Genomic DNA, 62081 nt, shown 5'->3' with positions numbered 1-62081 from the left:
ACATTTTTTTCTCCAATAAAGGATATTTTTATTGAAATATTTAAGAAGGCAACTTGAAAGTGCACTCACTAGCTGCTACTAGGAGTCTATGAGGGGTAAGGTATTTATTAGGGGACGGCCTTTATTTGTACAATGCCTTTCTTCCACAAATTTAAATTCTTAAGAAGGCAACATGGAAGGGTACTAGTCACTCACAACTGAGGCATTTTTATACAAAGCACTTTTTTTACCCCCACAGATGATACTTAAATTAAGATTTTAAGAAAGTATGTCTATGAGGGGTAAGGTGTTTATTATGCTTTATTTGTACAAAACATTTTTTTCTCCAATAAAGGATATTTTTATTGAAATATTTAAGAAGGCAACTTGAAAGTGCACTCACTAGCTGCTACTAGGAGTCAATGAGGGGTAAGGTATTTATTAGAGGAAGGCCTTTATTTGTACAATGCATTTCTTCCACAAATTGAAATACTTAAGAAGGCAACATGGAAGGGTACTAGTCACTCACAACTGAGGTCTTTTTATACGATGCACTTTTTTTCCCCACAAAGTGAAGATTTTAAGAAAGTAGGTCTATGAGGGGTAAGGTATTTATTATGCTTTATATATATATTTTTTTTTTTTTCTCCGAAATAAAGGATACTTTTATTGAAATATTTAAGAAGGCAACTTGTAAGTGCACTCACTAGCTGCTACTAGGAGTCTATATAGTCCAAGGCAGGGGTCACCAAAGTGGTCCTTGCGGGCACCAGGTCGCCCGCAAGGACCACATCAGTAGCCCGCTGGCCTGTTCTAAAAAATAGCTCAAATAGCAGCACTTTTTTAAAATGTTGTTTATTTACTAGCAAGCTGGTCCCGCTTTGCTCGACGTTTTTAATTCTAAGAGAGACAAAACTCAAATAGAATTGGAAAATCCAAGAAAATATTTTAAAGACTTGGTCTTCACTTGTTTAAATAAATTCATTAATTTTTTTACTTTGCTTCTTATAACTTTCAGAAAGACAATTTTAGAGAAAAAATACAACCTTAAGAATGATTTTAGGATTTTTAAACACATATACCTTTTTACCTTTTAAATTCTTTCCTCTTCTTTCCTGACAATTTAATGTTCAAGTATTTTTTTTTATTGCAAAGAATAATAAATACATTTTAATTTAATTCTTCATTTTAGCTACTGTTTTTTCAACAAAGAATATTTGTGAAATATTTCTTCAAACTTATTATGATTAATATTAAAAAATATATATATTCTGGCAAATCTTGAAAATCTGTAGAATCAAATTTAAATCTCATTTCAAAGTCTTTTGAATGTCTTTTAAATTTTTTGTTCTGGAGAATCTAGAAGAAATAATGATTTGTCTTTGTTAGAAATATAACTTGGTCCAATTTGTTATATATTCTAACAAAGTGCAGATTGGACTTTAACCTATTTAAAACATGTCATCAAAATTCTAAAATTCATCTTAATCAGGAAAAAATACTAATGATGTTCCATAAATTCTTTTAATTTTTTCAAAAAGATTAGAATTACCCAATTTTTTTCTCTTCATTTTTTCGGTTGAATTTTAAATTTTAAAGAGTCGAAATTAAAGAAATTATGTTTCAAAATTTAATTTTCATTTTTTTCGTGTTTTCTCCTCTTTTAAACCGTTCAATTAAGTGTTTTTTTCATCATTTATTCTCTAGAAAAAACCTTCCGTAAAAGGAAAAAAATGTACGACGGAATGACAGACAGAAATACCCATTTTTTATGTATATATATGGATTTATTTATTAAAGGTAAATTGAGCAAATTGGCTATTTCTGGCAATTTATTTAAGTGTGTATCAAACTGGTAGCCCTTCGCATTAATCAGTACCCAAGAAGTAGCTCTTGGTTTCAAAAAGGTTGGTGACCCCTGGTCTAAGGTATTTATTAGAGGAAGGCCTTTTTTTTGTACATTGCATTTTTGCACTGCTTTATTAAAATACTTAGAAATGAAGAACACAGTCACTCATTGCTCAGTACTTACTGTTGATTAGGAGTCCGGTGTTTAGTGGGGGTCTTGACAAAAAGGGCCAACACCGTGGAGTTTATTGAAGATCTAGATGTTGTCAAACCTTTTATTGAAGTTTATGAAATGGAACCAAAGTCATGTTAGCTGGAGTCGGGCATGCAACTTACAAATCTTCACAAGTTGATGTCGGGTTGGTGGAAAAGCAGCTTTCCTGCCCCCTCCCCCTTCCTTCTTGGTACAAGGCTGGCAGCAGAGTGTGATGTAAACATCTGGGCTGGTGATAGTGGAACGAGGGGTAGTAGGGAACCGCAGCAAAGCTCAATAAATAAGACAAAAAATATTGCTGCCCTCTGCGTCTCCTAAAGTGTCCCAATGTCAGTAATGAAGTTACGACGCAGTGGATTGTCATGATGCTGAAGGATTGTTGACTGCGTTTCTTTCCCCAAAAAAATATTTGGGGTCATTTCTTCGCTGCACGCAGGGATCCCTTCTTTGCACAAAAATATATACAGTAGGTAAAAGGCGCTTGGAGAGGAGATAAATGTGAGGGAATGTAGAAATATTCATTTGGCGGCGTGGAGGGCGTCCCACAAGTGGGGGAGGGGGGGGCCGGGTCCTTAAGAAGGCATGTAAGGCGGGGGAGGGTCTTTGGCGGGCATGTTCATGGCCATGTCATAGGTGGGCAAGGTGGACTGGACAAGACAGGAAGCAAGATTAAAAGTCAGGGTCAAAGCGTTTGTTTGGATTTTTTTGTGGGCTCGGTATGACCCCTGCTGGCGAGGTCTGCACATGACAGGTGGTGTTTATTTATTATGGTCCGGCAGGGATGTCTAAGTCATTTTCATTGAGGGCCACTTGGAAGTTATAGCTGCTTGTAGCATCTAATAATGCATGAATTTGTCTCTGGATATATATTTTTTTAAGAGATGTCCGATAATGGATTTTTTGCCGATATTCTGATGTTGTCCAAGGCTTGATTACCAATTCCGATATCAACCAATGCCGATATATACAGTTGTGGAATTAACATATTATTATGAATAATTTTGTTGTGATGCATTAAACAATGTAACAAGGTTTTCCAAAATAAATCAACTCACGTTATGGAAAAAAACGCCTCAACATGCCTCAAAACAGCAGCTTGGAATTTGGGACATGCTCTCCCTGAGAGAGCATGAGGAGGTTGAGGTGAGCGGGGGTGGGGGGTATGGAGTAGGGGGGATGTATTTTGTAGCGTCCCGGAAGAGTTACTGCTGCAACGGGCTCTGGGTATTTGTTCTGTTGTGTTTATGTTGTGTTACGGTGCGGATGTTCTCCCAAAATGTGTTTGTCATTCTTGTTTGGTGTGGGTTCACAGTGTGGTGTGGAAACCGGTACCGATAATTTCCGGTATTACATTTTAAAGCGTTTATCGGCCGATAACATTGGCAGTCCGATAATATCGGACATCTCTATTTTTTTTTTTTTTAAGTAGACTGTTGATTTTACAGTAAAAATGATCCATACATCCATTTTATACCGCTTATTCCCTTCGGGGTCGCTGGAGCCTATCTCAACTACAATCGGGCGTAAGGCGGGGTACACCCTGGACAAGTCTCCACCTCATCGCAGTAAAAATGATACATTTACAAAATGTTACTGTAAGTGTGTTTTTTTTTTTTTTTTCTTACAACATTTTACGATAAATATAAAAACAGTACCACTGTTATGTTTTTCACAGAAAAAGCTATCAGCTTAGTTGCCAGAATTTTACTATTAATTAGGGACCGCAATGTCCCTTTGGTACAATGGGACAGAGGACCCTATTGTATTTTGAAGGTTTTATTCTTTCTTTATTATTATTCCGCACCTTCGAGCTGTAATTTGACCACCTTAACATGCTTCAAAACTCACCAAATTGTACACACACATCGGTATGGCGAACCTTGCCATCTGATAAAAAAACGAAACCCCAAAAATCAAAATTGCGCTCCAGCGCCCCCTAGGTAAAAACACAGACAAAACTGCTTGTAACTTCCGTTTGGAATGTCTTAGAGACATGAAACAAAAACCTCTATGTAGGTCTGACTTAGACCTATATTTCATACACCGACTTCCTTCAGAAAATATCAACAGAAAGTTGGCAAAAAACCCTTAAATAAAAAAATTCCTAAAAAATTTAATTTTTGCTTCTTTGATCTGTAATTTGACCCCCTTAAAATGCTTCAAAACTCACCAAACTGGACACACACATCAGGACTGGGGAAAATTGCGATCTAATATAAAACCAAACCCCAAAACTCTAAATTGCGCTCTAGCGCCCCCTAGGAATAAAACACTGACAAAACTGCTCCTAGGAAGAAAACACAGACAAAACTGATTGTAACTTCCGGTAGGAATGTCGGAAAGACATGAAACAAAAATCTCTATGTAGGTCTCACTTAGACCTACATTTTAAGAATTGACATCCTTCAGCAAAAATCACCAGGAAGTTGGCAATTACCCCTTCAAAACAGAAGTTTTGTAAAAACCCGTCACCTTTTTTCAAACATTATGGGTGACAGAAAGAAGCACCGGTGTGACCCCAGGATGCGAGGGAAGGTAGGCAACGTGCAGGTAAAGACATGTCGAATGGGTAAAGGCAGGAAACACCAGCAAAAGTCGGTCCCGTCCATCGCTGCTTGCAGCTTTAATTTTATCTTGTTTTTACAATCGGTAATTAAGAGTTGGACTATATCGGAATATCGGACATCTCTAGTTTCTATCTTAACGATCTAAATAAATTATTTGGGAATGTTTGGGGGGTCAGATTGAAAAGCTCAATGGGCTGCATGCGGCCCCCGGGCCTTAATTTGGCCTCAAATGTTTACCTTTTGAACACGACTTGACTAAAATACAAGAAAAAAACACATAGCTCGGTTGGTTGAGCGGCCGTGCCAGCAACTTGAGGGTTGCAGGTTCGATTCCCGCTTCCGCCATCCTAGTCACTGCTGTTGTGTCCTTGGGCAAGACACTTTACCCACCTGCTCCCAGTGCCACCCACACTGCTTTAAATGTAACTTAGATATTGGGGGTTTCACTATGTAAAGCGCTTTGAGTCACTAGAGAAAAGCGCTATATAAATATAATTCACAATTCACTAATTCACATTTATGTTCATCAGAGGATTTAGATGCTAACTGGATGTCCAGATTCATGCAAGTACTTTTATCGGAGCTTGTTGGATGGTGGTCGGAGGAACCTTAGGCGCAAATTGGTTTGTCAACCCCAGGGCAGCTGTGGCTACACAAGTAGCTTACCACCATCAAGTGTGAATGTGGAGTGAATGAATGATTCTGTGTGCATAAAAAACGCTACATAAATGTAATCCATTGTGATTATATCAAACAATTTAGATGCGAGACGGTTTTATCCGACACCCGTATCCAGACATCACCATGGCGACACTAAATGATGCTATTCAACTTTTTACAAGTCAGTGCATCAGTATAACGACTTTAAGGCCCTTGTTTGAATTCACACTGTTCCATATTGTTACTTTCATCATTCTGAGCTGGTATTACCAACCTGGGGCTGATTCTCAAAAGAGAGGAAGACGCTGATATCCGGCTGGCCCCTGTATTTGATGTACTTGTAGCAGTTCCACACGCAGTTCATCAAGTATGCCTGCGATGACAAATGTACACAAGAGTGACTTCAATCCTGCAATTAAAACGCCTGACTGGGCGCTTTCACACACTCACAATCTTGGCTGTATGCTCGGATGCACCTGATGCCAATGTTCTGGTTCATTCAAGCAGTAGGCAAGTACACTTGGCGAGTTTCGCTGGATCGGATTTAAAATAAATGTGCTAACTCTTTATGCCTGTTATTAATGATAACCCCCACCTTTCACAATCCAAATACAAGACCAGTGAAGTTGGCACGTTGTGTAAATCGTAAATAAAAACAGAATATAATATTTTGCAGAACCTTTTCAACCTATTTTCAATTGAATAAGATGCAAAGACAAGATATTTAACGTTCGAACTGGAAAATTTTGGAGTTTCGTAAAAGCTGGCACAAGTGGCAAAAAAGACAGAGATAGTTGAGGAGTCCTCGTCAAACACTTATTTGGAACATCCCACAGGTGAACAGGCTAATTGGGAACAGGTGGGTGCCATGATTGGGTATAAAAGCAGCTTCCATGAAATGCTCAATCATTGTCAAACAAGGATGGGGCGAGAGCATATTGTCGAAAAGTTTAAGAACAACATTTCTCAATGAGCTTTGCAAGGAATTTAGAGATTTTACCATCTACGGTCCGTAGTATCATCAAAAGGTTCAGCGAATCTGGAGAAATCACTGCACGTAAGCGATGATATTACGGACCTTCAATCCCTCAAAAAGTGACATCAGTGTGTAAAGCTCAGAAAACCACTGTCAGTAAATACAGTTCGTCGCCACATCTGTAAGTGCGAGTTAAAGCTCTACTATGCAAACCCAAAGCCATTTATCAACAACACCCAGAAACGCCGCCGGCTTCGCTGGGCCCGAGCTCATCTAAGATGGACTGATGCAAAGTAGTAAAGTGTTTTGTGGTCTGACGAGTCCACATTTCAAATTGTTTTTGGAAACTGTGGACGGTCTGCCTTTCGGAACAAAGAGGAAAAGAACCATCCGGATTGTTATAGGCACAAAGTTCAAAAGCCAGCATCCGTGATGGTATGCGGGTGTATTAATACCCCTACCTTTCACAATCCAAATATAAAACCCAAAACTAGTTGTGTAAATGGTAAATAAAAAGAGAATCTAATAATTTGCAAATCCTTTTCAACCTATATTCAATTGAATAGACTGCAAAGACAAGATATTTAATGTTTGAACTGGAAAACGTTGGCGCTTGATGCCTGCAACATGTTTCAAAAAAGCTGGCACAAGTGGCAAAAAGACGGAGATAGTTGAGGAATGCTCATCAAACACTTATTTGGAACATCCCAAAGGTGAACAGGCTAATTGGGAAGAGGTAGGTGCCGTGATTGGGTATAAAAGCAGCTTCCATGAAATGCTCAATCATTCTCAAACAAGGATGGGGCGAAGGTCACCACTTTGGGAACAAATGCGTGAGCAAATTGACGAAAAGTTTAAGAACAACATTTCTCAATGAGCTTTGCGAGGAATTTAGGGATTTTACCATCTACGGTCCGTAGTATCATCAAAAGGTTCAGCGAATCTGGAGAAATCACTGCACGTAAGCGATGATATTACGGACCTTCAATCCCTCAAAAAGCGACATCAGTGTGTAAAGCTCAGAAAACCACTGTCAGTAAATACAGTTGGTCGCTACATCTGTAAGTGCGAGTTAAAGCTCTACTATGCAAACCCAAAGCCATTTATCAACAACACCCAGAAACGCTGCCGGCTTCGCTGGGCCCGAGCTCATCTAAGATGGACTGATGCAAAGTAGTAAAGTGTTCTGTGGTCTGACGAGTCCACATTTCAAATTGTTTTTTGAAACCGTGGACGTTGTGCCTTCTGGAACAAAGAAGAAAAGGACCATTCGGATTGTTATAGGCACAAAGTTCAAAAGCTAGTATCTGTGATGGTATGGAGGTTTATTAGTGCCCCCACCTTTCACAGTCCAAATATAAAACCCAAAACCAGTTGTGTAAATGGTAAATAAAAAGAGAATCTAATAATTTGCAAATCCTTTTCAACCTATATTCAATTGAATAGACTGCAAAGATAAGATATTTAACGTTTGAACTGGAAAACTTTGAAGTTTGAGGCCTGCAACATGTTTCAAAAAAGCTGGCACAGGTGGCAAAAAAGACTGAAAAGTTACAAGGAATTTAGGGATTTTACCATTCACGGTCCGCAATATCATCAAAAGGTTCAGCGAAACTGGAGAAATCACTGCATGTAAGGAATGATACTATGTACCTTCAATCCCTCAGGTGGTACTGCATCAAAAAGCGACATCAGTGTGTAAAGGATATCACCACATGGGCTCAGGAACACTGCAGAAAACCGCTGTCAGTGACTACAGTTTGTCGCTACATCTGTAAGTGCAAGTTAAAACTCTACCATGCAAAGCCAAAGCCATTTATCAACAACACCCGGAAACGCCGCCGGCTTCGCTGGGCCCGAGCTCATCTAAGATGGACTGATGCAAAGTGGAAAAAGTGTTCTGTGGTCTGACGAGTCCAAAACATGTGTTTCTCAGTTCAAACATTAAATATCTTGTTTTTGCAGTCTATTCAAGGCTTTGCAAATCATTGTATTCTGTTTTTATTTACGAACTAGACAACGTGCCAACTTCACTGGTTTTTGGTTATTTAAAAAGGCTATTGTGCCAGGAGATTTGCAGTAAGACAGTGTTGTGTTGGCACATTCCAGAAGCTGTCTATGGATCTTTTCACTAGACCAGAAATACAAAACTAGAACAATGCGTACATTGCTGGTAACAATACAATAATTTGCTACGTGTTGCCTTAAAGTAACCTAATAGTAAAATGTACCTTTAGGACAATGAGGAAGGTAAAGAGGACCACTACAAAGAAAAACAGGAACCGAGGGTCCAGAGACAACAGGTTATCCTTGTAGGGGAAATCCGGCTGAAGAGAAGAAAGAAAACAATTGTTAGAAAAACAATAAAACGCCTAACAACGATTGTCTAGGACTCCATTAAATAGAACCAATCAAGGAGTGGTTTGTCAACATGCAACCTGTGATGACAACGCCTGCAGTAACTCAGTCAACTAACCAGTTGGTCCAGGTACTCCTGTATCCTGGGCAGGTAGGTGAGAGAGCTGCAGGCCACCAGGCAGCTGAGAGCAAAGTCAAACATCTGGTAGCAAAAGAACGGGATGAGCAGGCCGCTGCGATGCTGGAAAAATCCAAACAGGAAGTATAGTGTTCTTAACCAAATATAACATTTGTATTGGGAGGCATAATGAGATACTGTCAGCCTTGTTAGACACTTAATAAACACTTTATTAGGGACACAATGTAGTCAATGGCTTTCTAGACCGGTGTTTTTCAACCACTGTGCCGCGGCACACTTGATACAGTCTGGTGTGCCGTGGGAGATGAGCTAATTTCACCTATTTGGGTTAAATTGTGTTATTCCACACCCAACAATATATTGTTGTGTTTTATTTTTATTGTAATATTTTTCTATTTTTTTCCATTTATACCCCCATTATTTACTTATTACTTTTTAAATTGACCTCAACTCTGTACACTGCTGCTGGAATTTTAATTTTCCTGAAGGAAGTTTCCTGAAGGAATGAAAGAAGTACTATCTATCTATCTAAAAAAAACAGTAAGTATAGTCTGCAAATGATGGGTTGTTGTTGGGTGTCGGTGCTGTGTAGAGCTCTCCCGTCCAAAGGCAAAACCTAGTAACTCGCTTCTAGCTGATTTTGCGAAAACAAAGGAAAACCAATCGATCTTGATGGCGTCTTACAAAGATCTACAAAGTCATCAAACGTATAGATGTTTGCTTGAGCTTTCATTTTCTTGCCGATTGAGCCGTGGATTGAATCTGCTCTCATGAACGTGTGTGCCCTTTCTCCGGATATTTTATCACAATCCCGGGTGGGCCCCATTCTGCGTTTGCACATTGGGCAAGAGCCGTGTACAGCGTCCAGTTTTTATTTGGACCTCCACAGTTATCTGCCCAAAAGAGTATGCAAGGGGAAGAATCAACGTCCTGGGCCAATCTTCCAAATATCCCCTGGTGCCATAATATCACATAATCAGGTTGACCGTCGGCCCCCATTCGTGCAAATGTCTCATTAAAGACAATAAGGCGACTGACAAAGAAGCTCCGATTGGTCCCTTGAGATACTAGGTTTTTCTGTTGTATCTACGCGGTTATGTAGTAGTTGCTAGGTCCTGCCATGCGCGTAACAGCTTACTTACGGAACAAATTACAATATCGCATACACTAATGTAAATCATATCCCTTAGGAACTCCAAAATTATTATCAGCTCAGTTTGGACCAAAATTGAGTTACTGGGTTTTGCCTTTGGATGGGAGAGTAGGGCACAGTAACCGTGTAATACTTTTCCATATCAGTAGGTGGCAGCAGGTAGCTAATTGCTTTGTAGATGTCGGAAACAGCGGGAGGCAGCATGCAGGTAAAAAGGTATGTAATGCGTAAACCCAAAATAACAAAAGGTGAGTGGCCCTAAGAAAAGGCATTGAATCTTAGGGAAGGCTATGCAGAACAAAACGAAAACTGAGCTGGCTGCAAAGTAAACAAAAACAGAATGCTGGACAACAGCAAAGACTTACTCTGCATCCACAAAGTACATCCGAACATGACATGACAATCAACAATGTCCCCACAAAGGATAAAAACAACCAACATATTCTTGATTGCTAACACAAAGTAGATGCGGGAAATATCGCTCAAAGGAAAACATGAAACTGCTACAGGAAATGACTAAGAAAGAGAAAAAGCCTAACTAAAAAAGTACACACAGGAAAACCGCAAAAAAGTCCAAATAAGTCAGGGCGTGATGTGGTGACAGTACACCTACTTTGAGACAAGAGCTATAGTGATGCATGCTTGGTTATGCTTTAAAGTCATATCCAACGACTGTCACAACGACTTTTTACTGTCAACTGAGTTTCGTTTTTTAATGATGTCCGTTGGTGGTGTGCCTCCGCATTTTTTCAACGCAAAAAAATGTGCCTCGGCTCAAAAAAGGTTGAAAAACACCGGTTTAGACAACCCCAACAATGCTCAGTTTGGTTTCAAAAAAGGACAGCTGTAATGTAGAAATGCACTGAAGTGTTTCTAATATTTTGTCCTTCAAAGAGAACTGCAATTTCACGACAAATATAATTGTCTGCGACATTTTACTGCCGACAAACTATTCATGTTCAGTCATACAGGACTGTCTCAGAAAATTAGGATATTGTGATAAAGTCCTTTATTTTCTGTAATGCAACTAAAAACATGAAAATGTCATACATTCTGGATTCATTACACATCAACTGAAATATTGCAATCCTTTTATTATTTTAAAGGCCTACTGAAATGAGATTTTCTTATTTAAACGGGGATAGCAGGTCCATTCTATGTGTCATACTTGATCATTTCGCGATATTGCCATATTTTTGCTGAAAGGATTTAGTAGAGAACATCCACGATAAAATTCGCAAGTTTTGGTCGCTAATAAAAAAGCCTTGCCTGTACCGGAAGTAGCAGACGATGACGTCACCGGTGTGAGGGCTCCTCACATCCTCACATTGTTTATAATGGGAGCCTCCAGCAGCAAGAGCTATTCGGACCGAGAAAACGACAATTCCCCCATTAATTTGAGCGAGGATGAAAGATTCGTGGATGAGGAAGGCAAGAGTGAAGGACCAGAAAAAAGAAAAAAAAAAGGCGACTGCATTGGGAGCGATTCAGATGTTTTTAGACACATTTACTAGGATAATTCTGGGAAATCCCTTATCTTTCTATTGTGTTGCTAGTGTTTTAGTAAGTCAAATAGTACCTGATAGTCGGAGGGGTGAGGATATGGATAGCAAAGGACTAGAAAAAAAAATCCATCCATCCATCCATCTTCTTCCGCTTATCCGAGGTCGGGTCGCGGGGGCAGCAGCCTAAGCAGGGAAGCCCAGACTTCCCTCTCCCCAGTCACTCCGTCTAGCTCTTCCCGGGGGATCCCGAGGCGTTCCCAGGCCAGCCGGGAGACATAGTCTTCCCAACGTGTCCTGAGTCTTCCCCGTGGCCTCCTACCGGTTGGACGTGCCTTAAACACCTCCCTCGGGAGGCGTTCGGGTGGCATCCTGACCAGATGCCCGAACCACCTCATCTGGCTCCTCTCGATGTGAAGGAGCAGCGGCTTTACTTTGAGTCCCTCCCGGATGGCAGAGCTTCTCACCCTATCTCTAAGGGAGAGCCCCGCCACACGGCGGAGGAAACTCATTTGGGCCGCTTGTACCCGTGATCTTATCCTTTCGGTCACGACCCAAAGCTCATGACCATAGGTGAGGATGGGAACGTAGATCGACCGGTAAATTGAGAGCTTTGCCTTCCGGCTCAACTGCTTCTTCACCACAACAGATCGGTACAATGTCCGTATTACTGAAGACGCCGCACCGATCCGCCTGTCGATCTCACGATCCACTCTTCCCTCACTCGTGAACAAGACTCCTAGGTACTTGAACTCCTCCACTTGGGGCAGGGTCTCCTCCCCAACCCGGAGATGGCACTCCACCCTTTTCCGGGAGAGAACCATGGATTCGGATTTGGAGAAAAAATAATAATAATAATAAAAAAAAAAAGGGCGATTGCATTGGGAGCGACTCAGATGTTTTTAGACACATTTACTGTATTTTTCGGACTATAAGTCGCAGTCTTCTCCACAGTCCAGCGGGGGGGTGAGACCCGGCCAAACCAAATAAAAAACACAATTTTTGTTTTTATAGTTTGGCCAAGTCTCACCCCCGCCCAAACTACAAAAAAAAAAAAAAAACGCGACTTATAGTCCGAAAAATACGGTACTAGGATAATTCTGGGAAATCCCTTAACTTTCTATTGTGTTGCTAGTGTTTCAGTGAGTTAAATAGTACCTGATAGTCGGAGGGGTGTGTCTACGGGTGTGTTGACGCCAGTGTCTCTGAGGGGAAGTCACGGCAGCTGCATGGACGGCGCAAGCTCCGCAGATCTCCGGTAAGAGGCGACTTTTTACCACAATTTTCTCACCGAAACCTGCCGGTTGACATGTGGTCGGGAACCATGTTCGCTTGACCGCTCTGATCCATGGTAAAGCTTCACCTCCGGGAATTTCAAACAAGGAAACACCGTGGCTTTGATTGATTGATTGATACTTTTATTAGTAGATTGCACAGTACAGTACATATTCCGTACAATTGACCACTAAATGGTAACACCCGAATAAGTTTTTCAACGTGTTTAAGTCGGGGTCCACGTTAATCAATTCATGGTACAAATATATACAATCAACATAATACAGTCATCACACATGTTAATCATCATAGTATGTACAGTGAATTATTTACATTATTTACAATCCGGGGGGTGGGATGAGGAGCTTTGGTTGATATCAGAACTTCAGTCATCAACAATTGCATCAACAGAGAAATGTGGACATTGAAACAGTGTAGGTCTTATTTAGTAGGATATGTACAGCCAGCAGAGAACATAGTGAGTTCACATAGCATAAGAACAAGTATATACATTAGAAGTACATTTGAGTTGTTTATAATCCGGGGAGATGGGATGTGAATGGAGGAGGGTATTAGTAAAGTGTTGAAGTTGCCCGGAGGTGTTGTTTTAGAGCAGTTTTGAAGGAATATAGAGATGCACTTACTTTTACACCTGTTGGGAGTGCATTCCACATTGATGTGGCATAGAAAGAGAATGAGTTAAGACCTTTGTTAGATCGAAATCTGGGTTTAACGTGGTTTGTGGAGCTCCCCCTGGTGTTGTGGTTATGGCGGTCATTTTACGTTAAGGAAGTCATTTGACATGTACTTCGGTATCAAGGAGGTGTAGCGGATTTTATAAAGGCTAAAGCTTCCCACCACCATCTTTCTACTTTGACTTCTCCATTATTAATTGAACAAATTCCAACAGATTCAGCAACACAGATGTGGAAAAATACTGTGTAATTGTGCGATGAAAAGAGACGACTTTTAGCCGCAAGTGGTGCCGCGCTAATATGTCCCCTCCAACTCGAGACGTCACGCGTCATTATTCCGCGACGTTTTCAACAGGAAACGCCGCGGGAAATTTAAAATTGCAATTCAGTCAACTAAAAAGGCCGTATTGGCATGTGTTGCGATGTTAATATTTCATCATTGATATATAAACTATCAGACTGCGTGGTCGGGAGTAGTGGCTTTCTGTAGGCCTTTTAAAAAAAAACACGGGTGGGCGGTAATATAAAGCACATCTCCAACCTGTCACGCGTGATAAATATACCAGGAAAACCACAGTTCTGGCTACAGAATTTTGTGCTTGTTTGCTACTTACGGTAATGGCTCCATACAGCAAGACGGCGCTCACGGTCACCATCAGCAGAGATATGGCCAATCCAGCACCGGCGTTCCCTGGTGGGGATACAAGTACAACAAACATAAAAATAAAGATTAAATAAAATACTGAACGCATGCATTCTGGTAATGGTTTAGTTTACATTACAACGTAAACCCTGATGCGGATCATTCCTGTGTGAAACAGCGTACGTACTCAGGCTAGTTGCCAACTAGCGATTTTTGGATTAGTTGATGCCAGCTAGCGATTAGCACACTGGATGCCAGCTAGCAATTAGTGCATAGTGTGCTCGTTGGCAGACAGTAGATAGAGATAGATAGATAGATAGATAGTACTTTATTTATTCCGTCAGGAGAGTTCCTTCAGGAAAATTACAATTTTCAGCACAATCCCATTCAAGATCAGACAAACATTACAGGGAGACAGAACAGGATCGCTGACGGGTCTGCCGGCTTCCAGCGCCCCTTACAAAAAAGATGACATACAGGTAAACAAGGGGGGTGAGAAAAAAATAGAAGATTAAAATACAATTAAAAAATCGGTCTTAGCCTAGGCCCTGGAGTGGGGGTGCAGACTGAGGCCAAGGGGGAAAAAAAACAAAAAAAAACAACAACTCATAGCCATAGTACACATCCCTCTTCCATGTGTGTAAGAGGGAATCAGAACGCTTCTTGCCACCGAGCTATTATGGGCACTCCTGCTATTATTTCAATATCTTAGAATTGCACAATATCAAGGTACCTTTAGGACCAATTTAATATCCATCCATTCATTTTCTACCGCTTGTCCCGTTCGGGGTTTCGGAGGGTGCTGGAGCCTATCTAGCATTAAAAGATTACAGTTGGTACAAAATGCGGCTGCTAGACTTTTGACAAGAACAAGAAAGTTTGATCACATTACGCCTGTACTGGCTCACCTGCACTGGCTTCCTGTGCACTTAAGATGTGACTTTAAGGTTTTACTACTTACGTATAAAATACTACACGGTCTAGCTCCAGCCTATCTTGCCGATTGTATTGTACCATATGTCCCGGCAAGAAATCTGTGTTCAAAAGACTACGGCTTATTAGTGATTCCTAGAGCCCAAAAAAAGTCTGCAGGCTATAGAGCGTTTTCCGTTCGGGCTCCAGTACTCTGGAATGCCCTCCCGGTAACAGTTCGAGATGCTACCTCAGTAGAAGCATTTAAGTCTCACCTTAAAACTCTTCTGTATACTCTAGCCTTTAAATAGACCTCCTTTTTAGACCAGTTGATCTGCCGTTTCTTTTCTTTCTCCTATGTCCCCCCCTCCCTTGTGGAGGGGGTCCGGTCCGATGACCATGGATGAAGTACTGGCTGTCCAGAGTCGAGACCCAGGATGGACTGCTCGCCTGTATTGATTGGGGACATCTCTACGCTGCTGATCCGCCTCCGCTTGGGATGGTTTCCTGTGGACGGGACTCTCGCTGCTGTCTTGGATCCGCTTTGAACTGAACTCTCGCGGCTGTGTTGGAGCCACTATGGATTGAACTTTCACAGCATCATGTTAGACCCGCTCGACATCCATTGCTTTCGGTCCCCTAGGGAGGGGGGGGGGTTGCCCACATCTGAGGTCCTCTCCAAGGTTTCTCATAGTCATCATTGTCACTGGCGTCCCACTGGATGTGAATTCTCCCTGCCCACTGGGTGTGAGTTTTCCTTGCCCTTTTGTGGGTTCTTCCGAGGATGTTGTAGTCGTAATGATTTGTGCAGTCCTTTGCGACATTTGTGATTTGGGGCTATATAAATAAACATTGATTGATTGATTGATTGATATCTAAGTTGCATTCAGGCAGAAGGCAGTGTACACCCTGGACAAGTCGCCACTTCATCACAGGGCACACTTGCCAACCTTGAGAACTCCAATTTCAGGAGGTGGGGTTGGGGACGTGGTCGTGGGTGGGGCGTGGTTGGGGTCAAGATGTGGTTGGGGGCGTGGTTAAGAGGGGAAGAGTATATCTACAGCTGTTTTATGCGCAGTTGTTCACTGCACTCTCTAAAAGCTGTATATGTTATTGTCACATATGCATGATTGATTGATTAATTAATTAATTGAAACTTTTATTAGTAGATTGCACAGTACAGTACATATTCCGTACAATTGACCACTAAATGGTAACAGCGGAGTAAGTTTTTCAACTTGTTTTAAGTCGGGATCCACGTTAATCAATTCATGGTACAAATATATACTATCAGCATAATACAGTCATCACACAAGTTAATCATCAGAGCACATACATTGAATTATTTACATTATTTGATATGGTTGATATCAGTACTTCAGTCATCAACAATTGCATCAACAGAGAAATGGACATTGAAACAGTGTAGGTCTTACTTAGAAGGATATGTACAGCCTGCAGAGAACATAGTGAGTTCAGATAGCATAAGAACAAGTATATACATTAAAAAGTACATTCAATTATTTACATTAGGTTATTTACAATCCGGGGAGATGGGATGTGAATGGAGGAGGGTATTAGTAAAGGGTTGAAGTTGCCTGGAGGTGTTGTGGTGCGTGTACAGTAGATGGCAGTATTGTCCTGTTTAAGAGTGTCACAACATTGCTGTTTACGGCAGACAAACTGCTTTACGGTAGACCAGGGGTGGGGAACCTATGGCTCTAGAGCCAGGTGTGGCTCTTTTGATGACTGCATCTGGCTCTCAGATAAATCTGAGCTGACATTGCTTAACAGGATAAGTAATGAATAATCCCACTTGTAATCACAGTGTTAAAAATAACGTTCAAAATATAAAACATTCTCATGCTTTTTTATGTTCAAGAAGTTGCATTAATGTGAAGTGAAATATATTTATATAGCGCTTTTCTCTAGTGACTCAAAGCGCTTTACATAGTGAAACCCGATATCTAAGTTACATTTAAACCAGTGCGGGTGGCACTGGGAGCAGGTGGGTAAAGTGTCTTGCCCAAGGACACAACGGCAGTGACTAGGATGGCGGAAGCGGGAATCGAACCTGCAACCCTCAAGTTGCTGGCACGGCCGCTCTACCAACCGAGCTACACAGCGACAGGTGCGTAGACGGCCCACCTGGGCCTTTTTATCTAATCACCTGTCGCTCTGTTATAAGCAGCAGCCAGGAGTAGAGACAGGGTTGGGGCTGGAGCCAGAGTAAGAGTGTAATGGTAAGAAGTAATATATTTATTATTGGTTAGTGTGGGGCTAGCCCTCCGGGGGGTTCTTCAGACCACTAAGGGCCTATTTTAGGGCTACAATATTGTTTTATTTTATTTTTCTCTCAGTTGCTTTCCAGCAATTGTCTTTTTCCTCTTTCGTCCTCAGTCGCGCTCTGGCTCCAGCCCCAACCCTGTCTCTCCTCCTGGCTGCTGCTTATAACAGAGCGACAGGTGATTAGATAAAAAGGCCCAGGTGGGCCATTTACGCACCTGTCGCTGATTTCGAGGCCGGTCCTGGCAACATTCTGCTTTGCTGCAGGCCACGCCCCCTCCACAGTTAGCTTCAGAATAACAATGTTATTACAAAGAATAAGAGACCTATTATACGCTGGAAATGTTGGTCTTACTTAAACATGCACACATTTAGTTGTGTTCAGTGTTAAAAAAAATATTATATGGCTCTTAGGGAAATACATTTTAAAATATTTTGCTTCTTGGCTCTCTCAGTCAAAAAGGTTCCCGACCCCTGCGGTCGACGAAAACGTGACTGCTGTTGTTGTGTGTTGTTACCGCGCTGGGAGGACGGTAATGAAACTGCCTGACAATAAACCCACATAAGAAACCAAGAACTCGCCCTCGATCATTCTACGCTGTTTATATTGTGGGAAAGCGGACGTGAAAACAGGCTGTCCTCACTCAGGTCCGCATGGAGCTGGAGCGGGCGTGGCCTCCAGCTCTGCCTGAATTTCGGGAGAAAATTTGTCCCGGGAGGTTTTTGGGAGAGGCGCTGAATTTCGTGAGTCTCCCGGAAAATCCGGGAGGGTTGGCAAGTATGTCACAGGGCCAACACAGATAGACAGACAACATTCACACACTAGGGCCAATTCAGTGTTGCCAATCTTTGTAAGTGGGAGGAAGCCGGAGTACCCGTAGGGAACCCACAGAGTCACGGGGAGAACATGCAAACTCCACACAGAAAGATCCCCAGCACAGGATAGAAACCCAGGACTTTCGTTTTGTGAGGCAGAGGCACTAACCCCTCTACCACTGTGCTGCCACCAGTTTAAAGGGGAACATTATCAGCAGACCTATGTAAGCGTCAATATATACCTTGATGTTGCAGAAAAAAGACCATGTATTTTTTTAACCGATTTCCGAACTCTAATTGGGTGAATTTTGGCGAATTAAACGCCTTTCTGTTTATCGCTCTGGAGGGGATGACGTCAGAATGTGACGTCGCCGAGGTAATACACCCGCCATTTTCATTTTCAACCCATTGTAAACATTGGGTCTCAGCTCTGTTATTTTCAATTTTTTCGACTATTTTTTGGAACCTTGGAGACATCATGCCTCGTCGGTGTGTTGTAGGAGGGTGTAACAACACTAACAGGGAGGGATTCAAGTTGCACCAATGGCAAGAAATCTGCCGCCAGACCCCCATTGAATGTACCAGAGTGTCTCCACATTTGACCGGCGATGCTAAGACAGACATGGCACAGAGATGTATGGATAACCTGAAGATGCATTTGCAACGATTAAGTCAACTAAATCACAAAGGTGAGTTTTGTTGATGTTGTTGACTTATGTGCTAATCAGACATATTTGGTCGCAGCATGACTGCCAGCTAATCGATGCTAACATGCTACGCTAATCGATGCTAACATGCTATTTACGCTAGCTGTATGTACATTTGAAACTAGATACCCACATTTAATGCGAAACAAACACTTACCAATCGACGGATTTAAGTTGCTCCAGTGTCACAAGATGCGAAAGTCCTGATCGTTTGGTCCGCACATTTTACAGGCGATGCTAATAAGGCAGCCATGCTATGGGCCACTTCATTAGGTACACCCATGCTATGGCCGAATAGCGTCAATAGCTATTCGCTCAATATCTTCAATTTCTTCTTCAATTTCGTTTTCGCTATCTGCCTCCATACTCCGACCATCTGTTTCAATACATGCTGTTGAATCGCTTAAACCGCTGAAATCCGAGTCTAAATCCGAGCTAATGTCGCTATATCTTGCTGTGGTAACCACCATGTTGTTTGTATTGGCAGCCCTGTATGACGTCACAGGGAAATGGACAGTCACATCACAAATAGCGAAAATCAAGAACTTTAAAGCTTTTTTTAGGGATATTCCGGGAGGTGTAACATTTTGAAAAAAACTTCAAAAAATAAAACAAGCCACTGGGAACTGATTTTTATTGTTTTTAACCCTTTTGAAAATGTGATAATGTTCCCCTTTAATATAAAACAATTGATTTTTTACAAGAAGGGGTTCGCCGCTCCATCGCTCAATCATTTTGGGGGTCCTTGGTGTGGACAACGTTAAAGACCCCTGGTCTAGAGAGAGGATAATAGAACAATAACTGTTGGTGTGTCAGTTAGCATTGTCGCAGCCAAAAGTACACAACAAGTACGAGGGCGGATTAAGCCATACATTGGTGGTGTCGACACCAGGAGTAGTATTAGTATTCCTTAGACTTAGACTTGGGCTATATATATACATACATTGATTGATTGATATTATATGATTGATATTACTTTTCATCTTCTCAAAAACCGTTTTATGTTGTATTTATTATGTGTGCAAATTCGGCGAATAAGCCCCTGGAAACATGAGGACGTAAAAGACACGTAAGCGGCAAGATTTGGGTTTTGCAGATCGATATTTTTTTACGGTCACAAAATAGTTATTTGTTGTTAAAGTATAACGTTTAAAGTAAATAAAAGCCATTTGTAGTTTAGCTTTTTCGCAATGTTGATTTTATTACACGTTGTACGCATTCAAAGGGAATAAGGAAATATAATAATGATATTAATTGATATTGTTACACCGCCAGCCTGTGTTTCTGTCAGATTACAGTCGTGATCAAAAATGGAATCATGCAATGATTCAGAATTGTCTTTTTGTGAACATTGGTATGGTCTTAAAGTGCTTGGTATCAACACAACACCCACATTTGTAGTATCACCCCCAACCAAAGTATCTACACAACTAACAAATAAGTTATTACACTTTAAAAGAAGTGTAGATGGATTTGGGTCACAGCAGAAAGTAAGCAGTGAATCAGAAAGCAGATTAATAATAGTTCTGAGAAAATAATTCAAACAGAAATGAAACAATATGTTACATATTAGCCTGTTCAACCTGTTTTGAATTGCTTGCATTATCATTTTTATGTCAAATAATTAGGGGTGTAACGGTACACAAACATTTCGGGTCGGTACGTACCTCGGTTTAGAGGTCACGGTTCGGTTCATTTTCGGTACAGTAAGAAAACAAAAAAATATAAATTTTTTGGTTATTTATTTACCAAATTTGTAAACAATGGCATAACATACATATACACACAAAGTCCATTGCCAAGGTTAATGTGGTCGACATATATAAAAGAAAAACTAAATAAGATAAGGCGCAGAATGGTTTCTTAACAAAACCTTTCTACATTTAATGTGCTTTTTTTGATTGATTGATTGATTGAGACTTTTATTAGTAGATTGCTCAGTACAGTACATAATCCGTACAATTGACCACTAACACCAATACGTTTTTCAACTTGTTTAAGTCGGGGTCCACGTTAATTAACATTAAACTGCCTCCAGTTGTTGCTCAGATAAAATAAAATGACAAAACTTTTGTTCTACATAAAAAAAGTGCAACATTAAACAGTTTCAAGTCAATTCAGCCTCAGATTAACTTTTCCTTTCCCCCCCAGCCTGGGAAACTTGGCAGTAAGAGGATATATGGGCTCATTGTTCTTCCACCATAGAAGTGGGTCAAAATCTAGTTTTAATGCAATCCCGAACGGGACGAGCGGTAGAAAATGGATGGATGGGTGTATGGTCTAAATTGTGCTGCTATAAAAATATGTGTTATTGCTTTAGCCCTGCCTGGCTAGCCGAGGAGAGGCTGCTTGAATGCGGTGTTTGCACCACGCTCCTCTTTCTCTTCCTTAATGAGTCAAATGCAGAGAATAATTTCGCCACACCAAGTGTGTGTGTGTGACAATCATTGGTACTTTAACTTTAAAGCGAGGTTGATTTGGGCGTGGTGCCGCTTCAAAGGGGTTAGCATGTTTGACGTGTTGGCAGAAGCATACCCTACTGTTGCTGAACAATGTCTGCAAACCTCCGTCCTCCATTGTTGTATCGCAGTGCAAAGCCGAAGTGTTCCCAAAGGGGAGATCTTAACGAGGCAGGAGGGTCTTCCAGCTATGGCTTTTGCATGTTGTCCTAGCCCGGTCGCTGCTAGCCTGCCATGTGTTGTGCCTCGCTCTGCATTGTTTACACAACGTCCGGTGCGCTACCTAATATGTCCGTGCGGAAACTCGTTCGGTACACCTTTGAACCGAACCGAAAGCCCCGTACCGAAACGGTTCAGTACAAATACACGTACCGTCACACCCCTACAGACAATATATTGTGATATATATTGTTATCGCAAGAAGCTTCCATGAATACGTCGCCATATAGATTTGAGGACATATTGCTCATCCCCAATGTACCTCATAATTAATATCTACACTGACTTATCTAAACCTACCTGACATCCGATCAGATGTTAGGTAATGGTCAATGACTGCATACTGCAAGTTGACGGAGGGAACACTCCCTGGATGGGTCGCAGCAACAGTTAGCAGAATTCCCATCAGGAGGTTGACAACCTGAGGAGAATGAAAAACATCAAAAAGTTTGTAAACAATCATTTGCTTTTAAAGACTTATTTTTTACCCCCAAGTCTGTAATATCTTGAAGCAATAACATACCCAAATTTTCCTAATACACCGGTATTTGTATATGCACCTTAGGAGAAGCTGCTCCAATTCCGTTGTTCTTTGAACCTGTTCATTGCAATAATGACAATAAAACTCTATTCTATTCTATTCTATTCTATTTCATGAATATATTTCCTTGTAGACCTCTTTTGGATGAAATGTGCATTATTGATGAGAGTTCCATAATTTTTGAATGTCTGTGAGGCAGTGAATGTGTCCTGGCTGCTAAATGGATGAACGTGAGGAAGGTAAGTAAAATGAGCTGGTATGTGTGAGTGCCGTGAGAGAGACGTTTCGTCATCAAGAGGAACCTGAATGACATTCACGGATCATAGAAAACGTTTACAGATCCCTACAGCATATTACTGTAAATGTAAAAAAAAACATACACATTTTTTGCTTTAAAATTCTGGCGCACGGTCAGAGCTGTAGCATTTTTGCCTGAATTTGAGCAAGGAAAAACCCTGAAAAGTCTGCGCTATTTTGCTGCTTGACGAACCCGCAACAGAACGGCGTTGTGATTGCCAAACTGCGGCGCCGTTCAACTGCCATTTCGCATCCTGTGCACAAAAATAATCATTCTAAATCGTTACATAATTTTCTAATAGAAATATAAGGTTTTTTTTGCCATAAAAATGTTATTTTAAAAATACGTTTTTATGCCATCGCCATGCTCCCAGAATGAAATTTTCTAACCAGTAACCTGATATGAAAGAATTTCATTATAATTATTATTAGAGGTGTCCGATAATATCGGACTGCCGATATCATCAGCCGATAAATGCTTAAAAATGTAATATCGGAAATTATCGGTATCGGTTTCAAAAAGTAAAATTTACAACTTTTTAAAGCGCCTCTGTACGGAGTGGTACACGCACGTAGGGAGAATTACAGAACGCCAATAAACCTTAAAGGCACTGCCGTTGCATGCCGGCCCAGTCACATAATATCTACGGCTTTTCACACACACAAGTGAATGCAAGTCATACTTGGTCAACAGCCATACAGGTCACACTGAGGGTGGCCGTATAAACAACTTTAACACTGTTACAAACATGCGCCACATTGTGAACCCACACCAAACAAGAATGACAAACACAATTCGGGAGAACATCCACACCGAAACACAACATGACAAATACTCAGAACACCTTGCAGCACTACCCCTCCACCTCAACCCCGCCCCCATAACCCTCATCATGCTCTTCCCAAATTCCAAGCTGCTGTTTTGAGGCATGTTAAAAAAAAATAATGCACTTTGTGACTTCAATAATAATAATAATTTTTTCCATAACTTGAGTTGATTTATTTTGGAAAACCATGCTACAGCTAAACGAAGTGGCTGGGGAGAGGGAAGTCTGGGCTTCCCTGCTTAGGCTGCTGCCCCCGCGACCCGACCTCGGATAAGCGGAAGAAGATGGATGGATGGATATTTCTGGTGAGCTGACTAGCTGTGATGCTAACGTTAGCTCACATGCTAAAACGAACGACCGCGGCAGACGCGACGTTCAGTGACTGTTTACTTGCTTATCCTTTAAGAAATAACACAGTCAAGTGGAAGTTGTTTCGTTTTTTTTGGTGACAGCCGAACATAAAATACGCGACACCACAATACGTACCATGTACCATGTTCCGAGGATTATAGTCCCCGTCCGGACGTGGCAACACCCGCAGCATTTGGTGCTGTACAGTTTGCACCGCCCCACCATAAAATCCTGCATGCCCTCCACAAAAAAAGAGTGAGAAATGTTGTTTGGAAAAAAAAAAAATCAAACCCTGCGTGAGAAACACCTTCCTGCCGCCCCCGCACTCCACGTCTCGTAAACACCAGGAGATGTGACGTAATGTGCGCAGGCTTTGCGGCCAGCGTTGCCAACTCCTCAGTAAGGAGCGCAGCGATTGGCTGTCCCAAGGGTGGCTATATGACGTCATTGGTACATTTGCATAAGTGCAACCCACTTCTACAGTCTGATAGTTTATATATCAATGATGAAATATTAACATTGCAACACATGCCAATACGGCCTTTTTAGTTGACTAAATTACAATTTTAAATTTCCCGCGAGGTATCCTGTTGAAAACGTCACGGAAGGATGACGCGTGTTTGTGACGTTATTGGTTGTAGGGACATACTAGCTCAGAACCCCTCACGACTAAAAGTTGTCTCTTTTCATCGCATAATTACACAGTATATTGGACATTTGTGTTGCTGAATCTTTTGCAATTTGTTCAACTAATAATGGAGACGTCAAAGAAGAACGCTGTTGGTGGATGTCGAGCGGATCTAACATGATACTGTGAAAGTTCAATCCACAATGGATACAACACAGTCGCGAGAGTCCAGTCCAAAGAGGATCCAAGACACAGCAGCGAGAGTCCCGTTCACAGCGGAGCCAGCAGGAAACCATCCCAAGCGTAGGCGGACCAGCAGCGCAGAGATGTCCCCAGCCGATACACAGGCGAGCAGTACATGGCCACCGGATCGGACCGGACCCCCTCCACACGGGAGAGTGGGACATAGAAGAAAAAGAAAAGAAACGGCAGATCAACTGGTCTAAAAAGGGAGTCTATTTAAAGGCTAGAGTATACAAATGAGTTTTAAGGTGAGACTTAAATGCTTCTACTGAGGTAGCATCGCGAACTGTTACCGGGAGGGCATTCCAGAGTACTGGAGCCCGAACGGAAAATGCTCTATAGCCCGCAGACTTTTTTTGGGCTTTGGGAATCACTAATAAGCCGGAGTCCTTTGAACGCAGATTTTTTGCCGGGACATATGGTACAATACAATCGGCAAGATAGGATGGAGCTAGACCGTGTAGTATTTTATACGTAAGTAGTAAAACCTTAAAGTCACATCTTAAGTGCACAGGAAGCCAGTGCAGGTGAGCCAGTACAGGCGTAATGTGATCAAACTTTCTTGTTCTTGTCAAACGTCTAGCAGCCGCATTTTGTACCAACTGTAATCTTTAATGCTAGACATGGGAGACCCGAAAATAATACGTTACAGTAGTCCATTTCAGACATCCATTGCTTTCCTCCTCTCTAAGGTTCTCATAGTCATCATTGTCACCGACGTCCACTGGGTCATTATTGTCACCAATGTCCCACTGGGTGTGAGTTTTCCTTGCCCTTATGTGGGCCTACCGAGGATGTCGTGGTGGTTTGTGCAGCCCTTTGAGACACTAGTGATTTAGGGCTATATAAGTAAACGTTGATTGATTGATGATTGATTGGTGGAAAGCGGTGGATTGCGGCTGCCTTTAGCAAGCGAAACACAGCCGGTGTTTCTTTGTTTGTTGTGAAGCTTTAACACAGAGCGGTCAAGCGAACATGTTTCTCTATGTCAACCAGCAAGTTTTTGGATGGGGAAATTGTGATATTAAGTTAGCTCTTACCGGAGATTTCAGTGCTGTAGCTCAAAAAGGCAAGTGTGATCTTGGCTCCTGAATTGGCTTCTCTCAGAGACACTGGCGTTTACCGCAGCCATCCGACTTTCAGGTATGACTTTACAATCTCACTAAAACACTATTAAAACAATAAGCAGATAAGAAAATTTTCCAGAATTATCTTGGTGAATGTATCTAATTACATCTGAAACGGTCCCACTGCTTCACGGTGGCAGAGGGGTTAGTGCGTCTGCCTCACAATGCGAAGGTCCTGCAGTCCCTGGGTTCAAATCCAGGCTCGGGATCTTTCTGTGTGGAGTTTGCATGTTCTCCCCGTGAATGCGTGGGTTCCCTCCGGGTACTCCGGCTTCCTCCCACTTCCAAAGACATGCACCTGGGGATAGGTTGATTGGCAACACTAAATTGGCCCTAGTGTGTGAATGTGAGTGTGAATGTTGTCTGTCTATCTGTGTTGGCCCTGCGATGAGATGGCGACTTGTCCAGGGTGTACCCTGCCTTCCGCCCGATTGTAGCTGAGATAGGCGCCAGCGCCCCCCGCGACCCCAAAAAAGGGAAACTTTATTTTTTTGCAAATATTAGCTCATTTGGTATTTCATGCCTGCAACATGTTTAAAAAAAGCTGGCACAAGTGGCAAAAAAGACTGAGAAAGTTGTGGAATGCTCATCAAACACTTATGTGGAACATCCCACAGGTGAACAGGCTCATTGGGAACAGGTGGGTGCCATGATTGGGTATAAAAGCAGCTTCCATGAAATACTCAGTCATTCACAAACAAGGACGGGGCGAGGGTCACCACTTTGTCAACAAATGCGTGAGCAAATTGTCGAACCGTTTAAGAACAACATTTCTCAACAAACTATTGCAAGCAATTTAGAAGTTTCACCATCTACGGTCCGTAATATCATCAAAAGGTTCAGAGAATCTGGAGAAATCACTGCACGATCCCTCAGGCGGTACTGCATCAAAAACCGACATCAGTTTGTGAAGTATATCACCACATGGGCTCAGGAACACTTCAGAAAACCACTGTCAGTAACTACAGTGCGTCGCTACATCTGTAAGTGCAAGTTAAAACTATACTATGCAAAGCGAAAGCCATTTATCAACAACACCCAGAAAGGCCGCCGGCTTCACTGGGCCCAAGCTCATCTAATATGGACTGATGCAAAGTGGAAAAGTGTTCTGTGGTCAATTTTTTGGGGGAAATGTGGACGTTGTGTCCTTGGGAACAAAGAGGAAAATAATTGTCTGGATTGTTCTAGGCGCAAAGTTCAAAAGCCAGCATCTGTGATGGTATGGGGGTGTATAAGTGCCCCAAAGGCATGGGTAACTTACACATCTGTGAAGGCCCCATTAATGCTGAAAAGGTACATACAGGTTTTGGAGCAACATATGTTGCCATCCAAGTAACGTTATCATGGACGCCCCTGCTTATTTCAGCAAGACATTGCCAAGCCACGTGTTCCAACAGCGTGGCTTCATAGTAAAAGAGTGCGGGTACTAGACTGGCCTGCCTGTAGTCCAGACCTGTCTCCCATTGAAAATGTGTGGTGCAATATGAAGCCTAAAATATCACAACGGATGTTGAACAACATAAGCTGTACAAGCAAGAATGAGAAAGAATTCCACCTGAAAAGCTTCAAAAATGGTTTTCTCAGTTCCCAAACGTTTACTGAGTGTTGTTAAAAGGAAAGGCCATGTAACACAGTGGTAAAAATGCCCCTGTGCCAACTTTTTAGCAATGTGTTGCTGCCATTAAATTCTAAGTTAATGATTATTTGCCAAAAAAATATTATATTTCTCAGTTTGAACATTAAATATCTTGTCTTTGCAGTCCACTCAATTGAATATAAGTTGAAAATGATTACCAAATCATTGTATCCTGTTTTTATTTCCCATTTACACAACGTGCCAATTTTACTGGTTTTGGATTTTGTATAATTCAACTTTGCGTATACGATGTCTTTTTCAGATTGTCTTCTCGGGACATAATACCGTCTCAGATTTGGGTCCATGCGGTATTGCATGGAAAATAACGACTACAAAAGCAATTGATTCATTTTATACACTGCGAGGACGAATGACAAACAAGGGCAGGCTTAAATGGAGGGGAATAATCAAAAGGCAGGTCACACAAATGCGTTAATATAGAAACGGAACAAAACAGGAAGTGCCACCAGGAACTAAGGAAAACAAAATACTAACAGGATGTGATACAAAACAGAACAAAACCAGAATATGCCATAATCCAAGTAGCGGATCATGATAGAAAGTACTTTATTGATTCTTGGAGGAAATTCACCACAGTTCTCTCACAATAGACAATAATAATAATAAATTATATAATATATATATATATATATATATATATATATATATATATATATACATATATATATATATATATACATATACATATATATATATATATATACATATATATATATATATATATATATATATATATATACATACTCACACTAAACTTTCTGGGATTTTTGACCTAAGGAGTCAACTTTTCTACTACACAGTGGCCCGGGGCCCACTACAATATTAGTACTCTTAGTCTGGATTTTAGTCATTATATCTAGTGACTGTTTAACAGGATACACCTGAAGCATGGGTTAGTCACAAATATTATTATTGAGGCTGAGGTCAGGCTGATTACAAAAACAAACACTAATCAAATATACAAGAAAAGTATGGACTAGTAAAAAAAGAATTAAATAAATTGTGATTAAATTAATATTGTAGCTGAGATAGGCGCCAGCGCCCCCCGCGTCCCCAATAGGGAATAAGCGGTAGAAAATGGATGGATGGATAATAATGGTAATACATATGTTTCCTAATAAAAATATCAATAAAATTTAGGCGCGAATGAAAACACAGCTTTGCCACTTTCGTCATAATTTTTGCGCTTAAGAAACATCTCTGCGACTTCAGCTCCAGACTTCTTCTGTTTGTTTGATATTGTCATTACTGCCACAAGTGGTGGAAGTGTGTATTACAACTGAGTACTGCCCCGGCCCATATGGACCACGGCTGAGAAACAGATATGTTTAGGCATCCCGATCACAGCCCGACCCTATGGTTAAGAACCACGCACTAATACGCTGGTATTTTCTGAAATGAAATATTTGCCATCAAACTATGATGCTAAAAGTTCCATATTAACAATAAATAAAGTAGTAATACTGTACATACGCCTCCATTTTGGCACTGCTTGACAGCACCAGTCAGCTTTACAAAAAAAAAAAAAAAAATCACAGGTAATCTTGTGAGGTCATCTGCTGGCCTAAAGAACTTGCTCCTTGATCACTCTTCTGCCTTTTGTAGAGGAATATTGCCACCAGTACTGCAACAATTGCACCCAAAACTCCCCCTGCAACAACACCTGTGCACACAAAAAACACTATTACTTAACATAATGTGTATATCAATGATACAATTTAATTGTGCAATAACAATCAAGTTCCATATATATATATATATATATATATATATATATATATATATATATATATATATATATATATATATATATATATATATATATATGTACACAGTGGGGCAAAAACGTAGTTAGTCAGCCACCAATTGTGCAAGTTCTCCCACTTAAAATGATGACAGAGGTCTGTAATTTTCATCATAGGTACACTTCAACTGTGAGAGAAAGAATGTGGGAAAAAAATCCAGGAATTCACACTGTAGGAATTTTAAAGAAGTTATTTGTAGATTATGGTGGAAAATAAGTATTTGGTCACCCATTCAAAGCTCTCACTGATGGAAGGAGGTTTTGGCTGAAAATCTCACGATACATGGCCCCATTCATTCTTTCCTTAACATGGATCAATCGTCCTGTCCCCTTAGCAGAAAAACAGCTCCAAAGCATGATGTTTCCACCCCCATGCTTCACAGTAGGTGTGGTGTTCTTGGGATGCAACTCAGTAATCTTCCTCCAAACACGATGAGTTGAGTTTATACCAAAATGGATACATGGATGATACGGCAAAGGATTGGGAGAATGTCATGTGGTCAGATGAAACCAAAATAGAACTTTTTGGTATAAACTCAACTCGTCGTGTTTGGAGGAAGAAGAATACTGAGTTGCATCCCAAGAACACCATACCTACTGTGAAGCATGGTGGTGGAAATATCATGCTTTGGGGCTGTTTTTCTGCTAAGGGGACAGGACGATTGATGCGTGTTAAGGAAAGAATGAATGGGGCCATGTATCATGAGATTTTGAGGCCAAACCTTCCATCAGTGAGAGCTTTGAATGGTTGACCAAATACTTATTGTCCACCATAATTTACAAATAAATTCTTTAAAATTCCTACAATGTGAATTCCTGTATTTTTTTTTCACATTCTGTCTCTCACAGTTGAAGTGTACCTATGATGAAAATTACAGACCTCTGTCATCATTTTAAGTGGGAGAACTTGCACAATACTTTTTTGCCCCACTGTACATATATATATATATATATATATATATATATATATATATATATATATATATATGATTAATCCAAATTCAAATGTGTGACTAATATGAAAATGTTACACAATATAAAATCATTTGACAGCACTATTTTCAGTATTTTTTTAAATTTTAAACAATAAAAAACAGGACAGTACAGACCAAAAGTTTGGACACACCTTCTCATTCATTGGGTTTTCTTTATTTTCATGACTATTTAAGTTGTAGATTGTCACTGAAGGCATGTTTTGTATTCTACGTTCTTCAAAATAACCACCCTTTGCCCTGATTACTTTTTTGCACACTCTTGGCATTCTCTCCATGAGCTTCAAGAGGTAGTCACCTCAAATTGTTTTCACTTCACAAGGTGTCAAAAGTTTTGATGCCTTCAGTGACAACCTACAATGTAAATAGTCAGGAAAATAAAAGAAAACACATTGAAATGAGAAGGTGTGTCCAAACTTTTGGCCTGTACTTTATATATATAAATATATATATATATATATATATATATATATACATATAATTTTAACTATATATTTAAGAGGACCTGCAACAACGTCTTCATTCTTCCAGATGCTTTTTGTCTGAATAAAAATGGCTGAGTCTGTGTCTTTTGCAAGCCATTGTAGTTCTTCCAAAGTCAGCGTTGAACCACCCTAGAACACAAATATTAAACCCAATCATTTTATTTAATCATTTATACTGTAAATATTCATGCATGCACAGTGAGACCGACCTGTTCAGCTTTAGTTTCAGACTCTCCATCACTAGCACCTGTGGTAGAAAAGGGGAAAGATTCCATTTTAGAACAGATAAAGTGCGTTGTGGCTTGTGCGGCCCTTTGAGACATCCGTGATTTAGGGCTGTATAAGTAAACATTGATTGATATACAAACCCTGTTACCATATGAGTTGGGAAATTGTGTTAGATGTAAATATAAACGGAATACAATGATTTGCAAATCCTTTTCAACCCATATTCAGTTGAATATGCAACAAAGACAACATATTTGATGTCCAAACTGATAAACTTTATTTTTTTTGCAAATAATAATTACCTTAGAATTTCATGGCTGCAACAAGTGACAAATAAGTTGGGAAAGGTGGCAATATATACTGATAAAGTTGAGGAATGCTCGTCAAACACTTCATTGGAACATCCCACAGGTGTGCAGGCTAATTGGGAACAGGTGGGTGCCATGATTGGGTATCCATGCGTTTGTTACGTCTCGTCTCGATTACTGTAACGTATTATTTTTGCGTCTCCCCATGTCTAGCATTAAAAGATTACAGTTGGTACAAAATGCGGCTGCTAGACTTTTGACAAGAACAAGAAAGTTTGATCACATTACGCCTGTACTGGCTCACCTGCACTGGCTTCCTGTGCACTTAAGATGTGACTTTAAGGTTTTACTACTTACGTATAAAATACTACACGGTCTAGCTCCATCCTATCTTGCCGATTGTATTGCACCATATGTCCCGGCAAGAAATCTGCGTTCAAAAGACTCCGGCTTATTAGTGATTCCTAGAGCCCAAAAAAAGTCTGCGGGCTATAGAGCGTTTTCCGTTCGGGCTCCAGTACTCTGGAATGCCCTCCCGGTAACAGTTCGAGATGCTACCTCAGTAGAAGCATTTAAGTCTCACCTTAAAACTCATCTGTATACTCTAGCCTTTAAATAGACCTCCTTTTTAGACCAGTTGATCTGCCGCTTCTTTTCTTTCTCCTATGTCCCCCCCCTCCCTTGTGGAGGGGGTCCGGTCCGATGACCATGGATGAAGTACTGGCTGTCCAGAGTCGAGACCCAGGATGGACCGCTCGTCGGGACCCAGGATGGACCGCTCGCCTGTATCGGTTGGGGACATCTCTACGCTGCTGATCCGCCTCCGCTTGAGATGGTCTCCTGTGGACGGGACTCTCGCTGCTGTCTTGGATCCGCTTGAACTGAACTCTCGCGGCTGTGTTGGAGCCACTATGGATTGAACTTTCACAGTATCATGTTAGACCCGCTCGACATCAATTGCTTTCGGTCCCCTAGGGGGGGGGGGGTTGCCCACATCTGAGGTCCTCTCCAAGGTTTCTCATAGTCATCATTGTCACTGGCGTCCCACTGGATGTGAATTGTCCCTGCCCACTGGGTGTGAGTTTTCCTTGCCCTTTTGTGGGTTCTTCCGAGGATGTTGTAGTCGTAATGATTTGTGCAGTCCTTTGAGACATTTGTGATTTGGGGCTATATAAATAAACATTGATTGATTGATTGATTGATTGATTGATAAAAGCAGCTTTCTATGAAATGCTAAGTCATTCACAAACAAGGATATGGCGAGGTACACCAATTTGTAAGCAAATTGTCAAACAGTCTTAAAACAACATTTCTCAATGAGCTATTGCGAGGAATTTAGGGATTTTACCATCTACGGTCCGTAAAATCATCAAAAGGTTCAGAGAATCTGGAGAAATCACTGCACGTAAGCGATGATATTACGGACCTTTGATCCCTCAGGCGGTACTGCACCAAAAACCAAACATCAGTGTGTAAAGGATATCACCACAGGGGCTCAGGAACACTTCATAAAACCACTGTCAGTAACTACAGTTGGTCGCTACATCTGTAAGTGCAAGTTAAAACTCTACTATGCAAAGCGAAAGCTATTTATCAACAACACCAAGGAACGCCGCCGGCCTCGTTGGGCCCAAGCTCATCTATGATGGACTGATGCAAAGTGGAAAAGTGTTCTGTGGTCTGACGAGTCCACATTTCAAATTATATTTGGAAATTGTGGACGTGGTGTCCTCTGGAACTAAGAGGAAAATAACCATCCGGATTGTTCTAGGCGCAAAGTTGAAAAGCCTGCATCTGTGATGGTATGGGGGTGTATTAGTGCCCAAGGCATGTGTAACTTACACATCTGTGAAGGCACCATTAATGCTGAAAGGTCCATACAGGTTTTGGAGCAACATATGTTGTCATCCGAGGAACGTTATCATGGACGCCCCTGCTTGTTTCAGCAAAACAATGCCAAGCCACATGTTACAACAGCGTGGCTTCGTAGTAAAAGAGTGCGGGTACTTTCCTGGCCCGCCTGCAGTCCAGACATGTCTCACATCGAAAATGTGTGGCGCATTATGAAGCGTAAAATACGACAACAAGACCCCGGACTGTTGAACAACTTAAGCTGTACATCAAGCAAGAATGGGAAAGAATTCCACTTTCAAAGCTTCAACAATTAGTTTCCTCAGTTCCCAAACTTTAAGTGAGTGTTGTGATGTAACATAGTGGTGAACATGCCCTTTCCCAACTACTTTGGCACGTGTTGCAGTCATTCAATTCTAAATTCATTATTATTTGCAAAAAAAAAAAAAAAGTTTATGAGTTTGAACATCAAATATGTTGTCTTTGTAGTGCATTCAATTGAATATGGGTTGAAAGGATTTGCAAATTATTGTATGCCGTTTATATTTACATCCAACACAATTTCCCAACTCATATGGAAACAGGGTTTGTACATTGAAAATAATAAGTTGGATGATTACCTGAGCCGAACACGTCCAAATCTTTTGCTGAGGCCCGAAACTAAATGACAGAGAATGTAAATGTGGAGAAAATGAAAGTTTCCACATGATAAATATTTCTGCCAGACACCCCCCCCACCCCCCCCCCCCCCCCCCCCGCTTCCCGCCCCACCGGATGTCTGCGGTAATACTTCTCCTTTGTATTTTATTTTTAATTTTTTTACATGTAGACTTAGACATTCTTTTATTGTCATTAAAATTTGAACTTTACAGTAAAGGTCAGAACGACATTTCGTTGCTTTAGCTAGTTGTAGTGGACGATGAAAGAGCAAATTTGAGGCAAGAAAATATTTACGATGCAAGATCTGAATAAAAAAATATATATTTATCAATGTAATATTGCGGTTACATTGACGCCGCAAGACTGTTTTAAAAGAGCCTTTTCTACTTAACTTACCAAAAATAAACTATTAGTAACATTTTTCAGAACTTAGTCATCGAAATACGTGCAAAATAAACCCAAACTAACAGAAATAAACCCGGAAGTGAGACGAAACTGCGACTTCGAAATGCAAAGACGTTTCAGTAAGACTTAAATCTACACGATACATATAAATTAGCCTTAATTGTGTACACAGTATAAACAAATAAGATTAAAACTTACCGACGTGTGGACTGTAATTAGATATAAGTGATAAATAGTCAGGAGTAAAGTCGTTAACCGTGTCATGTCTGGAATCACCTGCTTGTTTTCCCATGACGTCATCGTGCTTCTTAACCCCCGCCCACTAAGATATACACTTCTCACCGGGGGTGTCCTAACTTTTTCCACTGAGGGCCGCACATGGAAAAATTTAAGCATTGTGCTGTTTTGTAATTTTCAAACCAAAATGTATGGATTTTTTTTTATTATTGTACCTTTAAGGGTCCCGGGGACCACAAAGGGTCCCAGCCATTAAATGTTAAAAATAAGTGAAATTGTTATTTTTTATTTTTTTTTAACACTTACAATAAATCTCTATATTAACTTCAAGTTGATATAAAGTAATACAAAAAAGGTTTTATGGATTTTCTGTCAAAAACTACTTTTTTTTTTTATAGTAAAACTGAAATATGCAGTAATTAAAGTCCTAAAACAGGGGTCACCAACCTTTTTGAAACCAAGAGCTACTTCTTGGGTACTGATTAATGCGAAGGGCTCCCAGTTTGATACACACTTAAATAATAGCCAATTTGCTCAATTTCTGTCCTCCTCTCTGAGCTGCCACCTTATCGTGGTAGAGGAGTTTGCGTGTCCCAATGATCATAGAGCTATGTTGTCTGGGGGCTTTCATGCCCCCTGGTAGGGTCTCCCAAGACAAACAGGTCCTAGGTGAGGGATCAGACAAAGAGCAGCTCAAAGACTTCTATGGAATTACAACATAATGGACTCAGGTTTCCCTCGCCTGGACGTGGGTCACCGGGGCGCCGCTCTGGAGCCAGGCCCGGAGTTGGGGCACGATGGCGAGCGCCTGGTGGTCGGGCCTGTTCCCATGGGCACATCCCGAAGAGGCAACGTGGGTCATCCCTCCAATGGGCTCACCACTCATAGCAGGGGCCATAGAGGTCGGGTGCATTGTGAGCTGGGCAGCAGCCGAAGGCAGGGCACTTGGCGGTCCGATCCTCGGCTACAGAAGCTAGCTCTTGGGACGTCGAACGTCGCCTCACTGGGGGGGAAGGAGCCTGAGCTAGTGGGCGAGGTAGAGAAGTTCCGGTTGGATATAGTCGGACTGACCTCGACGCACAGCAAGGGCTCTGGAACCAGTTCTCTCGAGAGGGACTGGACTCTCTTCCACTCTGGCGTTGCCAGCAGTGAGAGGCGACGGGCCGGGGTGGCAATTCTCGTTGCCCCCCGGCTCAAAGCCTGAACGTTGGAGTTTAACCCAGTGGACGAAAGGGTAGATTCCCTCCGCCTTCGGGTCCTGACTGTTGTTTGTGCTTACGCACCAAACTGCAGTTCAGAGTACCCACCCTTTTTGGGTACACTCGAGGGAGTACTGGAAAGTGCTCCCCCGGGTGATTCCCTTGTCCTACTGGGGGACTTCAACTCTCATGTTGGGAGCGACAGTGAAAACTGGAGAGGCGTGATTGGGAAGAATGGCCGCCCGGATCTAAACCAGAGTGGTGTTTTGTTATTGGACTTTTGTGTTCGTCACGGATTGTCCATAACAAACACCATGTTCAAACATAAGGGTGTCCATATGTGCACCAGGACACCCTAGGCCGCAGTTCAATGATCGACTTTGTAGTTGTGTCATCGACCTCATATATTGGACACTCGGGCGAAGAGAGGGGCGGAGCTTTCTAGTGATCACCACCTGGTGGTGAGTTGGCTGCGATGGTGGGGGAGGATGCCGGACAGACCTGGCAGGCCCAAGCGCACTGTGAGGGTCTGCTGGGAACGTCTGGCAGAGTCTCCTGTCAGGGAGAGTTTCAATTCCCACCTCTGGAAGAACTTTGAAAATGTCACGAGGGAGGTGCTGGACATTGAGTCCGAGTGGACCATGTTCCGCACCTCTATTGTCGAGGCGGCTGATTGGAGCTGTGGCCGCAAGGTTGTTGGTGCCTGTCGTGGCGGTAATCCCAGAACCCGTTGGTGGACACCAGCGGTGAGGGATGCTGTCAAGCTGAAGAAGGAGTCCTATCGGGTTCTTTTGGCTCATAGGACTCCGGAAGCAGTGGACGGGTACCGACGGGCCAAGCGGTGTGCAGCTTTAGCGGTCGCGGAGGCAAAAACTCGGACATGGGAGGAGTTCGGAGAAGCCATGAAAATTGAGTTCCGGACGGCTTCGAAGCGATTCTGGTTCACCATACGCCGCCTCAGGAAGGGGAAGCAGTGCACTGTCAACACCGTGTATGCTGCGGATGGTGTTCTGCTGACCTCGACTGCGGATGTTGTGGATCGGTGGAGGGAATACTTCGAAGACCTCCTCAATCCCACCAACACGTCTTCCTATGAGGAAGCGGTGCCTGGGGAATCTGTGGTGGACTCTCCTATTTCTGCGGCTGAGGTTGCTGAGGTAGTTAAAAAGCTCCTCGGCGGCAAGGTGAGACCCGCCCGGAGTTCCTTAAGGCTCTGGATGCTGTGGGGCTGTCTTGGTTGACAAGACTCTGCAGCATTGCGTGGACATCGGGGGCGGTACCTCTGGATTGGCAGACCGGGGTGGTGGTCCCTCTCTTTAAGAAGGGGGACCGGAGGGTGTGTTCCAACTATCGTGGGATCACACTCCTCAGCCTTCCTGGTAAGGTTTATTCAGGTGTACTGGAGAGGAGGCTACGCCGGATAGTCGAACCTCGGATTCAGGAGGAACAGTGTGGTTTTCGTCCTTGTCGTAGAACTGTGGACCAGCTCTATACGCTCGGCAGGGTTCTTGAGGGTGCATGGGAGTTTGCCCAACCAGTCTACATGTGCTTTGTGGACTTGGAGAAGGCATTCGACCGTGTCCCTCGGGAAGTCCTGTGGGGAGTGCTCAGAGAGTCTGGGGTATCGGACTGTCTGGTTGTGGCGGTCCACTCCCTGTATGATCAGTGTCAGAGCTTGGTCCGCATTGCCGGTAGTAAGTGAAACCCGTTTCCAGTGAGGGTTGGACTCCGCCAAGGCTGTCCTTTGTCACAGACTCTGTTCATAACTTTTATGGACAGAATTTCTGGGTGCAGTCAAGGCGTTGAGGGAATCGGGTTTGGTGGCTGCAGGATTAGGTCTCTGCTTTTTGCGGATTGTGTTCCATGCACAAATGTAATCGAAAACTCCTGGTTTACTAAAATATGATAGAGATAGAACAAAATACTGTCAAAATCAGACCTCAACAAGACTCAGGGTAGCTCAATGGTTAAGACTGCTACCTCTCACGCAGTACTGCTGGGTTCAAATCCGTAGCTTGAAAGATCTTTTTTTTTATTTCGCCTTGATCATAGTTCACTGATTACATTGTATTGGGCAACAACCAAACCTCAACGGGACCCAGGATAGCTCGTCGTACATTTTTTTTCCTTTTACGGAAAGCGTTTTGTAGAGAATAAATGATGAAAAAAACACTTAATTGAACAGTTTAAAAGAGGAGAAAACATGAAAAAAATAAAAATAAAAATTTGAAACATAGTGTATTTTCAATTTCGACTCTTTAAAATTCAAAATTCAACCGAAAAAAATGAAGAAAAAAACTAGATAATTCGAATGTTTTGTAAAAAACTAAAAAAAGAATTAATGGAACATCATTAGTAATTTTTCCTGATTAAGATTAATTGTAGCATTTTGATGACATGTTTTAAATAGGTTAAAATCCAATCGGCATTTTGTTAGAATATATAACAAATTGGACCAAGCTATATTTCTAACAAAGACAAATCATTATTTCTTCTAGATTTTCCTAGAACAACATTTTTTTAAAAGAAATTCAAAACACTTTTAAATAAGATTTAAATTTGATTGTACAGATTTTCTAAATTTGCCAGAATAATTGTTTTGAATTTAAATCATAATAATTTTGAAAAAATATTTCACAAATGTTCTTTGTCAAAAAAAAAAAACAGAAGCTAAAATTAAGAATGAAATAAAAATATATTTATTATTCTTTACAATAAAAAAAAATAAAATACTTGAACATTGATTTAAATTGTCAGGAAAGAAGAGGAAGGAATTTAAAAGGTAAAATGGTATATGTGTTTAAAAATCCTAAAATCATTTTTATGGTTGTATTTTTTCTGTAAAATTGTCTTTCTGAAAGTTAAAAGAAGCAAAGCAAAACAATAAATGAATGTATTTAAACAAGTGAAGACCAATTCTTTAAAATATTTTCTTGGATTTTCGAATTCTATTTGAGTTTTGTCTCTCTTAGAATTAAAAATTTCAAGCAAAGTGAGACCAGCTTGCTAGTAAATAAATACAATTTAAAAAATAGAGGCAGCTCACTGGTAAGTGCTGCTATTTGAGCTATTTTTAGAACAGGCCAGCGGGCGACTCATCTGGTCCTTACGGGCACCACGTTGGTGACCCCTGTCTTAAAAGATCAATAATGCAGGACAACATTGATTTTAATTACTTGATATTTTTCGAGTAAGAACAGTGAAAAGATAAATAAAATACCAATAAATATATTTGGGATCCAAAGGGTGCCCCACTCATATAGTGATACATTTTTATTAGGTTTTTCTTTTACTTTCATCACAGGACAAGTTATCGATTTTACGTTTTGAACTATTATTTTGTTTGTTTTATGCTCTTTTCTCAAAGAAAACGCTGATGTTTTTTAAATGGCAACCACACAATATATGCAATATTTACAAGACAAAACATTTTAAAGTGAAATACTTGAAGTAATTGGAGCCTTTAAAAGAGTGCTTCTTAACCTTGTTGGAGGTACCCAACCCCACCAGTTTCGATTGCGCATTCTTCGAACCCTTCTTTAGTGAAAAATACAATTTAAATGTTTTTTTTTTACAATTTAAGACAGGATTATATATCAAGGTTTTTTTCATAGTTTGGCCATGGTTGTGATTTATACTCCGGAGTGACTAATAGTCCGAAAAATACGGTATATGTTTTTGGTAACACTTTAGTATGGGGAATATATTCTAAGTAACAAAGACTTAAATTTGAGGTTTTTGGACACCAGGGGAACATATTCTAAGTAGGGCTGCAAATAACTAATTTGATAATCGATTAATCTGTCGATTATTACTTTGATTCATCGATTAGTAATCGGATAAAAGAGACAAACTACATTTCTATCCTTTCCGGTATTTTATTGAAAAACAGCATACTGGCACGATACTTATTTTGATTATTGTTTCTTGGCTGTTTGTAAATGTTGCGATTTATAAATAAAGGTTCATTTAAAAACTATATATATATTTTTTTTAAATAAATAAAAAAAGTAACCGCAGCGCATGCGCATAGCATAGATCCAACGAATCGATGACTAAATTCATCGACAACTATTTTTATAATCGATTTTAATTAGTTGTTGCAGCCATAATTCTAAGTAACAAAGACTTAATTTAGAGTTATTTGGTTAGGGTTAGAGAGTTAGGGTTATAATAAGGCCATGCCAAATAAGGCATTAATACACACTTATTCCATCCATCCATCCAACATCTTCCGCTTATCCGAGGTCGGGTCGCGGGGGCAGCAGCCTAAGCAGGGAAGCCCAGACTTGCCTCTCCCCAGCCACTTCGTCTAGCTCTTCCCGGGGGATCCCGAGGCGTTCCCAGGCCAGCCGGGAGACATAGTCTTCCCAACGTGTCCTGGGTCTTCCCAGTGGCCTCCTACCGACTGGACGTGCCCTAAACACCTCCCTAGGGAGGCGTTCGGGTGGCATCCTGACCAGATGCCCGAGCCACCTCATCTGGCTCCTCTCCATGTGAAGGAGCAGCGGCTTTACTTTGAGTTCCTCCCGGATGGCAGAGCTTCTCACCCTATCTCTAAGGGAGAGACCTGAACTCATTTGGGCCGCTTGTACCTGTGATCTTGTCCTTTCGGTCATGACCCAAAGCTCATGACCATAGGTGAGGATGGGAACGTAGATCGACCGGTAAATTGAGAGCTTTGCCTTCCGGCTCAGCTCCTTCTTCCCCACAACGGATCGGTACAGCGTCCGCATTACTGAAGACGCCGCACCGATCCGCCTGTCGATCTCACAATCCACTCTTCCCCCACTCGTGAACAAGACTCCTAGGTACTTGAACTCCTCCACTTGGGGCAGGGTCTCCTCCCCCAAACCGGGGATGGCACTCCACCCTTTTTCGGGCGAGAACCATGGACTCGGACTTGGAGGTGCTGATTCTCATTCCGGTCGCTGCACACTCGGCTGCGAACCGATCCAGTGAGAGCTGAAGATCCCGGTCAGATGAAGCCATCAGGACTACATCATCTGCAAAAAGCAGAGACCTAATCCCGTAGCCACCAAACCGGAACCCCTCAACGCCTTGACTGCGCCTAGAAATTCTGTCCATAAAAGTTATGAACAGAATCGGTGACAAAGGACAGTCTTGGCGGAGTCCAACCCTCACTGGAAATGTGACCGACTTACTGCCGGCAATGTGGACCAAGCTCTGACACTGATCATACAGGGAGCGGACCGCCACAATAAGACAGTCCGATACCCCATACTCTCTGAGCACTCCCCACAGGACTTCCCGAGGGACACGGTCGAAGGCCTTCTCCAAGTCCACAAAGCACATGTAGACTGGTTGGGCAAACTCCCATGCACCCTCAAGAACCCTGCCCAGAGTCTGGTCGACAGTTCCACGACCAGGACGAAAACCACACTGTTCCTCCTGGATCCGAGGTACACACTTAATAATGACTAATTAAGAGCCAATATGTTACTAATTTGCATGTTAATAAGAAACTAATTAATGTTCCCCATACTAAAGTGTTACCATGTTTTTATTTTACTGGTGCACAAAAAGAACCGTGCATGAACATCAACTTGTTCAAACCACAAAACAACACAGTGCATAATAAACTCACAACAAATGAAATCTGCTGTTGCCGTACTCGTAATACGCCGATTGGGAGACGTTTTTATTTACACGATGAGTCAGGTGTGTTTTGACCTCTGCCGAACACCTGAGGCCGACTCACCGAACCCAGGTTAAGAACCACTGCTTTAAAATAATTAAATATAACATAGATTTTTTTTGTCATTTTGTTGTTGTTTTTTGAGCGATGGCAAAAAAAGAAAAATAAAGAAAGACAAAAGGAAAAAAAAACAGCCTGCATGGCAGCTTTGTGTCAACATTGCAACTTTTTCTCATTAGATTTCACCTCATTTCTCTTTTTTCAAGTGTTCTTTTTTAGTTTGGCAATAGCATTTCCAGAATGCTTGTTAAAAATAAAACTAAAATAAAACTAAAAATAATTCAATTTATGAAAGTACAATGCGGCAGTTTTCTGATATAATCACCAGCAAGAGCTAAAAAGTAAAAAGCATGAATAAATAACACAATGCAGAAATGTTAGAACGGTTTAATTTTAGTCACAATTCTGCCTCCCAAAAAAAAAAAAATAGTCGTTTTATTTCATCTAACCAACAGTACAAACAAATACGATTAAAAATTACCGATAATTGTAGAGAATAAATAGAAGTAAAGTCGTGCATGACGTCATCAAGCGGTCTTAGGCCCCGCCCACTGAGAAATACACCGTGCACGCTTTTTTAAAAATAAAACAAAATAAAAAATAATAAATTTAATAACAATGCAATATTTGTTCTGATTTAATCACCGGCAAGAGCAAAATAGTAAAAAGCATGAATAAATAACACAATGCAGGTGAAATGTTACAACAGTTTAAACGTAGCTACAATACTGCTCCCCCCCCCCCCAAAAAAATGTATTTTTTTCATCTAACCAACAGTACGAACAAATACGATTAAAAATGACCGATAATTGTAGAGAATAAATAAATAGAAGTAAAGTCGTGCATGACGCATGACGTCATCAAGCGGTCTTAGGCCCCGCCCACTAAGAAATACACCGTACACGCTTTTTAAAAAATAAAATAAAATAAAAATAATTACATTTAATAACAATGCAGTATTTTTCTGCTTTAATCACCGGAAAGAGCGAAAAAGTAAAAAGCATGAATAAATAACACAATGCAGGTGAAATGTTAGAATAGTTGAAACGAAGTCACAATTCTGCCTCCCCCCCCAAAAATAGTCGATTTTTTTCATCTAACCAACAATACAAACAAATACGATTAAAAATTACCGATATTTGTAGAGAGAATAAATAAATAGGAGTAAAGTCGTGCATGAGGCATGACGTCATCATGCTGCCGTAGGCCCCGCCCACTGAGAAAAACACCGTACACGATTTTAAAAAAATAGAATAATTACATTTAATAATGCAATATTTTTCTGATTTAATCACCGGCAAGAGCGAAAAAGTAAAAAGCATGAATAAATAACACAATGCAGGGGAAATGTTACAACAGTTTGAACGTAGTAACAATTCTGCCTCCCCCAAAAAAAATGTTTTTCTTCATCTAACCCAGAGGACCAACAAATAGGATTAAAACTTTCTGATAATTATAGAGAATAAATAAAAAAAGTCAGGAGTAAAGTCGTTAACTGTGTCATGTCCGGAATCACCTGCTTGTGTTTACCCATGACGTCTTCATGCTGTCTTAAGCCCCGCCCACTAAGAAATACACCGTACAATAGTGGTTCTAAACACACCCGACTCATCGTGTAAATAAAAACTTTGGCGTACTACGGGTACGGCAACGGCTGACTGATTTGCAGGTGTGTCATTTGTTGTGAGTTTATGCACTTTGTTGACTTTGTTGTTCGAACAAGGTGATGTTCATGCACGGTTCAATTTGTGCACCAGCTTACTGCGAGGTTTCTTCTCCTGGGATGCAAACGGACTGTTCCGGACAAGGCTTGCAGGTAGGAACATATTTATTAACTCGATAAATCTTGGCAGGGCATGAGGTAAACAAACAAACTATGGCGGGGAACAAACACAAAACTGTGGCATGAAACAAACAAACAAACTATGGCTTGGAACAAACACGAAACTGTGGCAAGAAATAAAGAAGACTTTCGTGGACACGACATGAATCGAGCAACATGAATTGTGGTATCGCATGAAAACAAGCAACGACGCCAGGCCGACTGACTGGCAAAGACAGGCTTAAATAAGGGTCTTGACTAGAAACAGGTGCACGGTCCGAACACCAGAGGCAGGTGAAAATCATAAGTGGTAACCAAACAAAACACGGGAGTGCAAAAAGGAACTAAAAGAGTCCAAAAACTAACAAAAAGATTACAAAAACATGATCCAGACCACAGATCATGACAAAATTAAGTCTTTGTTACTTAGAATATGTTCCCTATACTAAAGTGTTACCAAAAACATATAACTTTGTCTTGAATTTGATTTTTTTTAACTAGTAAAGGGTTCAGTGAATGCACATATGAAACTGTTGGGGTTCCGTACCTCCAACAAGGTTAAGAACCACTGCCGTACACGCTTGTTAAAAAAAATAAAAATACAACTTATTTAATTAAAGACGGTGCAATGCAGTAATTTTCTGATTTAATCACCAACATGAGCTAAAAACTAAAAAGCATTAATAATGAACAAAATGCAGGTGACATCCTAGTCACAATTCTACCTCCTAAATATTTGTTTTTCTTCATCTAACCCACAATACAATCAAATAAGATTAAAACTTACCTATCTCCATACATTCATTAAGTCTTCTTCTGCTTATCCGAGGTCGGGTCGCGGGGGCAGCAGCCTAAGCAGGGAAGCCCAGACTTCCCTCTCCCCAGCTACTTGGTCCAGCTCTTCCTGGGGGATCCCAGGGCGTTCCCAGGCCAGCCGGGAGACACAGTCTTCCCCAACGTGTCCTGGGTCTTCCCCGTGGCCTCCCACCGGTCGGACGTTCCCTAAACACCTCCTTAGGGAGGCGTTCGGGTGGCATCCTGAACAGATGCCCGAACCACCTCATCTGGCTCCTCTCGACTGTAATCATAGAGAACAAATACCCGGACAAGCGGTAGAAAACGGATGGATGGAAATAGTCAGGAGTAAAATTGTTAAAAAATAAAATAAAAAGTAATTCGGGACCGAATGTCCCTTTGGGACAGAGGACCCTATTGTATTTCTAAGGTTTTATTATTATTATACCACCGCCTCTTTGATCTGTAATTTGACCCCCTTAACATGCTTCAAAACTCACCAAATTTAACATCAGGACCTGCGAAAATTGCGATCTAATCAAAAAACCAAAACTCAAATTTGCGCTCTAGCGCCCCCTAAGAAAAAACACAGACAAAACTGCTTGTAACTTCCGTTAGGAATGTCGTAGAGACCTGAAACAAAAAACCTCTATGTAGGTCTGACTTAGACCTAGATTTCATACACTGACGTCCTTCAGCAAAAATCAACAGGAAGTGGGCAAAAACTCCTTCAAAACAAAAGTTTCCTAAAAAATGTAATTTGTGCTTCTTTGATCTGTAATTTGACCCCCTTAAAATGCTTCAAAACTCACCAAACCCGACACACACATCAGGAGTGGTGAAAATTGCGATCCAATAAAAAATTAAACCCTAAAACTCAAAATTGCGCTCTAGCGCCCCCTAGGAATGAAACACTGACAAAACTGCTCTTGGGAAGAAAACAGACAAAACTGCTTGTAACATCAAGTAAGAATGTCATAGAGACATGAAACAAACACCTCTATGTAGGTCTCATTTAGACCTACATTTCATTAATTGACATCCTTCAGCAAAAATCAACATGAAGTTGGCAATTACACCTTCAAAACAAAAGTTTTGTAAAAACACGTCACCTTTTTTTTAAACATTATGTCCTCTGAGCGCGTGTGTTGTGTCGGCTTCAAACTCGCACAGGAAAGAGATTGAACCCTTCTGATTAAAAGTTGCACAAAGAGTTTTTCTAACTGCTCTGGTTTTGATTTTACGACCCTTCAAAGATCCCCTGCGCAAAGTTTCCTAAAAAAGGTCATTTTTGCCTCTTTGAGCTGTAATTTGACCCCCTTAAAATGCTTCAAAGTGCAAGTTAAAGCTCTACTATGCAAAGCAAAAGCCATTTATCAACAACATCCAGAAACGCCGAGATGTAATTTGACCCCCTTAACATGCTTCAAAACTCACCAAATTTTACACACACATCAGGACTGGCGAAAATTGCCATCTAATAAAAAACCAAACCCCGAAAAAATAATTGCGCTCTTGCGCCCCCTATGAAAAAACACGGACAAAACTCCTTGTAACTTTCGTTAGGAATGTTGTACAGACATGAAACAAAAACCTCTATGTAGGTCTGACTTACACCTACATTTCATACACTCGCTTCATTCAGCTAAAATCAACAGGAAGTTGGCAAAAACCCCTTCAAAACAAAATTTTCCTAAAAATATTATTTTTGCCTCTTTGATCTGTTTGCTAATAGTAACTACTATCCATCCATCTTCTAACGCTTATCAGGGTTTGGGTCGCGGGGGCAACAGCCAAAGCGGACCCGTCCATCGCTGCTTGAAGCTTTAATTTCTGATTGAATCACCGGCAAAAGTAAACAGCATGAATAAATAACACGATGCAGGTGAAATGTTAGAACAGTTTAATCATACATAGTCACAATTCTGCCTCCAAAAAAACAAAACAAATTGAGTTGGTTTTCTTCATCTAACATCTGGAAAATGTACATAAGGCCACCCGAAAATGTACATGACTTTGACAGTGTGACAAAACTCATATGTTCATATTTATATAATTGACAATATTTTACAATGTTGTTTTTTTTGTTGTTGTTTTTTTTTTTTTTTTTTTGCTTACAAGGTAGTGGCTGCGCCAAAATACAGCACTGTTTCTGTACAAAAATATTTCTCGCGGTATCCTGTGAAGTTAGCAGAAGACGTTAAAAGGCAGCCTCCGAATTCGTTGTTTGTTTGTAAATCCATTTTGAAAAGTGTCACGTGGGAAAGACTATCAACAGCAGCTCCAGTACAAATAGAGGCTGGCCCTTTTTTTTGTTTTTTCTTGTAAGAGATTAAAAACAATACATGCCAGATTATGAAGCTTTAAAAAGGACTATTTTTTTTTTTTTTTACACCTCCCATCAAAATAATTGCTCAAATAAAACTGTATACATTATATTCAAAACAGGGGGAAAGGAGTGATGAATACACACACACACACACGTCAAAAAATGCACACTTTTAGCCTTTTTTTCCCCACTAAAATGTAAAAGACATCCCATTTACAGCATCAACGTTTACAAATGTACAACTGTACAGAGGGAATAAAAGCATCACTACAAGTTTGCAAGGCCTGTCAAACACCACAAGGAGACTCTTTTTTTTTTCAGTTTAACTAATAATAATAATAATAATAATAATAATGATGATAAGAATAATCTTACAATTACCAACTGCACATATACTACAAATATTCTACAATTCATATGAAGCAAATAAGCCATCACTACGATTACAGGACAGTTTTAAGAAGGGCCCCGTCGGCCTCCACCCAAATTAGGTTTAGAAAATACAAACACAGGAACATTAAAAAAATGGACTTCCCTTCCCTTCCCTTCCGAGTCCGTCTATTTATCTCATGTACAACGCTGGGATAAGCTCCCCTTTACAATTGTGACTATTACACGGCGGCGTGGGTGGTTGGTGAAAGCGACAAATGACACAAAAAGATGCGACGCTAAACTACTAATAAGCCAAAGATGATTATTTACCATGTACAGATAGCTCTGGGGCATTTTGTGTTACAGTGGGGGCAAAAAAGTATTTAGTCAGCCATCGATTGTGCAAGTTCTCCCACTTAAAATGATGACAGAGGTCTGTCATTTTCATCATAGGTACACTTCAACTGTGAGAGAGAGAATGTGGGAAAAAAAATCCAGGAATTTTAAAGAATTTATTTGTAAATTAGGGTATTTGGTCAACCATTCAAAGCACGCACTGATGGAAGGAGGTTTTGGCTCAAAATCTCACTCATTCTTTCCTTAAAACGGATCAATCGTCCTGTCCCCTTAGCAGAAAAACAGCCCCAAAGCATGATGTTTCCACCCCCATGCTTCACAGTAGGTGTGGTGTTCTTGGGAATGCAACTCAGTATTCTTCTTCCTCCAAACACGACGAGTTGAGTTTATACCAAAAAGTTCTATTTTGACATTCTCCCAATCCTCTGCTGTATCATCCATGTATCCATTTTGGTATAAACTCAACTCATCGTGTTTGGAGGAAGACTACTGAGTTGCATCCCAAGAACACCACACCTACTGTGAAGCATGGGGGTGGAAACATCATGCTTTGGGGCTGTTTTTCTGCTAAGGGGACAGGACGATTGATCCGTGTTAAGGAAAGAATGAGTGAGATTTTGAGCCAAAACCTCCTTCCATCAGTGAGAGCTTTGAATGGTTGACCAAATACTTATTTTCCACCATCATTTACAAATAAATTCTTTAAAATTCCTGGATTTTTTTTCTTATCCTGTCTCTCACAGTTGAAGTGTACCTATGATGAAAAATACAGACCTCTGTCATCATTTTAAGTGGGAGAACTTGCACAATCGCTGGCTGACTAAATACTTTTTTGCCCCACTGTATGTAACAACGATTAAGAGGCATGCCGTCAAGCCCCGACTACTATAGCATTTAAAAAAAAAAAATAAAATAACCTCTGCTAGAACGCCTTAAATTCTCTTCTCATTAGTACCAGTTAATCGCATGTATAATGGAAATATTTCGGTACCAAAATTAATTCAGACTGTCAACTGAATGACCAAAAACCAAGGCAATCGACCGTATTTTTCGGTCTATAAATCGCAGTTTTTTTCATAGTTTGGCCGGGGGTGTGACTTATACTCAGGAGCGACTTATGTGTGAAATTATTAACACGTTACCGTGAAATATCAAATATTAATATTTAGCTCATTCACGTAAGAGACTAGACGTATAAGATTTCATGGGATTTATGGATTAGGAGTGACAAATTGTTTGGTAAACGTATAGCATGTTCTATATCAGGGGTCGGCAACCCGCGGCTCTTTAGCGCCGCCCTGGTGGCTCTCTGGAGCTTTTTAAAAAAATATATGAAAAATGGAAATGAGAAGAAAAAAAAAAATGTTTTTGTTTGAATATGGTTTCTGTAGGAGGACAAACATGACACAAACCTCCCTAATTGCTATAAAGCACACTATTCACATTAAACATGCTTCATTGATTCGAGAATTTGGCAAGCGCCGTTTCGTCCTACTAATTTTGGCGGTCTTTGAACTCACCCTAGTTTGTTTACATGTATAACTTTCTCCGACTTTCTAAGACGTGTTTTATGCTCTTTAGCGCCGCCCTAGTGGCTCTCTGGAGCTTTTTAAAAAATATATGAAAAATGGAAATGAGGGGGAAAAAATAATTTTTTTTGTTTGAATATGGTTTCTGTAGGAGGACAAACATGACACAAACCTCCCTAATTGCTATAAAGCATAGTTTACATTAAAGATGACTCACTGATTCGAGAATTTGGCGAGCGCCGTTTTGTCCTACTAATTTTGGCGGTCCTTGAACTCACCCTAGTTTGTTTACATGTACAACTTTCTCCGACTTTCTAAGACGTGTTTTATGCTCTTTAGCGCCGCCCTAGTGGCTCTCTGGAGCTTTTTAAAAAATATATGAAAAATGGAAATGGGGGGAAAAAAATAAATTTTTTGTTTGAATATGGTTTCTGTATGAGGACAAACATGACACAAACCTCCCTAATTGCTATAAAGCACAGTTTATATTAAACATGCTTCACTGATTCGAGAATTTGGCGAGCGCCGTTTTGTCCTACTAATTTTGGTGGTCTTTGAACTTACCGTAGTTTGTTTACATGTAGAACGTTCTCCGACTTTCTAAGACGTGTTTTATGCTCTTTAGCGCCGCCCTAGTGGCTCTCTGGAGCTTTTTCAAAAATATATGAAAAATGGAAATGGTGAGGGGGAAAAAATATATATTTTGTTTGAATTTGGTTTCTGTAAGAGGACAAACATGACACAAACCTCCCTAATTGCTATAAAGCGCATTTTATATTAAACATGCTTCACTGATTCGAGAATTTGGCGAGCGCCGTTTTGTCCTACTAATTTTGGCGGTCTTTGAACTCACCGTAGTTTGTTTACATGTATAACTTTCTCCAAATTTCTAAGACGTGTTTTATGCTCTTTAGCGCCGCCCTAGTGGCTCTCTGGAGCTTTTTCAAAAATGTATGAAAAATGTAAATGGTGAGGGGGAAAAATTTTTTTTTTGTTGGAATTTGGTTTCTGTAGGAGGACAAACATGACACAAACCTCCCTAATTGCTATAAAGCGCATTTTATATTAAACATGCTTCACTGATTCGAGAATTTGGCGAGCGCCGTTTTGTCCTACTAATTTTGGCGGTCCTTGACCTCACCTTAGTTTGTTTACATGTATAACTTTCTCCGACTTTCTAAGACGTGTTTTATGCTCTTTAGCGCCGCCCTAGTGGCTCTCTGGAGCTTTTTCAAAAATATATGAAAAATGGAAATGGTGAGGGGGAAAAAATATATATTTTTTGTTTGAATTTGGTTTCTGTAGGAGGACAAACACGACACAAACCTCCCTAATTGCTATAAAGCGCTGTTTATATTAAATATGCTTCACTGATTCGAAAATTTGGCGAGCGCCGTTTTGTCCTACTAATTTTGGCGGTCTTTGAACTCACCGTAGTTTGTTTACATGTATAACTTTCTCCAAATTTCTAAGACGTGTTTTATGCTCTTTAGCGCCGCCCTAGTGGCTCTCTGGAGCTTTTTCAAAAATATATGAAAAATGGAAATGAGGGGAAAAAAATAATTTTTTTGTTTGAATATGGTTTCTGTATGAGGACAAACATGACACAAACCTCCCTAATTGCTATAAAGCACAGTTTATATTAAACATGCTTCACTGATTCGAGTATTTGGCGAGCGCCGTTTTGTCCTACTAATTTCGGCGGTCTTTGAACTCACCGTAGTTTGTTTACATGTATAACTTTCTCCAAATTTCTAAGACGTGTTTTATGCTCTTTAGCGCCGCCCTAGTGGCTCTCTGGAGCTTTTTCAAAAATATATGAAAAATGTAAATGGTGAGGGGGAAAAAATATATATTTTTTGTTGGAATTTGGTTTCTGTAGGAGGACAAACATGACACAAACCTCCCTAATTGCTATAAAGCACAGTTTATATTAAACATGCTTCACTGATTCGAGAATTTGGCGAGCGCCGTTTTGTCCTACTAATTTTGGCGGTCCTTGACCTTACCCTACTTTGTTTACATGTATAACTTTCTCCGACTTTCTAAGACGTGATTTATGCCACTTCTTTTTCCGTCTCATTTTGTCCACCAAACTTTTAACGTTGGGCATGAATGCACAAAGGTGAGTTTTGTTGATGTTATTGACTTGTGTGGAGTGCTAATCAGACATATTTGGTCACTGCCTGACTGTAAGCTACTCGATGCTAACATGCTATTTAGGCTAGTTGTTTGTACATATTGCATTACTCTGCCTCATTTGTAGCTATATTTGAGCTCATTTAGTTTCCTTTAAGTCCTCATAAATCAATTTATATCTAATGGCACACTATCTGTATGTAATATGGCTTTTAATTTTGTGCAGCTGCAGACAGATTTGTTTATGTTTTTTTAGTCCTATATGGCTCTTGCAGCATTTTGGGTTGCCGGCCCCTGTTCTATATGTTATAGTTATTTGAATGACTCTTACCATAATATGTTACGTTTGCATACCAGGCAGTTGGTTATTTATGCCTCATATAACCTACACTTATTCAGCCTGTTGTTCACTATTCTTTATTTATTTTAAATTGCCTTTCAAATGTCTATTTTTGGTTTTGGGTTTTATCAAACAAATTTCCCCCCAAAAATGCGACTTATACTCCAGTGCGACTTATGTTTTTTACCTTCTTTATTATGCATTTTCGGCCGGTGCCACTTATACTCCGAAAAATACGGTATTTAAAAACACGACTAGTGAAAGCTACCCCGCCTCCGCCCCAGACAATGCAGCTTTGGCATTGGGGTACTATTGTTACATCAAATAAACCTCAGCTTAGACAAGAGCAAAATGGAATTTTAGTCACTCAGTTTTAGCTTTGAATAAGTCACTCGCCGGTGTGAATTGTAAAAGTTTCAGCAAATGTGTTGTTTTTGTCCCCCCCCCCTCTACAAAGAATTTACAAGATAAAAAAAAATTAAATGTACAATATGAAAACCTGTCAAATACATCAATTACATAATTAACAAATGGCCTTGTGCTTTACCCGAGAGAATAAGGGGCGCCGTGGAGGGAGTCAGTTGTCACAGCATTTTAGGGTGAAATTGACTTTTTTTTTTTTTTTCCTTTTGGTAATTCCCCCCCGTAGTGGAGGGGCAGAGGATAACGGAACCTGCGTCTGTTGTGTGTGGCTCCGGGACTTTACATGAGACCATTCGTCGGGCCGCCGATGGGTCCCAGCTCGGAGCCGCTCTTCATGTAGAATTTCTCCAGCTTGGCCAGGATGTGTTTCCCGTACGTGTACTTTCGCAGTGTGGCGATGTGAGGCCGGATCTAAACGGGAGGAAGAAGCAGGAATTGTGTTATTTCATCAGGGCAACCACAGAGGGTGTCCCGAAAAACCGGAACAGATCGAGCGTCAGACAACGTGGAATTAACATTTCAAGTAAAAAACCCGAAACCGGTGAAGTTGGCACGTTTTGTAAGTCGTGAATAAAAACTGAATACATCCATCTTCTTCCGCTTATCCGAGGTCGGGTCGCGGGGGCAGCAGCCTAAGCAGGGAAGCCCAAACTTCCTTCTCCCCAGCCACTTCGTCCAGCTCTTCCCGGGGGATCCCGAGGCGTTCCCAGGCCAGCTGGGAGACATAGTCTTCCCAAACAGAATACACTGATTTGCAAATTAGTGTATTCAAATCATTTTCAACTAAAAAACTGTTCATTTTTGTGGAAAATAATCATTTATCTTAGAATTCAATGGCAGCAACACATTGCGAAAATGTTTACGACTCTGTTACATGGCCTTTCCTTTTAAAAAAGTTGGCACAGTGGCATTTTTAACCACTGTGTTACATGGCCTTTCCTTTAAACAACACTCAGTAAACGTTTGGGAACTGAGGAGACCAATTTTTGAAGTTTTTCAGGTGGAATTCTTTCCCGTTCTTGCTTAATGTACAGCTTAAGTTGTTCAACAGTCCGGGGTCTCCGTCGTGGTATTTCAGGCTTCATGATAATAATAATAATAATAAAAGGAACTGCTGACCCCCAAATCCTCCACACGTGTCAAACCTCCGCTCCATACAGGCTAACCTCCTCCAACCTCCACGGACAAAGCTTCGAACAATGGGAGACCGGGATTTCTGCTCCGCTGCTCCCAGTCTGTGGAACGCTCTCCCTGACCACCTGAGTGCACCTCAGACTGTGGATGCTTTTAAAAAAGGCTTAAAAACCCATCTTTTTAAAAAAACCTTTCTATAGACATGCATGCTGGTTGTAGCCTTGGGGTTGTTTCTAGTTTTATATTTTATTTATTTTTATTATTACTATTTTTTACACTGTGGCACTTTGAGGTTGTTTGCTCAACGTAAAGTGCTTTTTACAAATAAAATCTATTATTATTATTATGATTATTTTTAATAATCATAATAATAATAATAATAATTAATTACATTAGTAACGCACTTCACATTTGTTAAAATTGGAAAGTGCTAAAAATGAATTAAAAAAAAAAAAATTACAATTAAAAAGTTAGAATATATATGTGGAGAGGCGGAGCTGGCAGTCTGACAACGAGGCAGGGCACGCCAGAGCCCGGCCCAAGATGGCGGCGAGGAGGCGCGGACTGCGAGCAAGCAGCGAGGCGGGGTGCGGCGGAATCAACCCCGCACATATCAGGTGCGTGGGTCGCCCAGCTGGGCACGATTTAAATCTCCTCTCGCACTGTATAAAACGGCAGCGGCCGTAAACGCTGGGGGAAGAGACGGCGAGAGAAGGTGCCAGAAGCAAGCGGATGCTGAATGAGAGCGAGAGAGAGCCACAAGAAGACGAAGACGCACGCGACTGAAAAGAAGGAGCGGAAGAGGAAGCAGGAGACAGCAAGGCTGAAAAGCACCCGGTAGAGACTTTTATTATTGAAAAATAAAATAAAGTCTAACCTGCGCCAGAATGTCATTCCTTGGTGGTCCTGGGAACCCGCACGATGACGGTGCGAGACCGTCACAATATAATACACAAATTAAAATAGAAATTAAATCATGACGCACACTAGATAAACACTACATAAAACAGAAACATAGACACAAATAGAAATAAAAGTATGAAAGCACGGGATAAAACAGATAAGCAAGCAGTGTATTTAAAAACAAGAAGGCAGAGAAATTAAATAAAAGCTGTGCTAAAAAGGTGTGTTTTTAGTCCCTTCTTAAAACGGTCGACCGTCTGTGGTGCCCTAAGATGGTCGGGGAGAGCGTTCCAGAGTTCCGGAGCGGTCAAGCAAAAAGCCTGGCGGCCCCTTATATTGTAACTTTGTCCTTATGGGTTTGAGGAGGTTAGTATTTCAGGAGCGGGGTTTGCGGGTAGGAGGTTGCGGGTAAACTAGGTCCTTGAGGTAGGAGGGGGCGTTGCCGTAGATGCATTGGCGAGTTAGCAGGTTAATCTTAAATTGGGTCCGGGATGCAATAGGAAGCCAGTGGAGTGATTTGAGGATGGGTGTGATATGATCACGCTTACGTACTGGAGCTTATAATAAAAAGCTCCATTATTATAATGACAATAATATTGCGCAACACAATTTCAATGGGAGACAGGTCTGGACTACAGGCAGGCCAGTCTAGTACCCGCACTCTTTTACTATGAAGCCACGGTGAAGTAACCCTTGGCTTGGTATTGTCTTGCTGAAATAAGCAGGGGCGTCCATGATAACCTTGGTTGGAAGACAACATATGTTGCTCCAAAACCTGTATGTACCTTTCAGCATTCATGGTGCCTTCACAGATGTGTAAGTTACCCATGCCTTGGGTACTAATACACCCCCATACCATCACAGATGCTGGCTTTTCAACTTCGCATTTATAACAATCCGCATGGTTCCTTTCCTCTTTGGTCCAGAAGACACGACGTCCACAGTTTCCAAAAACCATTTGAAATGTGGACTCGTCAGACCACAGAACACTTTTACACTTTGCATCAGTCCATCTTGGATGAGCTCGGGCCCAGCGAGGCCGGCAGCATTTCTGGGTGTTGTTGATTAGAAGCTGCTTTTATACCCAACCATGGCACCCACCTGTTCCCAATTAGGCTGTTCACTTGAGGGATGTTCCAAATAAGTGTTTGATGGTGCATTCCGCAACTTCCTCAGTCTTTTTTGCCAATTGTTCTAGCTTTTTTGAAACACGTTGCATGCATCAAACTCCAAATGAGCTAATATTTGCAAAAAAAAAAAGTTTTCCAGTTCAAAAAATAAGAATCTTGTCTCTGCAGTCTATTTAATTGAATATAAGTTAAAAAAGATCTTCAAATAATTGTATTCTGTTTTTATTTACCATTTACGCATCGTGCCAACTTGACTGGTTTTGGCTTTTGTACAAACCGAAACTGTAAACAACCCAACCCAAGACAGTTTAGTCCACTTCCGTGTGCCAAACTGCCAATAAAAGTGAAAGAGAAAGTATTTCTTGTAAGTATATTCTGATCAGGCATTTATGTTGCAGATTCCTATTATCCATGAGTGGGATCAGCCGATACTAATACCGATCAAACCTATAACTGTACATTTTCAATTTATTGACTGTGAGTGCTATTGGCAGTATGACAATATCAGCACAATATTTTAACTGGCTCCTTATTGGCCTTTATAGGATCAAAACAAAGTCATTACTGTACACAACGAAACAAGAACCAAAACTACTATTAATTACTCATGTTTGCCCTTAAAGTAGTCCTGTGTCCAGGGACTTGTTCTATGAATTTGTAAACATTAGTAACAACAAAAAAAAAACATTGATCGAATCATTCTAGAATGGATCATATACTGATATTACCACCAATTTATGGATACATCCGACCTTGTACCTGTCGTGTACTGACTGTAAGAAACAGTTGCTATATTTTTTTCTCTCTAGACCAGGCCTGGGCAATTATTTTGACTCGGGGGCCAAATTTCTAGGGAAAAATGTGTCTGGGGGCCGGTATATAGGTTTTTAAGAAAATGAATACAACCCCCTTTTCTATATGAGTTGGGAAATTGTGTTAGATGTAAATATAAACGGAATACAATGATTTGCAAATCCTTTTCATCCCATATTCAGTTGAATATGCTACAAAGACAACATATTTGATGTTCAAACTGATACATTTTTTTTTTTTTTGCAAATAATCATTAACTTTAGAATTTGATGCCAGCAACACGTGACAAAGAAGTTGGGAAAGGTGGCAATAAATACTGATAAAGTGGAGGAATGCTCATCAAACACTTATTTGGAACATCTCACAGGTGTGCAGGCTAATTGGGAACAGGTGGGTGCCATGATTGGGTATAAAAACAGCTTCGCAAAAAATGCTCAGTCTTTCACAAGAAAGGATGGGGCGAGGTACACCCCTTTGTCCACAACTGTGTGAGCAAATAGTCAAACAGTTTAAGAACAACGTTTCTCAAAGTGCAATTGCAAGAAATGTAGGGATTTCAACATCTACGGTCCATAATATCATTAAAAGGTTCAGAGAATCTGGAGAAATCACTCCACATAAGCGGCATGGCCGGAAACCAACATTGAATGACCGTGACCTTCGATCCCTCAGACGGCACTGTATCAAAAACCGACATCAATCTCTACAGGATATCACCACATGGGCTCAGGAACACTTCAGAAAACCACTGTCACTAAATACAGTTTGTCGCTACATCTGTAAGTGCAAGTTATAGGTCTACTATGCAAAGCGAAAGCCATTTATCAACAACATCCAGAAATGCCGCCGGCTTCTTTGGGTCCCGAGATCATCTAAGATGGACTGATGCAAAGTGAAAAAGTGTTCTGTGGTCTGACGAGTCCACATTTCAAATTGTTTTTGGATATATTCGACATCGTGTCATCCGGACCACAGGGGAAGCGAACCATCCAGACTGTTATCGAGGCAAAGTTCAAAAGCCAGCATCTGTGATGGTATGGGGGTGCATTAGTGCCCAAGGTATGGGTAACTTACACATCAGTGAAGGCACCATTAATGCTGAAAGGTACATACAGGTTTTGGAACAACATATGCTGCCATCTAAGCGCCGTCTTTTTCATGGACGCCCCTGCTTATTTCAGCAAGACAATGTCAAGCCACATTCAGCACGTGTTACAACAGCGTGGCTTTGTAAAAAAAAAAAAAAAAAAAAAAAAAAGAGTGCGGGTACCTTCCTGGCCCGCCTGCAGTCCAGACCTGTCTCCCATCAAAAATGTGTGGCGCATTATGAAGTGTAAAATATGACAGCGGAGACCCCGGACTGTTGAACGACTGAAGCTCTACATAAAACAAGAATGGGAAAGAATTCCACTTTCAAAGCTTCAACAATTAGTTTCCACAGTTCCCAAATGTTTATTGAGTGTTGTTAAAAGAAAAGGTGATGTAACACAGTGGTGAACATGCCCTTTCCCAACTACTTTGGCACGTGTTGCAGCCATGACATTCTAAGTTGATTATTATTTGCAAAAAACAATAAAGTTATGAGTTTGAACAGCAAATATCTTGTCTTTGTAGTGCATTCAATTGAATATAGCTTGAAAAGGATTTGCAAATCATTGTATTCCGTTTATATTTACATCTAACACAATTTCCCAACTCATATGGAAACGGGGTTTGTAATATGTGACTTGGCCGGCACGCTGTTTATAAGGAAGAAAAGAGGACGTGACGACAGATTGTACAGAACTTTAAGGCACGCCCCCAATATTGTTTTTCGGGTGGAAATCGGGAGAAATACGGGAGAATGGTTATCCCGGGAGATTTTTGGGAGGGGTACTGACCTTCGGGAGTCTCCCGGGAAAATCGGGAGGGTTGCTAAGTATGAGTATTAGCGGTGTTACACCACCACCACCACTGTATGATACCGGCGGGCCAGCTCTAATGTTAATTTGATATTGCCTCAAGGGCCTAATGAAATTACAAGGTGGGCCAAAGTTCGACACCCATGATATAGGGCATGAGTGTCAAACTCTGGCCCGCGGGCCAAATTTCATTTGGACCTTGAGGCAATATCAAATTAAGATTAGAGCTGGCCCGCCGGTATTATACAGGGGCGGTGCCGCTGTAACAATGCATTTGCCAACCCTCACAAATTACCCGAGAGACACCCAAATTTCACTGCCCCTCAAGAAAATCTCCCGGGGCAACAATTCTTCCGAATTTCTCCCAATTTCCACCCGGACAACAATGTTCGGGGAGTGCCTCGAAAGCACTGCCTTTAGCGTCCTCTACAACCTGTCGTCACGTCCGCTTTTCTGCCACACAAACAACGTGCCGGCCCAGTCACATAATATCTGCGGCTTTGACACACACGAATGAATGCATGCATACTTGGTCAACAGCCATACAGGTCACACTGAGGGTGGCCGTATAAACGACTTTAACACTGTTACAATTATGCGCCACACTGTGAAGCCACACCAAACAAGAATGACAAACACGTTTCGGGAGAACATCTGCACCGTAACACACGTAATACCCAGAAGCCCTTGCAGCACCAACTCTTCCTGGACGCCACAATATACACCCCCGCTACCACCAATTTTTACTTAAATTGTATTTGATATGCCATTGATATTTTTCAATTATTATTGATAGGTTGATTGGCAACACTAAATGGGCCCTAGTGTGTGAATGTGAGTGTGAATGTGAGTGTGAATGTTGTCTGTCTATCTGTGTTGGCCCTGGGATGAGATGGCGACTTGTCCAGGGTGTACACTGCCTTCCGCCCGAATGCAGCTGAGGCTGGCTCCAGCGACCCCAGAAGGGACAAGCGGTAGAAAATGGATGGATGGATAATTTGAAACTCGACTTTGCATGTCACTATAAAGTTATATAAGCCTTGCTTTTCAATATTCAATGCAAAACTTGTTTGGGTCCCTCTTAAAAGGTTAATTTGTTCAACCGTGGCCCGCGGCTTTGTTCCGTTTGAAATTTTGGCCCACTCTGTATTTGAGTTTGACACCCCCTGCTATAGGGGGTTTGGCCATTCTGTAATTCCAAGTCATGTTACTAACACACGGCATTTGAACTCTTTCTTCAGGGGGACAGGATTACATTTCCAATGTGTCCCTTTTTGTGTACCTATAAAAGATTTTATTTGTGGCCTTCGCTTCGACTTTAATCTACAGTACAGGCGAAAAGTTTGGACCCACTTTCTCCTCATTCAATGAGTTTTCTTTATTTTCATGATTATTTATTATTTGTAGGTTGTCACTGAAGGCATCAAAACTATGAATGAACACATGTGGAGGTATGTACTTAACAAAAAAAGGGGAAATAACTGAAAACAGCTCTGATTACTTTTTTGCACACTCTTGGCATTCTCTCAATGAGCTTCAAGCACACCTGTGAAGTGAAATGGGTTATATTTGTCTAGTGCTTTTCTACCATTTTAAGGAACACAAAGCGCTTTGACGCTATTTCCACATTCACCCATTCACACACTGATGGCGGGAGCTGCCGTGCAAGGCGTTAACCAGGACCCATCGGGAGCAAGGGTGAAGTGTCTTGCTCAAGGACACAACGGACGTGACTAGGATGGTAGAAGGTGGGGAATGAACCAGGAACCCTCGGGTTGCCGGCACAGCCACTCTACCAACTGCACCACTCCGTCCCGAAAACCATTTCAGGTGACTTCTAGACCTCCACCCCAGATCACACCTCACTCCTACCCACTTCTCCAAAGTGGGCTGGCTAAGGGTGGAGGACAGAGTAAAACAACTTGCACTGAGCCTAGTCTAGAAAATCTGCTACACCTCCCTGATACCGAAGTACATGTCAAACTACTTCCAGAACGTAAATGACCGCCAAAACCACAACACCAAGGGAGCGCCACAAACCACGTCAAACCCAGATTCCAATCTAACAAAGGTGTTGACTCATTCTCCTTCTATGCCACATCAATGTGGAATGCACTCCCAACAGGTGTAAAAGAAAGCGCATCTCTACTCTCCTTCAAAACCGCACTAAAAGACCACCTCCAGGCAACTACAACAACCCCCTCCCCCCCTCCCTAGATTGTAAATAATCAAATGTAAACAATCAAATGTATATACTTGTTACGCTTTCTGAACTCACTATGTTCACCGCTCGCTGGGCAAATCCTACCAAGTAAGACCTACACTGTTTCAATGTCTATTTCTCAGATGATGTAATTGTTGATGACTGAAGTATGCTGATATCAACCAAACCTAACCCCCCGACCCCCGGATTGTAAATAATTTAAATAATTCAATTTATATACTCTGATGATTAACTTGTGTGTTGACGGTATTATGCTGATAGTATATATTTGTACCATGGACCCTGACTTAAACAAGTTGAAAAACTTATTGGGGTGTTACCATTTAGTGGTCAATTGTACGGAATATGTACTGTACTGTGCAATCTACTAAAAAGCGAATTAGTGAATTGAATTATATTCATATAGCACTTTTCTCTAATGACTCAAAGCGCTTCTACATAGTGAAACCCAATACCTAAGTTACATTTAAACCAGTGTGGGTGGCACTGGGAGCAGGTGGGTAAAATGTCTTGCCCAAGGACACAGTGGCAGGGACTAGGATGGCGGAAGCGGGGATCAAACCTGGAACTCTCAAGTTACTGGCACGGCCACTCCACCAACCGAGCTATACCGGTTATAAAATTTTCAACCAATCAAAAAAACTACCTTTTGAAGCTCATCAAGAGAATGCCAAGAGTGTGCAAAGCAGTAATCAGAGCAAAGGGTGGCTATTTTGAAGAAACTAGAATACAAAACATGCTTTCAGTTATTTCACCGTTTTTTTTGTGAAAAACATAATTCCACATGTGTTCATTCATAGTTTTGATGCCTTCAGTGAAAATCTACAATATAAATAGTCATGAAAATAAAAATACTTTACACAGAAGCTTGAGCACTTAGCTTCTTGTGTCATCCTGATCAGTGTGTGTTTGTTTGTGTGTGTGTGTGTGTGTGTGTGTGTGTGTGTGTGTGTGTGTGTGTGTGTGTGCGTGCTGCTGGGGGATGTGGGTCGTACGGGTATTTTTTTAAATCTGTAAAGCAATGCATTTCTTTTATGTATAAAAAGCGCTTTATAAAGTTTGATCGATTGATAACAATGGAACCAATGAATACATAACTGAGTACAGAGGATCCAAGTTAGTAAACACTATCACAGGAGCCATCTGCACCAGGAGGTCATCAGACTACCAGGACGCTCACACAAAGCACCACCACAGAACGGCCAATAACCCCTGATGCATATGGCTCCCTCTAAAGAACACTGGAAAGTAAAAATGATAAATTGTGTAAAATAGTAAGAACCATGAGAAGGAATAAAGAATAAAATATAAGTAAAACATATCAAGATAAAAATAAACATCCATCCATCCATCCTTTTCCTACCGCTTATTCCCTTTGGGGTAGCCGGGGGCGCTGGTGCCTATCTCAGCTACAATCGGGGGGAAGGCGGGGTACAACCTGGACAAGTTGCTACCTCATCACACACTAGGGCCAATTTAGTGTTGCCATATACAGAAAATATATAATAAATATCTTATTTTCTGGACTATAAGGGGCACTAATTTTTTTTTTTTTTCTCAAAACTCGACAGTGCGCCTTAAAGTAATGTAAGGAATAAGTTTGGTTGAGCTTACCCACCTCGAAGTAATTTTATTTGGTGCATGGTGTAATGATAAGTGTGACCAGTAGATGGCAGTCAAACATAAGACATGAGTGTAGGCTGCACTGTTTGATGTGCTTCAACATAGGAGTATTATTATGGTGTGTCTATAAGCTAAGACATTATCTGGTGTTTTGTTTCGGAATATAATGCAAAAGCAACTTTTCTAACTTTCTGGTACCTGCTGATCTGTATTTGGGATCTGCAAAAATCCTAAAAAATTGCGTGGATACGCCTTACGTGGCATTCATCCTCCGCTGTTGCCATTTCTAATATAAAGTAGTGTAAAGTTCTTACTTATATCTGTCAGTAAACTCGCCATGAAAGCGCTAAAACATACCGGTGTAGTGAGTTTATATTAGTCACCCAAGGAACTTTAGTTACAGACGTTTTTTCACGGAACACATTTCCGGTGTTGTTGTTTCCGGGTGAGGAGATGCTGCTCCGTTATTGATTGAAGTAAATTCTGAATGTCATTTAAACCGTTAGCGCCATCTTTTGACACTTCTTCCACCCCCGTCCTTGCACGCTACACCGCTACAAAAAAGATGACGGGGAGAAGACGCTGCCGAAGGTGAGTCTCGTAAATAAGACCGCCCACAAAACGGCACACACATACGGCTTGGAGACGATCTGTAAAACATCCTCCAGGCAACATTTTTATCACCATTACATGTTATGTAGACCACAAGGAAGTGTTTTAAATTCAGAAAAAAATAAATAAAATATAAATCCTTTAATGCGCCCTATAATCCGGTGCGCCTTATATATGAAAACAGATTTAAAATAGACCATTCATCGGCTGTGAGCCTTATAATCCGGTGCGCCCTATGGTCCGGAAATTACGGTAAATAGAACAAAATAAAGTTTTGCATAACTAATAAGATAAAAAGTAATGTATAAATGACATCAATAAAATAAAGAAAAATATTAGGTAAAATCCAAATTAAAAAAGTGGGTCTTAAATCTGCTCTTAAAAAACATGAAAAATTACTTTAAGTAAAGGAATGATATTTTCATGATTTATTATGGGGCAAAATAAATATTGACTGAAATTTAACAGTGCCAAAGCTTGGAATTGTTTTGGTGAATCATCTTTGCCAGCACACTGGGCCACTCCCACGTTGCATTCAATCAGCTCACCAACCTTGTGCATGATGATTTTGCGCTGAGCAGGTTCGGCCATGTCGATCATTCTTTGTACAACGTAGTTGGCGTACTGGTCCTTCATCATGGTGTACAGGGCGCTGTGGGGGCCGTCCT

General features: G+C 41.0%; 2 protein-coding genes across 2 annotated transcripts in view; both read right to left on the bottom strand.

The window, feature by feature from the left end:
- Positions 1-2071: 2071 nt before the first annotated feature.
- Positions 2072-23887, bottom strand: laptm4a (lysosomal protein transmembrane 4 alpha). Its single transcript, XM_061886468.1, has 8 exons — positions 23732-23887; positions 23560-23655; positions 21709-21829; positions 13981-14057; positions 8721-8843; positions 8476-8571; positions 5543-5641; positions 2072-2688 (listed from the first exon to the last, which is right to left on the bottom strand). Exons 1-8 carry the CDS (start codon positions 23870-23872, stop codon positions 2614-2616), a joined length of 828 nt encoding a protein of 275 aa, XP_061742452.1. The 5' UTR covers positions 23873-23887; the 3' UTR covers positions 2072-2613.
- A 25553-nt stretch (positions 23888-49440) lies between these two features.
- Positions 49441-62081, bottom strand: part of LOC133542207 (apolipoprotein B-100-like) — a 149992-nt gene continuing 137351 nt past the window's right edge. Inside the window, exons 52-53 of the mRNA XM_061886103.1 lie at positions 61966-62081; positions 49441-51484 (exon numbers count right to left, since the gene is read on the bottom strand). The exon at positions 61966-62081 is cut by the window's right edge and continues 77 nt beyond it. Coding sequence (XP_061742087.1) covers positions 51353-51484; positions 61966-62081 — 248 coding nt within the window. The 3' untranslated portion in view covers positions 49441-51352. The remainder of the gene's footprint in view (positions 51485-61965) is intronic.

This window comes from Nerophis ophidion, linkage group LG24, assembly GCF_033978795.1.
Source record: "Nerophis ophidion isolate RoL-2023_Sa linkage group LG24, RoL_Noph_v1.0, whole genome shotgun sequence".
NCBI classification, from domain to species: domain Eukaryota; kingdom Metazoa; phylum Chordata; class Actinopteri; order Syngnathiformes; family Syngnathidae; genus Nerophis; species Nerophis ophidion.
Note: the sequence above shows the minus strand (reverse complement) of the source record. Positions and strands in the feature narration are given on the sequence as shown.

Excerpts from the sequence above, each read along its gene's own strand:
- laptm4a (XM_061886468.1), bottom strand. The coding sequence starts at position 23,872 with ATGACGTCATATAGCCACCCTTGGGACAGCCAATCGCTGCGCTCCTTA. Across the intron at positions 8,844-13,980 it reads TGCTGTATGGAGCCATTACC|CATCGCAGCGGCCTGCTCAT; the intron begins GTAAGTAGCAAA and ends GGATTTTTCCAG. Across the intron at positions 8,572-8,720 it reads AGGAGTACCTGGACCAACTG|CCGGATTTCCCCTACAAGGA; the intron begins GTTAGTTGACTG and ends TCTTCTCTTCAG.